Genomic DNA, 72,089 nt, shown 5'->3' with positions numbered 1-72,089 from the left:
CTTTGGAGGCAGTTTAACTCTTATCCACATTATTGTTTTAACTAAATTTACCTGAGATATTTAAATATAGATTTGTTAAGTACTTCTGTACGTGCTGATAATCTTGACTCCTACTAACGTTTTTGAAGTTGTGTGTGAATGTGTTTGTTATGTAATTTATTCAACTTCCTCCCCCTCCCACCCCCATATATTTGCATATATTTTTAAACATAATCTACATAAAGATGTGTGTATCTGAACAAGATGCCTCTGCAAAATGTTCTGGGTCAGCTGATATACAAAGGACCTGCAATTTCACTTTCTGCTAGTGCTAAAATATCAAAGATAAGCAACATTGTTTTCGACGGGGTACACTTGAAGCAAACGATTACCTTACTTGTCTAGACTGATCTTTAAACCCACAAGTAATTGGATGAAAGAAAGCTGGCTGGCTGAATTGAGTCTGACAACTCAAGCAGAGGCTATACTTATGAATTAGATCGAAGTATGAGTGGCACCAGAGGCGTAGCGACCCCCTCCCGGCGCCCGGAGACATGCTTTCAATTTGGCGCCCCCCCCCCCCCCCCCCATATATTTATTATGTTTATAATTCAAATCTGCAGTTAAAATGAGCTTTTAATTTTTTCAACCCCTTTCGGCGCCCCTAGGGTCGGCGCCCGGGGACATATGTACCCACCCTCCTCGCCCCCCCCCCCTTCGCTACGCCCATGAGTGGCCACTGTCCATATCCATCAAGATTAACACAAACAGCCGATGTACAGGTGCTAAGGTGGATTGACATTGTGCTTTCCCGCCCCCCCCCCCCCACACACCCCCTGCGTACGCTAAATTTAAAACGTGTAGCTTATTTTACCCCATCAGCAACAATGTGAATCTATAAGCAGTGATATTGATAACAAAATTACAATTTGTTTCATACACACACCACATTTTTTCCCCCGCAGATACCTCCCCAGTTCTCTCAGCTACTTCACAATCAAACTTCGCGATCGGATGAAAGGTGTAGTAATGTTTAAAAGACAAACAGACAAACACACATTATATATTAGTATATATATATATTATATATATATATATATATATATATATATATATATATATATATATATATACTTTGTATATATATATATATATATATATAGGCCTATATATATATATAGGCCTATATATATATATATATACTTTGTATATATATATATATATATATACTTTGTATATATATATATATATATATATATATATATATATATATATATATATATATATATATATTGGATGACTCTCTATAACTTACTATTAATACACGAGTATGTGACTGATGCTCCAACACCTGAGTACTCCTTCAGACAGCTGGTTTCTGTTTTAGCGTCCTCCACGTTTACCACTACTGCGCATGACTGGTTAACGGGTCCATTGCAGTTTGCGTTAAGGTTCTCATCGTGTAAATAAAATGAGCACGACGAAGCTACATCTAACTGACAGACGTCGGAACTATTTTTTTGAGGTAAGTAGCGCACAGATTCTATCTGAATCCACTGCTGGCCTGTACACAAGAGAGGCGCTGTTTGATTGGTTGGGCTACAGGTGTTTGCCACCAATGCGGCTGCAGCTGATTAGTTAAAAAATACACATTAAAATTAAAATACTCAAACCATTAGTTAGACAACACAATCCTCCATGAGTTACTCTGATCTCACTCTACATTTGTACCATGAGTTACTCCAGAGGCGTAGCGACCCTTCTCGGCGCCCGGGGACAAACTTTTCGATTTGCACCCCCCCCCCCCCCCCCTCGAGATTTCCATTTGCACCCCCCCCCCCCTCAAACTTTCGATTTGCACCCCCCTCAACCTTTCAATTTAAGGTCGGCGCCCGGGGACATATGTCCCCCCCCCCCCCTCGCTACGCTACTGAGTTACTCTGATCTCACTCTACTATTGTAGCATGAGTTACTCTACATATGTACCATGAGTTACTGAGTTACTCTGATCTCACTCTACTATTGTAGCATGAGTTACTCTACATATGTACCATGAGCTACTCTGATCTCACTTTACATTTGTACCATGAGTTACTCTACCTTTGTACTCACTTCACTGATCCCACTAACCCTATTATAGGCCTACACGATACAAAAAAACCAGGATGAAATAAAAGTTTACCCGAGCAAATCACCAAGTCAAGGATGAGCTGAACAAACATTTGATGACCAATCATGTCCTGACCTGGTCTCTCCTATAGCACCAATATATTGTAAAGTAATCAGACAGATTACAAAATATTGTGTATTAGAAGCAATAACTGGTGAAGTAGTATAAAAAATACTTGGTGATATACATTGTATGCATATGAATGTCCCCGTTAAAGATGGATGGGTAGTTCTTTGGGTTGTAATTTTTTAACATTAGACAATTTAATTTAATAAATACTAAATTCAATAACAAAAGGGGAGATAAATTAAATAAAGGCGATTGCTCAAATCGACGAGGGTGAACAGTTTTTCACGGCTGAGTGAATTTTTTTTGCCTTAACGGTCACCGCGAACTAAAAATGGGCAGGTAATTGTCTTTTAGACACTGCAAGCTACTGGTCGGCTTTTAACGCAATTTTTGTCAACTATATTTAGAACGGAAAGATCAATCAGACTCAACAGTAGGGTAAAAACATACAAACGGTGTAAAGGGGGGGGGGGGGGGATAGGGTCGCCACTCATTGACGTCACCATTTTTGACGATTTTTATCCCCCTTCTAGTCGTCACTGTCACAAAAATCAAATACGCGCCGACACCTTAACCGGATTTAAAAAAAAAAAAAACAGGAGTTGCTGTTTACAATTCTGAGCTGGGTTAAGATTGAATATGTTGATCAATTTTTAACTACAACTTTTGAGGGGAACACAGGATTTAAAATAAAAATGAGGAAAAAAATTACATGCTGAAAATATTGCCCATGTCAATCTAATCCTTTACCCAGGGGCGTAGCGAGGGGGGGGCGGGGGCGGGGGGTGCGGACCGCACCGGGTGACACCATTTAGGGGGGTGACACCAAGGCAAAAAAAAGCAAAATATATAGAGAAAAACTCTAGGGGGGGGTGCAATTCGAAAATTTGAGTTGAGGGGGGTGCAAATCGAAAGTTTGGGGGGGGGTGCAAATCGAAAATTTGAAAGTTTGTCCCTGGGAAAGGTCTCTCTATGCCTCTGGGGGGGGGGGTGACACCATTAAGTGCCGCACCGGGTGACACCCGACCTCGCTACGCCACTGCCTTTACCTCATGTCAATCTGATCCTCTACCTCATGTCAATCTGATCCTCTACCTCATTACACCAAAGCAAGACGTCAGTTACGGATGAAGCCTAACATGGTTGATAATTATATACTTTAAAATTATCCTATTCTACCCGCTCATAAAAAGATAACTTTTATTATTGTACAATATTAATATTGGTGGCCAAAAAATCGTTTGGCTAATTAATCATTTTTTTAATTATTATTATTTATTTTTTTGTAGTTACATCCAATAGTAAAATTCGAACTTAACATATAATATAGAATACGGGCGACATTATATTCCATAAGATAGAGTAAACGAATGCTAGCACTCTATCACAGCACACAGAAAACCCGTATACACACAGCACACAGAAAACACCTTGTTCCTATACACTCGGCACTGACACAGAAAACCCACCAGACAGAAACCAAAAAATTCTACTGTCTGCATACTTCCATTTCTACAGACCGTCAATATATTGATTTTCAACATTACTGGACCTGCTAGTTCTACTGATCGATGGTTGATTGAATATAAACTGAGGTCTTATCCAATCGATAGACCTACGTACGTACGCTATTACCTACAATGTTCCAATTGGTGTTTCTTCCAGACTTTATTCTCGGGGGGGGGGGGGCAGAGTTTCTTCCAGGCATCTCTTCGGGGGGCGAAGCCCCCCCCCCCCCCCCGAATTTTTTTTACCGCCCCCCCCCCCCCCGAACGAAATGAAATTTATATAATTTATATAGAAAATATATACTTTTAACAGTGTCCGCCCCCCCCCCCGAAGAAAGTTTACCGCCCCCCGAAAATTTCAAGCGCCCCCCCCCCCCCCCGGAGAAAACAGTCTGGAAGAAACACTGGGGGGGGGGGGGCGGACATTTTCCGATCACTGGTAATATTATGTTTTCTATATAAATTCCATCTCGTTCGGGGGGGGGGCGGTAGACTTTCTTCGGGGGCGCTCCGTCGCCCCCCCCCCCCCCCCCCCCGAAGAGATGACTGGAAGAAACTGTGGTTCCAATGAAAACGTTACACAAAAACAAATAAACCACGCTTAAAGCTATTTATAGTTCACGATCTAAACGCGACGTTGCTCAGCTTGATACATCTGAGGAAGTTGTGAACAGTGACAACTCTTCTCCAGCAAGTGTTACCCACCTCTTGGTGGTAGGTAATAACATTGAGAGATATGATGTATGCATTCACAATGTCGTTGCTCTATATTCGCCCAGTTTGTTTTACCTGTTGCAACATGCACTAGGTCGTTCGTGTTTTGTTTGACTTTTCGCGTCTAAGACATTACCCATAACCCCGTCAAACCCCCCCCCCCACCCCGCATGGTAATTAGTCCCCACTTTAGTTAATAAGTTATAGCCCACATAGTATCTGTTAACTGAGAAAGATCGTATAAACGCAGCACGGACATTTATTACAGGTCGAACCCCCATTTCGGGACCCGGGACCAAGTATCAATGTTGCACCCTCCCTCTCCATATTTTGATATTAATCATTCAGGTTGGCGACAAAGCGTCACTCCTCTCATCCCGCCAGTATGTTAATATATTTTTTCCGTATCACACAAGTAATGTAGACAACCGCCCCTAGAGCCAACCAGCTTTCTGTTTTCTTAATGTCTGTAATCCAGCTCAAAATAAGCTTTTTATTTTAGTTTTCTAATCTATTTAATTTGGCGCTCCCCTAGCTACGCCTCTGGCCGACAGAATACGAAATAGTGTGGCATTCTATAAACAGTGTTTCTTCCAGACTTTTTTCTCCGGGGGGACGGACGGACGGACGTCGTCCCGTCCCCCCCGGGGGGGGGGGGGGGGGGACACCACACTGGTAAAAATGGTTTCTATATAAATTCCATTTCGTTCGGCGGGGACGGACCCCCGAAGAGATGCCTGGAAGAAACTCCGTCTATAAACAGGGGAACCGATAATGTGTAGAATAAGTTTATTCCTCTTCGAAAATCTTAACCTAATCCTAGCCGTTATCCCAACACTACCTTACGGTAGGGTTATGTTCAATGTTCGGATTGGGTTTACACTTTGACGATTTGTAATCGATAGTGTGTGTTTATGTGTGTATGGAGGGGGGGGGGGGAAATGTCCTGCTCCAGTTTATGGGCAGGGATACATTGTAATGGTGGGGTTATGCTTGCTCCTGACATTTTCGGCACGGTGGCATTAGCTACTGATCATGTCATTTTTTGCGATTATTTCGAACGGTTGACAATAGATACAAAGCTTTTAGGAGTAACTTAATGTCACGCGTGTAGCTTCTATTTAGAATAATTTAATAAGTTATAGACCTTTTGTATACGTAACTTGTTTTTTTGTGTGGTGTTTTTTATGTATCCCTATCGGTTGATGTAGGCCAACATTTACATAAAATCAACAAGTCAAAAGCTATAAATATTACCCTTCCCCAACCTGTGTAAGCTAGATTATTAACCTTAGATCTAAGTTGAACATTTAATATTTTAAAAGCTCTGTGGCATAACATTTTTGACTTAAAAACTACTTTTAAAAAACAATCTCTTCATCCATCAACTGGATCTAAAACAACAATTTTAACATTTTCCATATTGCGCATGTGAGGTTTGAATTTATTCTTATAAACTCGTTTAAAAATTAAGTTAGTTTAACTGATCATACTTTTTAAACTGGCATCGAAGTTCCAGACGTATCTCTTGTGATAAGGTAATTATGTCTGTTTTAATTAGATAAGGTACTTATGGCTCAGTTTTCCAACTCGAATCAGCAGGACCAACAAAATGACGCTGTGACAGATATTTTATTTTAATCAGATCTTATATCCAGATCATTCCATTTGGGAAATGCCAAATTAAAAAAAAAGTACAATGCATGCAAAGATATGACATTTTGTAAAAAAAAAACTACATTAGCAGAGCTACCAGCCTGTCTGCAATGTTTGAGTGGCCTAATTAATTAATTGAGAGCAGTATTAAATAAACACCAGAATTAGAAAATGGACCAAGTACAGTTGCATTACTGGGCGCACTAACAAGGTTTGCCAGCAGCAGAAGTGTGGAGCAAAGAAAAATTGTTTTAGTGTATTAGGTCAATTTTGAAACAAAATAAGGGGTCGTCCATTTACTTGATCCATAAGTTGCTATAGAGTCCTTTCATATGACGTCACGTCCGTTCGTGATACCTACGCCCGCCGCCACAGTGGTGTACACAAGACGTAAACACAATCAGCTGTTCGCCAGCGCTGGACGTGTTCACCAGCGCTGGACGCGTTCACTGTATGTAAAGAACCGCACCCGCGGAAAAGGAAAAATACGTTAAAAAACTTGAACTCTTAGGAATTGAAGATCCTTATACTGTTATTGACAGTTTCGTATAAATAAATATGTGGACAAAATTTCTAAATAAAAATACTGTTAGTAATACTGTTTGCTTTTAGAGTTAAAGTAGCCGAATCTGATCAAATGCAGTTCTCGATACTTTGTTTCAGGTAAGGACAGTAAAATAATAAACTTCATTTTAATTATAAAAGATAACTATTAATAAAACAAATATGCTCGACCTTCACAAATACTAATATATAGTAAAAGACAAAGTCAAAAGTAATAGGCTAATAAGAATAATAAGATCTAATAGTAGGCCTAATACCTGGCTCCGCTGGGTAGACATAGAATCTAGAATCTACTTCTTTACTTAAATTTAATTACTTTAGATCTACATTCGATTCAAAATACACCCATAATAAATCAAAAGTAGTCATAATAGGCCTAATAAAGCATTTAATTGTCTCTAAGATCTAAAATCTCGCTCTATTATCTAATCATTTTTTTAGCAAACGAAATTTTCTGAAATTGAAATAGATTATATGACTAGACTTAGATCTAGAATCTGCTACTTAAATTAAATTGTAAAAAGTAAAAACTTTGTAGTTGATATTATTGTAGTAGAAGGCTTTAATAAATTACTAAGGCCTACCTACTTTGTTGTCTTTTTACAGCAATATGTATCTGATACTGGACTGAGTTTAATTAAATTCAAATTCATATCTAGTAATTGGTCTACTAAGTTTTTGTAGCCTAGTAGTACAATCTAGATCATACCAGCCAACAACAAATAACCACATTATTATTATTTGGTTAATGATTAGGCCTAGGCTAATTTTTTTTTTAAATCCACTGTTTATAAAAGAAACAAATCAAGCTAGAAACATAAGTGAGATGGTTTAGAATAATAACAATGGACCCAGTCTACAATTGATACAATTGCAGGTCTACATAGGGCCTACAGTCTAGTAGTTTACAGTAGGCACCTAGTGTGTAGCGAGTATACTAGTGTGTAGCTGTCCAGAGTTAAGATTCTTAATGCCTTAATGCTTTCCCCTGATAAGCCGTGTGTGCTATAAATGACATAACATGACACCGAGGTGAGAAGTGTTGAGGGGAGAGCAGTGGGACTTTCCCCTTTGTTCTCCCTGCTGGGCCCTGAGGGTCAAAATTATATAAGAAATACTATCTCTGTGGGGCTGGGTATCACGGAGGTGAGACATTTTCAGGGGAGGGCAGGGCAGACTCCTCTTTGGTTTTATTGTGGGCTAGATACAGGTGGGGGCAGCCATTATGAGGGTTGAACGTCAGTATTAATGTGTCTGATCACTTCCCTGCTGGATTATAAGGGTCTTAAATTGTATAACATGCTACCCAGATTGGTTATTCCATGGATTATATTAGCCGTTGTAGTGTGGGTTTTGTAGGAGTTAAGTGGTCTCACGTTTGCTACAGTAGATAACCTCTAATATATTACTGCATTTGATCAGATTCGTCTACTTAAACTCTAAACGCAAACGGTATTACTAACAGTATTTTTATTTAGAAATTTCGGCCACATATTTATATTATCCACGAAACTGTCAATAACTGTATAAGGATCTTCAATTCCTAAGAGTTCAAGTTTTTTAACGTATTTTTCCTTTTCCGCGGTCGCGATTCTTTACATACGGTGAATACGTCCAGCGCTGGTGAACACGTCCAGCGCTGGCGAACAGCTGATTGTGTTTACGTCTGATGTACACCACTGTGGCGGCGGGCGTAGGTATCACGTGATTTAGGTCACGTGTTTGCAAGGACTCTATAGACTTGTGGGGAGAGGTGCGGAGGTTTATTTACACTGGACAAGTCCAGATATCTAAGACCAAAATACCCACACTATATGGGATAACAAACACACCATCTTAACTGTAGAAACATGTTTGAACATCTTGTTTAAAAAATCCAGTGGATGCTGTCATGACATTATAGTTATACTGATACCATTCAGACCTTGTACCTCAAAAGGTTAATGAATGATGAATGAACTAGATGTACCATATGCACTATTTTAGGACTGCCTGTAAAGTTTTCTTTAAATGGGATGGGTGAGGGAGAAGGGGCAGTAGGCGGTGTAAAAAAAAAAAAATTCTGTGGACGTAATTGGTTGATAGAAGTAAAAAAAAAAGTTGGGTGCTGACAAAATAAGACAGAATTTCAATAATTTAAAACTAGAATAACTTATATGCCACTGGCACACCTATTACTAGATTCTACTTCTTAACAGTAACTAATAAGATGAGTCAATATAATACAGTAAAATTTTAAACTAACATTACAATCAGTGGAGTTTAAAAACAAAACAATTTTACTAAAATTCCAGCCATCATTAACTACTGGGCTTCTGTTCTAAGCTTGTTCACCCTTTCTGCAACTTCTGCACGTTTGGTCTTCAGGTATTCCACAAACTCGTTCAGCTGCCCCTAACAAATGGACAATTTTCATTGCTGACCCCACTTTTTTTATCACTGGTCATTTTAAAAAATCTTTTAAAATAAATTGAATTCTTTCTTATAATTTGGTTCTCAATTTTTTAAATAAAAGTTGCTTGGTTGTTAAGAATTTGTGTATGTTGCTGCTCAAATTATTGTATGTAAGTTGCTGCTCAAATTATTGTATGTAAGTTGCTGCTCAAATTATTGTATGTAAGTTGCTGCTCAAATTATTGTATGTAAGTTGCTGTTCAAATTATTGTATGTAAGTTGCTGCTCAAATTATTGTATGTAAGTTGCTGCTCAAATTATTGTATGTAAGTTGCTGCTCAAATTATTGTATGTAAGTTGCTGCTCAAATTATTGCAAGTTGCTGCTCAAATTATTACATGTAAGTTGCTGTTCAAAAAGTTTTATGAACGTTGCTGCTTATAACATTAGCATTGCCCATTCAAGCTGAATGACTAACATTTGTAAAAAGGGTAGCGTGGCCAAACCTATGCCCAGCAGCCTTTACTTTCTCTAACGTTAGATACCCATCAGAGGTGGGTGGACTCTGGGACGTTCTATTGACTTCAACCTGAATGTGAACTCAAGACTTTTGGGTTAGCAGTCTAGCGCTCTACCACTAGGCCTCGCCATCCCACATGTTTATTGTAACCAAATATGATCAACACAAGATGTCATCCACTGTTGATGTCCACACATTCAAGTCAATATAAAGGTTTAATCATTACCAAACTGGAAAATGTATACTTAAAGAACAATTCATAGTGATAATTACCTTTAGGAAACAATCATACTCTTCAAACTCTTTTTCTTTTTTCTCCCAATCATTATTGATCTTAGACATTTCTTTATCTGTTTCTTCTCTCAGCCTGTTTAAACTAAAACAAAAATGAAAGCTGATTAGATGTTCCCAGCCATAGGAGAAAAAAAAATAAAACTAACTTTTTTAACTCCTTTGCTAACAATCTGACACCCCCCCCCCATGTGACTGCTATTACCAATTGTGTTTCTGTCGCATTATTTTCATGCAAAAAGCATTTCAACACTATGTCTGCTTACTGAATATATTACTAGAATGCGCAAGATTTTTTTCCTCCCAAAAAAAGGAAGTTTCTAGCATTTATTGTTATCATTTTATACTAAGTTTACCAAGTTGAGTTTCAGACAATTTTTTTTAGAGTTTTTGGCATAAACAGTTGCTTCTGCATTATTGTAGTTTTCAATTTGTTTTAAAGAATCAGATAGTTAAATAGATTCTATATTAAGTTAGATATCTAAGTTATTAAAATCAGAATCTATTGTAAAAATTTTAAATATTAGAAATAATACTGAGGCACTCTGTAGCAGATTCTGACCACATAGATGCATCACTAAATTCACTCTAAACAATAAATACTATTAGAAAACATATTAAATTATATATTTTCTTTGAAATAACACATTTCCTTAATAACTAGGCCTAGATTTTGTGTCTTTTTGATGATGATACAAATTAGCTTAGTGCATGGGGAAGGGTTTTGAGATAGGCTTTAGTAGCAAATGTCTTAAAGAGAACCAAGAGAAGGTCAACTCAGTGAGTAACAACCTTTTACTGCGGGAGGAACATTCTTCTGACAATTGGATTTTTTCAGACTCAAGCTGCTTGCAAGAAGACTCCAGCTGTACAACATCTAGCTGTAATGCATCTATCTCACTTGCTAGTGATTTCTTGTCTGAATTAAACATCTGTAGATGGTATCCAATTCAGATTTATTTACAAGAAAACTCAACATTTTAAAAAATCTACACACAAATTGACATGAGAATTAAAAATGTGAACAAAATGTTACCTGTTTCATTAGTTCTATATCAGATTCAACAGATTTTAATTCCTTCTCCATCTTGACAATTTTATCTCGTTTTTCATTTAATGTTTCTTGAAACTGAAACAGTTTTATTTTATTGTTACCAAAATGAGTAAAATAGAGAAAATTCAGTTTTGAGAGTATGAATCAACTTATAGTAGCCGAATAAAGATGTGTGACACAGATCAAAATACAAAGAAAGACAAATCCTTTTGATATTGAGGAAGGTATATAAACAACACTTGATCATTGGTTGTATTTGACCAATCAGACTCCTATAACAATCCCTCTACAAGCATCATGGGTGGTGGATGAAATATCATCTCACTTAACCATGCCAATAAGGTTGAAAATTTTAATCAATCTTTGCTCAATAGTTTGATTCATATATTACAAAGTAACTATAATGACTAAATGTAGGTCAAAAAATGGATTGAAAGATTTGATTTTTTAAATCAGTCATGGATCTGCTCTAATAAGTTTGTATGGCTGTACAGCTTTGTGTTCAACTGAGACATTAGCTTCTACCCAAGCTAGTGTTACATTGTTTTCTTTTAATTTTTATTTTAAAATGTTTTAGAGAATAAAAACTACCTGTTCATTTTCATTTGCTTGCTGGAAGGTAGATTTATTTTTTTTGCGAATAGACTCTTGACAGCGCTTCTTCATATAAGTCAGTTTGGGCTGTTAAAATGGAAACAATTTTATTGTATACATTCATGGAGAAACAGGCTACTCCGTTCCATGCATATATATAGAAATACATATATATTAACCATTAATGTCCTGTAACGCCCGCTGCCGCCCGACACCGTTAATGTCCCGTAACGCCCGCTGCCGCCCGCTTACAATACGCATAGAAAAATTAAATTTGTTTCATTAAAATTTGGCCTACAAATCCTAATTTTTAACTAAACAGGAAGTCGGATAGTTTCACCATCCTTTTCCGGTCTTCTAATTTCAATGGCGCTTTTGAAAGATAAAAAATAATAGTTTCTTTCCATCTCGAAATTTTAGACTCATCTGTCCAATTTTTAGTTGATTTAATATTAAAAATAAAATAAAATAATGCCTCTAAACGTATCTAGGCATGTATTTTATGAATTATATATCTTAAAGATAATCAAATTGATATTTAACTGTTAAATTCGATGCATAGTTGTTAAGACAAAAATAAACAAAGTTGACTACCGAAAATGGCCTGTTTTGAATTTTCTCCGACATTTTTTATTTTTATTCTGTACTTGTACCGAATATAATATATTCTATTTAATACTGTTGGAAAGCCAGGTTTATTCCCAACATTAAGCAGTAGTTTTTATCTTAATTTTCAATTTCATTTAGACAAAAACAAATATTTTGTGAAACTATTCACTTGATCATACAGAGTTATGCTCCTTACATTGGGCCGTCATGGGTGGAGTTTTGGTAGAATGAATGGGACATTAATGGTTAAGACAATTCAGCTAGTGAAACAGTGTAAGCAGAAAGAAATTTGTGAGAAATTTTAGCTTAGAAAATGTTTTTTGTAACCCCTCTATTTTTTGTTGTTGATGTAATTGATTTCTTTCCTCTTTACCAAGTTCTCTTTAACTTTACAAGTAATTGAACTTCATATTCATCTATAAATTCTACACCTTGTTTAAATGACAAAGCTAACTGTTTACTGATCATGTGATTGTGCTTCCATAGCCAAGAAGAAATTGACACCCTCATATACAACACTTAAAAGTTTCATGTGTTCTGCATATTTACCTGGACTTTTTTCTCAAAATCAGAAACTGGGTCAGAGCTGACACCAGGACGAAGTCTAAAATCTTGACCTTGTGCATGTTCTGCTGTCTCAGGGACCAGTTTAATTTCAATAGCCAGTCTGTTGTAAGTTATGGCTTCTTCATCAACCTGCACTCAGATGAAAAGTTAGTCAATTGTATGTCTTAAATAGTCTCTTATCAAACTGCATGAAAACAGTAGCTAATTATATGCTTGAAGAAAGATAACTGATTTTGAAGCTAAGGCGAGGGTGCTGAAAATATTGATGGTTGTATTATTCCTTGAATTCTTGTTACAAAACATGTGCTGACGTTAGTTTGTGAACTTGATAGTTAAAACCAAAGAAACAATAGAAAGTACAGCCCAGACAAAAAAGCCCATCACCTTCTCGTTTAATTTGGCTTGTTCCATTGACAAGTTCCAGATGTTCAAGTCAATGTTAGCGATTTGTTTTTCCAGCTGCTCCACCTGTTGTTTGAGTCCTTCTTGCTCTGCTTTCAGTCTCTCTATATCAGACAGGCTCAGATCTTGACTTTTGTGGATTTCCAGCATTTGAGACAATCTATCCTTTTCTGCTTGCAGATCCAACTCTATAAACAGCAGGTTATTTTCTTTATGAATAGTTATTTTACTTTTACCTAAGTTTTAGAAAAAACAGCATCAGGTCAACAAACTTACTCAACATTTGACATTCTTCTCTTTTGGTTTGCGCTTCACTTTCTTGAGCTTTTCTGTATCGACGCATATCCTCTATATAAGCTTGTAACACATTTGTATCATGATTCAGCATCCCAATGTGATCTTTAATCTTGAAACATCTTTCCTACAATACAGTTAACTTTAAACATCAATATTCCATTCAAGTGCCTTTAACTACCAGCAATTAAAAAGATATCAGTAAACAGCATAACAGAGTGTAAATTGTAAAATAAACATGGATAATGAGTGATGCAAGTCGTAATCATAATGTTTTGACTGAAATATTTTCTATATCTATCACTTACAAACCAAAAAAATATTTCTGAAAGTTTCGTTCTACAATTGTTTATTCAACAGATTTACAATTAAGATTGTCACCTCTGTTTGCTCCAAAAGATTTAATTCTTGTTCGATCCTAATATTTTCATCATTAATCTCTTGATAGTTGCCACCAAAATACTTTTGAACTGTCAAAAGAAAAATATAAACAGATATAAAGTAGTAAGGAGGATGACTTACTGAATTAATTCCTTAATTTTACAGCTGTCTTCTTTTCTACAATTTTTTAAAGTCATAGTCAGCATAGGCTGGTTTAGTGATGTGAGGGTCAAAGTCTATCCATTGATTTCGCTAACTTAAATATTTGATTGTCATTGCTGTTGATCGTGTTGATCTCAGCTGAGTTTGGACAGGAACAATTGATGCCACTTGTGCTCCATCTTTTCAAACCAAGATCAAATGACCTTTTTAAAACAATCGGAGATATTAAGTTTTAAGGTTTTTCTTTACATCACAGCACTGTCCCACTGCAGATTTATCAAATAGGCTAAGTATTTATTTATTATTTATTATCATAGAGTTTAACTAAGTTGAGAAGTTACCGCATGGAAGTATTTCCAAATAACTTTGTTAGTGTTACAACAATATAGGCCTACTTTTTTCACTTGGATAGATATACATGTTATTTACGATCCACACATTTCCTCTCAAACTTTAATGTTATACCACTGTTTAAAATGATGGGCTAAAATAAACACTTTGTATAAAGCTTTGAAAAATATAATTCAAAGTTTTTTGGGGAAGTTTTGAATGAGTTTATCAAGAAATTAAAAGTATTATAATTTTGGGCTGTAAAATGTGGTGTTTTTGGAAGAGCAAAAGTAGTTAATGCTCTAAAGAAAAAGCTAAAGTAGTAAAAGTTGTACCTAGTATTTGCTTGAGCTCTTCATCAAAGCTTTCATAGCTGTCAGCCCCAGACATGTAGGCTAAATAAGTTTTTTCACAGTAGTCAAAAGCTAGCTGTTATACCAACAAATGTAATAGACTATATTTATTATGTTAATATTCTTATACATAAATGTTTAAAAATGTATACATGTCAGCATTTAATTATATAAAATCTGTGATCTTAAAACACACACATATTAGCAACATTACCAATAAATATTATGAAAATATGGACTAGAACCACATTTTTATAGCTATCATACAGGAAAAACAATAATAAAGTGCTAAAATTTAACAGAAACAATATCAAAATAAAATGACTACTCTGTGATTTTGTATTTCTTGAGAAGAAAGTAATTTACCTTGTCATCTGAATTCCCATCAAAGTCTTCACCAGTTGGTTCAAAAATAAAGGCATCAATGCCTCCATTTTCATGAATATTTCCAGTCATCTTTAAAATTGTTACAAATAAAAATAATTATTTAAGTTTTTAATGGTGCCTAAGCTAAAGCTGTAGTAATTAAGTGTTGTGTTGAGTATTATGTTTGAGGATGTTCGGCTATAAATCATAGCTCAGCTCATTAAAATACCTGGACATAAATCACTGTTTGAGGTTTATATAAGGATAAACAAATATAAACAATAATAACATGAATAAAAATTAGTTTTGATAAACAAAAAATACAGTACATTAATTTAAATTGGATTTTTTTTTTAGATTTTATTTAAAAGGAGAAAGGGGGAGGGTGGAGAAAGGGGGAGAGGGGGCAGTGGTGTCTACATTTGTTTATGTATATGTCCAAGTTTCTTTAGTCTAGAGATCTCATGTTGTATATTAAACATAAATGTTTTGATTTGGTGTAGATTTTCTGCCGACTAAATGAAAATATTAAGTTATTGTTTAAATATATTTGATACAGAGAACAATATATTTTGCACTACTGTCAAAGAAACAATTAAAGTAATAACAACAGACCTTCAATAAGTCAATCATCCAAATTAGTGCAGCCAACAACTGGGGCCAAGTGTGAGGTGTACCAACAGAAAACATAGATGTTTTTGATATTGTGTAGGGGTACCCAAGTTGTCTCAGAACACTAGGCACTTCTTCTTCTCGTTTTGAAGAAATTTTGTATCCATCAATTAATTGGCTGCATATAAACTGAAATAAGGCATACAGTTTAATAAAATATTTAAATACAGAATTTTTAAATTATTTAGTCACTGTATTTTTTTTCTCTCTGGGATTCAAACATTAAGATTATAAACCGTGAAGTAGAAAACAAGGTAAAATAATTATTTCTGTAATCGAAAAATTCATTTATTAATAACCGACATGCATACTGTCATAGCGTAGATAAATTGAAATAAGACTAGACAGATAGAGATTAATAAGGACAGTGTAAACTTGAGTTGGTATTGATGGTAGACTATTTGGTTCGAGAGCATGTGCAGGTGTTTAATAAAATATTTGTAGCGTGAGTGTGACGAGACAATGTTAGCGATAGGGGACAGCGTCGTCGAGTCGGTAAAGCTCATGGTTGCTAAACCGAAAAGTCTCGAGTTCGAACTCTCGGGCAGATGAGGCTCGTTAGCTGGGGACAGCCACTCTTCTAGGAGAGACAACTCCAAAATCAAACAACTGCTGCCTTGTAGTTTGTTCTTGGTTGGACAAAGGCTATGGAAGCAAATCCAAAAATAAAAGCAGGCTGAAATCGGAGTCAATGGCCTCAATGACCAGTTGACACATATCCTTAATTGTGATGGAGGAGTGGTCGAGTCAGCAAAAGCTGATGGTTGATACATTCGAAAAAGTCTCGAGATCAAACCCTCTGGCAGATAAAGGCTCGATCTCTTACAACACTAAAAATTAAGAACGAAGAAGAAGAAAAGAAGAAGAAAATAATATTAAATAAGGTCAATTATAAAACTAATAAATACATTGTATAAATTAACTGACAAGAAAGATGCGCATTGGAAAAAGTGCAAACAGAAATTTGCGCACACAGAAAAATGCTCAACCAGAGCTATGTGCACACAGTAAAATGGGCAAACAGAAAAAAAGTGCATGCAGAAAAAAAGGCGCACAGAGAAAAAAAAGCAAAAAAAAAAACTCAAAGAGGTTTGTCACTAAAACATGAATATCTCAAATTCTATGCGTAGGAATACAAAATGACATCCACATTAGAGTAACACAGTACTTTTGGTTTGTTTCCTTTATGTGTGATCGATTGTGGAACTTTATGTTTGCATGATAAAAAAATATTAGTAATTTATGTTTCTATGCATTTTAGAAAGACCTGTGGCATTTTTAAAATTAAAATATAGAGGAATGAGAATAAAATATATACGTCTATGTATACACACATACACAGACCAACTTGAACAAGCAAGCATAAACACACACGCACACAAATAAATATATATATATATATATGTATATATATATATATATATATATATATATATATATATATATATATATATATATATATATATATATACATACATACACACACACATATATATATACACACACTCTCATAATTGATGAAAAATCTGTGTGTCATTTTCTGTGTGCATAATTTTCTTATTTGCCCATTTTTCTTTGTGCGCATTGTTCTGGTTGTGCATTTTTCTGTGTTCGTAAATTTCTGTTGCGGATATTTTAGTGCTCTTTTTTCCGTTGCGCATCTTTCCAGGAACCTAAATAAACATTTTTACAATATAGTTATAATGTACCTGGTCAGCATTCTTTTTTTCAAATTTAACATTAGTTCAAACATAATTCCCTCATACTGTACTTTTTTATTTATTGTAAATAATGCTCCTCCCTTATTTAATAAATGGAAATTCTTAAGATTAAACCAGAGTACTGTTTTATTGCTTTGACTTTGATGTTGAAGACTCCCCAATCCCAAGAGATAATAGTTTTAAAAAAATGTTTATATGTGGACAAGTTAAATAAAACTAATGCCCTATATATTGTAATTTTCACACTTTAAATTTTATTTTTAAATTTGTAATTTTTGCAGTTTGCTTTATTTAGCTAAACAAAGTGTAATTCATGCTGAAAAATGTGACATGGCATTTTATACATAGAAGATTCCACAATGGCAGGACAATAGGCATGTCTGCAGTAGCATTAGAATAACTTAATCAAGTGCTATAAAAACTAATAGCATTATAATCTTTTTGTGAATTGCATGTCATATACTAATAATGAAAAATGATCCAACCTCAAATATTTGAAAAAAATCTTTACTGCTTGGAGATGCTAGAAGCTTGGTAGATATGGGATATGAATATTGATGTTCATGTAGGAACTGAAATTTGAAGTTATATTAGTAGTTTCATTCATTAAACAGGAACAAGTTTGGTGTTAAACAACTATTTTTGTTCAAGAGAAAATCAGAATCATCAAAAACCACAATGACTTTTATATTACAAAAACCTCCAGTGAATTATGAAAAGAACAGTCCATATGCTATCAACTGAATTGATTGACTGCAAGAAATAAACAGATTTATTAATTATAAAAGAACAATGTGTGGTTGAATGGTAGAGCATTCAACTGCTCTAAAGTTCAGATCTGGGCTTTGAGTCCATACGACATCCCTCAGTACACCTAGCTCAGATAGGTAACTGACTCATATTAAGGAAAGTAAAGGCGGCTGGTCATAGTGCTGACCACACTATCCCTTCATATGTTTGAGGCCGCCGAAACACATTTGAAAGGCTACTTTCACTTTTTCCCAATCAGTGCCCCCTAACCTGGCTCAGAAAAACTAAATCTTTCGATGTGGTACTTTCATCAGGGAATATATGCAAGAAATAATGTGTAGCCAATTTTACCATTTTAAAAAATGGATACCTGTAATAACTGCCCAATGCACTTGTTATGGTACCTCTTGTCACCAAGAGGCCGGTTATCTTTAGGAATATCAGTCCTTCCACGTACACCAATACCACTTGATGGACGCCTGTACAACAGATTAGAATGGGAAAATATTTACTTCCCTTGTACAGCAAAAAAGTAAAATCATATTTGTAATCCTCTTGGATACCTTCAACAATTCTTGCAAGGTATCATAATACAGGGCACATAACTGTTTCATCTGCTTTTTAGAGTCTTAAGTCTAAGGGGGTCCTATAGGGTTTAATAACCATTTAGCATACACTATATGGTTTATAAACATTTGGCAATTAAATAAACAGTTTTTACTCCTTACAATAATTAATCATACCCTGATTTTGGTACATATGGAAACTGATTTGTAGAAACTGAAGATAATCTCTGGTTAGCAACAGGCACTTTGGATATTCCATATGGTTTCCCAATTGATGATGCTCTTTCTCTTGAGGGGGCTCTCTGGTTTATAGTATTTTCACTCCGCACCCGCAAAGGCGGACCGGAAATTGAAGGTCGACCACCAACAGATGATTTTCTCATTTTTTTTTTAAATCTAAAAATTTATTAAATTAAAAATAAGCTTAATTTTATTGTAAATCTAGGCCAAAGTTATATATTATATATTATAGTATACAGCCTACCCTAACCTCACCAATATTTTACTCTAGTATTTAACAACTATACAAGTAGGCTAGACCTAGAAAAATTGCCCAAATCTAGATACTAGTATTACGAGATTCAGTCTAGAGAATATAGAAACTAAGATTACTAATAATAATATTTAGGCCTAACTTAGCCTAGGCCTATTAAATATAAATTAACCTAGATCTAATATTTAATACCTAGATTTAGAATAGAATATAGAATATATCTACTACCTCTTGCCTAGCTACACTAGCTAGACTAGAAGTAACAAAATAGTCTCTAGAGCAGTGGTTCCCAAACTTTTTCAAGTGGCAAAAGTAAGTGACCAGCGACCCCCCATAGAATTAAAAAAGGCAACATTAGTAAGGAAATTTGACACGAAAACAACAATACATAATCTTTCGATTAAAGTTGAGAAAAATCCAAATTTAGAATATTGAATGTGCAATGTTCGTGGGTGAAATACGTAACATAACTCACAATTGCAAAGGCGGTTAAGTTTGTATTGTTACAAGTATCTCCCAGGCATGATACTATAAATAAACATTAATGAACTTACAATGACCCCAAAACTGAGGCCAACACAATTTCAAACAGCTACTGCCCAAGCTATGACGTATGCTGCACATGCTGATTATGTGATAATTAAAGTCAAAGAGAACTCACGGTGAATCCGCGACCGTGTAAGGATTTTTAATTGGAACAGTTCTAATGCTTCTTAATGTTTTGTTTTACCTTTTCTAATAAAAAATCGCATTCATAAAAAAAATAAGTAGATCTGTGTTTTCCTTACGTTTTTGTATGATGTTTCGGTTGTGTTTACAATAAAATACGCTCAACTGGAGGTGAACGTCAAGCGGGGAATAAAATACGCTAAAATGGAGTTTTACCTCTTTTTCCCCCTGAAAATAACGAATTTAGAAATTACAAAGGCGCAATTCACGAGTGTAGGGATTTTTCTCCCGCTGACAATCACACGCTATTTAATTGGAACTGTCCTAATGCTTTTTTATGTTGTTTTTTTATTTTATATTTAATATTTAGGCCTACCTTTTCTAATTAAAACTCACATTCATATAAAACATAAATAAATAAATAGTGATCTAGATCTAGATTCTAGATCTAGATCTAGCTCTAATCCAGGTAGAAATCTAAGTGTTTTCCTAACGTTTTTAGTATGTGTGTTTCGGTTGTGTTTATTTTTTAAAAAAATAATTTTTAATTTTATAATAATAATACGCTAAAATGGAGTTTTACCCTACACACCTAGATCTATCTTTCAACTGTAATCTAAATTATTAGATCTACATTAAATTATGATAATTTGAATAAAGATTTGTCTGTTACTGAAAAGTCACAGAAAAGTGCTAACTTACGTTGCGATTCGGATTTGTTTTTACCGCTGCTATCCTCGGATTGTTGTTTTTCAAATCGACAAATTGTTATGGGGAAAAATACAAAATATGAACTGGAATAAATCAGAAAAAAAAAACAATTATTATACAGCCTAATATTAAACTTAAAATTTTGAAAGAAATTATAAAACTATAAAATATTTACAAAAGTAATATAGATCTATATTAGTTATTCTAAATGAGCCACACAAAAAACGCTGCGCGCAAATAATTTTGGGCGGGTTGCGTAAATGCTCGGAGATTCAATACCATACATACGCATCCACTAACAACTAATATAGACAGTAGAATGGAAGCTCTTTAAGATGATATAGCTTTAACACGCTGTAAAATAAGCCGGCAAAATTATATATTCAGAACGTGCGTCCAATTTAATATAAAACTGTTATAATTTAATTAACACTTAATATTTTGTATCGGATCGCAGAAATAGAAATGAACACATAGGTATCGTAATGACCCGACAAACTTCTGCCGGCTTTATTACTTTCTCGTATATACGAAGTAGATCTATATAGAAAGTCTTGTAATCGTGCAAAAAAAAAAATCGATATTTTTGCAAATCTCGACGTTTTAGGGCTCCCTGAGTCGGAAAAACATAGTTTTGCAATCTTGTCCGTATGTCTGTGTGTATGTGTGTGTGTGTGTAAACAAGATAACTTGAGTACCGTTACAGCTAGGTTGATGAAATTTCATATATAAGTATTAAATCAAAATCGTAGATCCGTATCAACTTTTGAGCGATTTCCGATAACCGGAAGTGGAACTTTTTCTACTTTGAATTTTTCAAAAGCATATAACTGTCGAAACGGCCCGGGACAAATCGGCCCCTGACAAAACGACCCAGTCAAAATAGCCCCGTCAAAAGGGCCCCGACTTATTGGCTCCCGTCAAATGGGCTCCCGTTATATTGACTCGCAACATTTAGGCTCCCGACAAAGTGGCTCCCGACATATTGGCTCCCGACATAAGGGCTCACAACAAATGGGCTCCCGACAAATGGGCTCATGACATATTGGCTCCCGACAAATGGGCTCCCGACATATTGGCTCCCGACAAATGGGCTCCCGACATATTGGCTACCGACAAAATGACTCCCGACATATTGGCTCCAGACAAATGAATTGTATGACCACTATTGGCATAAAAGTGACCATTTTGTCCTACCTCCACTACTACTATAACCTCTTTTAAATGCCTGAATGAAGTTGCTTTTTCATGAAAAAAAAAAAACATCAATTCACAAACAAATCAAGCTCTTAACAGCTAAAATCTACCAATTCTAAAATTTTGATAATGTTTAATTTACAACAGTAAAGATCTGTTTCATAAAAGCGAGCACAGAAGTGAAAATGTACGACATACATGATGTTTATAGGATAACGACATTTTGTTTTGATAACCTACACGCATACTGCAGGTAGGAAGGTACAGCGTGGACCCGTCTCCCCACACACTGAGTTGGAACAGCCTTTAACCGACTCAATTATGGAAGTCATAGATAGATTACCCTTAAATTAAAACATACTATCTATATATATAATTCTCCTCTTCGAGCCGTTAGAAAACAAGCTGCAAACGCTCTCCCTACCTCCCCACCCCTACATGGTTTTAGTGAGCTGTGTTCACTCTAAATGTTTACAAGCAGAGCCAACGATTTTAAACGTGGGGGGGGGGGGGGGGGGAAGGAAGGGGGGGGGGGGGGTTATGGTCCTTAACGAGCTACTTATAGTGTTTTAAAGAAATATTTTTAGTGTCAGCGTTGGTACTGTCGAATTCACAAATTATGAATTATTGAAAATTAGAAACAACTAAATAGCGGCGTATGTTATGCCGCGGGCCGGCTCGTATTTTATAATCGATAAACTAACATAAAAATAAGGCCTGCCGAACAAGAGATGCATACGTTGTATTACTTAAGAGTGTTGGATAAACTAACTCTAAAGAATATTGATGAATGGGTCCCACTGGCAGGTGTCATATTCAATTAGACCGCTTTGCCGGGAGACTTAGTCTCTACAGAAACGGTATTGACAGTGGTCATTTTGTCTGGAGCCAAATTGACAGGAGCCTTTTTGTCGCGAGCCAAAATGACGGTAGCTATTTGTCGGGAGTCGTAATGACGAGGGCCGTCTTTTCTCTAAAAACTTAATGACGGGAGCCTTTATGTTGGGAGCCTTATTGACTGGAGCCTATTTGTCGGCAGCCTATATGACGGGGTCCATATGTCGCTGGCCCATTTGACGGGGTTGATTTGACGGGGTTATTATGTCGGGGCCGATTAGTCTGGGACGTTTTGACGGGGCCGTTTTGTCATTGGCCGTTTTGACGCCGCACGCCCATGTACTATGTATATATTTGTAATAATGTGTATTATAGTCTCCCATTGTGTTATTCAATAATTTAACATCTTAAAATACATGGTCACGCAAGTAAGTAAGTAGTGAGAATGAATAGCTCGCCTTAGGAGTAAAGTCAAAGTGTGTAATTCATACACCTTAAGAAATTTTTTTTTTTTAAATAATAAATAAATAAAAAGTGTATTTTTCGTTCTGTTACGTTTCTCGGATGTCAAATTGCTCGTAACTCATCAATTTTCTCCATTGAAAATAAGTAAAATATCATTAATCCGCTCCAGTCCCCAAAACGCCACGCATTTTTTGTTTGTTAATATTTTTTAATAAGAGTAGTGTATTTATGCAAGTCCCTATAAACTTATAGCACTTATCAGGTCAGTTTAAGTCCGGATGAACCCAGACTGGTTAAAATCCTAAACCAGGGGTCTCCAAACTTTTCAGCTAGAGGCATCTCTTTGGGGGTGGCAGAGCCCCCCCCCCCCCATGAAATATAATTTATATAGAAATATATGCTCATTTCAAGTGATCCCCCCCCCCCCCCCCCCACGGAAAAAAACGTCTGAAAGAAAGACTGTCGAAACAGTCTCACTCACACTTCTTCTGCCTTTGAATCCAATTCAGAAAAAACCGCTATGAAACTGGGTGGGGGTCTTTAATGATGTCGCATGCAAACAGAGTTTCTTCCAGGTATCTCTTCGGAAAAGCACCGCCCCCCCCCCCCGAAGAAAGTCTACCGCCTCCCCCCCCCCCCGAACGAAATGGAATTTATATAGAAAATATATACTTTTGACAGTGTCCGCCCCCCGGAAAATGTTGTCCACCCCCCCCCCCCCCCCGAAAATTTCAAGTGCACCCCCCCGGAGAAAAAAAAGTCTGAAAGAAACACTGCATGCAAAGGACATGGCGAACTCAGCTGTTGTTTCAGATATGAAGACCTAGCACTGCTGAAAGTGCGTCAAGTTGTTGGTCTGTACTTGTTCCAAAAACATGACAAGCTTGGATCTGAAGGCCTTTAGGGGGGTGTATAGGTCAGAAACTAGATTTCTATCTCTTGAAGTTTTAGGTTTGGAATATTTAAATGGCTAGTTGTGTCTGCAGCAGAGGCCAATTTATGTACCAACTCTTCATCAGACATTAATGGCTGTGGCTTGCCCTTACTTTCCAGGAAGTACCCGATTTCTTTTCTTAACTTAAATACTCAGTTCAGAACTTTCTCAAAACTTTGCCACCATCTTACTGCTGTGTAATATATTATATAGTAAATCTTGCAATTCTGTGTTCAGTAAAGTATACATTAACTAACGGAACGCACTTACCCTTCATATGATATACATGTTTTGGATATCAGGTAAAATTGTATACCCACCATTATGTTTATGATCTAACCTCTGTTTGTACACTGAGTGTGTCTGTAATTCAATGCACTTAATGAGCACATAAGTCAAGGTCATTTACAATTAACTTTTACCTCAAATGCCAGTCCAGGGCCTGGCCGTTACGGCTAGCTGTATTTAAAAGTATGCATTTTTTTGTTGTTTAAAACTGTCATATCGAGAACATCACTGATGTGAATAAGACAGAAGTATATTTGAAAGTAGTCTAGACATTTTTATGAGTGCAGAAAAATCTAAAACTGTATTATTTAAAGGTCTATTTTTATTTTTGATTCAAATATATGGCATTTTGGTAGTTAGGCTTATTTTTCCTGATTTCCAAATAATCGGTAGCATACCAAAGAATACAACTATAAAGTTTTGCAATTATTTTATGATTAAAAGAAATATTTTCTATACTATAAGGTGATAATAAAAAGTAATTTTTCGTAGGAAATAGTATCATGATCCATTTGGATGGGTGCTAGTTTTTTGCAATATTGCCATTGCAATCTGAGGATAACCCAAGTGTGTATGTATGTACTTAACGATGTTTTGAAAGGACAACATACATAAATCTTATGCATTTGAAACATTCAAATTATGTTTAAATAATATCACCTCTACCTAGGAGTCACAACATTTCCCATACATTGATGTTTTTATAACAAAGAGTGAAAACAAAGTGTTTAAAATCTTTTAATTGAACACTGCTTGCACTAGTAGGGTCAACTATTAAAAGGCATAACTCTAAAAATAAAAAACCTATACAATATGTGAAATCATTTACAAACAAAATAATGTCACTGCTCTAAATTTCACAAACAATTAAAAATGTAAATATTTAAAAAAAAAAAATAAGACTTCTAAAATGCAAACTTCATCAGTTCTATTATTGACTCAAAGCATCTTAAAAGAGAGCATTTCTGAAGACAGCTTGTCACCAATAAGAAATGTACCCTCAAATTTTGAAGATATTTGATGCTGCTTGCTAAAATGCTCAATAGTTGCAGAGTTAAAAGTGTCAAATAAAATTAGAATTCAGTACTTTACGCATTTAATTAACAACGTATATATATTTAAAAAAAAGGATAAATAACACTAGTTAAAGTAAAAAAAAAAGGAAAAGATTATTTTAACAGGTTTTTGAAGTTGTTACAATTAACTAGTCTCCCCCCCCCCCCCCTAGATTTTAAAACTTGTAAAATTAAAAATATTAATATAATAAGGATACTGGTTGTGATGACTTTTGGATGGGCAAAACACTGTACACTATTTACAGAGATTCATTTAAAAGCTTGATTCATGCTATTGAGAATTACATGTCTGACAACTAAAATTTATATGTAGATTAGTGTACTGGTGTCAATATAATAAAACAAAAATATGTCCTGAGGTTTAGTTTTACGGTCAATGTTTGAGTAAAGGTGAGGTCCACACTGCTGAGCTAGTTCTAGGTCTAAACTTTTTGTTTTTATTCCCAGGGAAGAGCACTCTTAAGTCATTAGGTATTTGAATAGAACTGATGTGGAATATTTCTTCTAGATCAGGAGGATTACAGTGTTGTTTGATTAATGCTGTGTTCAGCTGGGTACCTGGAAAAAATGATGAGTTTTCTTTTAGTGTTGGAACAAAAAACAAAGTTATTAAATTATGTTGAACTGACACAGACATAGTTTAAAAATAAACACCTTTTTATTTATTATTTAATTTTATCTTACCTGTTGCCCATTCAGGTATCCTTTTTTTAGGTGCCTCCTCATCATCTGTTGAATCATCAGATACCTTGTCCTCTATATCATAATTTTCTGGATCCCTTTGCTCATTTAAATTTATCTTTGATTTGGCTGGAGTTATTTGGTAACTATTGAAAAAATTTACATTTCAGAAAAATAATTCAATTTTAAAACTGAGCTATATATACATTGTAATGGGAAGTAAACATTAAATTAAACATAATGAGTGATCTTTGTAAGCTTGAATGCAACTATCTGGTTATATATATAATACACCAACCTTGTCACAGTCTTACTGCTTTGTGCACATGTTTTGTCAAGCTGTTTTGAGTCTTTTATCTTTAAAATAAAAAGAAATTGGCTTTATATTAAGAAATGTATATAAAGTAAAGAAGTGTTATATACTTGCTATATAATGTAATAAAACTATTATACATTAATGTTTTTAAAGGATGATAAAAGTATTTTTTTTAAAATTATCAATAATTTTTCTTAAGATCAAACTTATATGTCGACAGTACTCTGTTCTGTACAGACATAATTTCACTTTAAAATGAATACACAAATTATGAGTAATTTTTTTTTTACAGGAGTGAAGTCTTTAAAAACTCACCTTCATTTTATTGTCCTTTTCTTCAACCTTTAATAAATCCTTTTTCCTGTATAAGAAAAAAGTTTATATTTTCTATTAGTCTGATATATAAAGACTAACGCAAAATAAATTGAAAAATGTGCTAAGACTAAGCTACTCATCCCAATAGTTGTTACTCATTTGCTTTTTCTAACATGCATCAAACATTTTTTTCTTAACTAAAATTGTTAATTTTATGAAATAAAATGTAATAGAACACCAAAGATCATTCATTTAAATCAAAAGTAAATAAAAACAAAACAACTTTTTGTTTGTTCTTCTGATATTTTGATAATACCCCTCCAAAGTACAACAGTGAAAAAAGCATATCATATAGAACTGAGATGTGGCATTGGCAGGGGAGTGTGTTAGAATCCCCCTCCCAAGAAACTAAAAAAAATGACACCTGTTTCATTTTAAGTTACAGCTATTGGCAAAGGTGTATTTTGATTATAATAATATACACAAAAACAATCCACAATTTTACATTCATAAAATTGTTAATGGAATATGTATATACTCATATATACCTATATTATTAGCCCCCCCCCCCCCCCCCCCCCATTGAGAAACATATTATAAAATGTAATATATTGAAATTTACTGTCTTAAGCATGTTAAACAGGAAGGTATTGACAAATTAACACTCCTAAATCTGATGCCATCTAGACAAGGACATGACATTTTGTTTACTTACTCTTTTTCAACTTGTAAGAGTCTGGCTGCTTCCTGTCTCTTTGTTTCCAATTCTGCTAATCTTTGAGCTTGCTTTTTTTTCTCTTCAGCTAATAATCTTTTTTTTTCTACATCCTCAATTTTCTTTTTCTTCTGAAGATATTCTTCTTGCAACTTTGTGTTCTCTTCCTAAATAATGCAGATGCAATCATGTGTCAAGATTAAATCATATGAGACTGAAATTAAATGTCATTTAACATTAGTAAGACTATGTTTAAACTAATATAGTGATAAGTATAAATCATAGTAAGGAACAGTTGTAGTAGAGTATTTTAATTTAAACTCCTTTTCAGTAATTTTATGTGTAAAAATTCGGTCTGTTCTGATATAAATGGCATTAAACCTGATTAAGTAAATCATGTCTTCTGGCATTCACAAGCAGACATGCCTACCCCTGTCAGCCAAAAGTAGGAACAGTTATGCCTAAAAAGAGGAATTTGAAGCCAAAAAGAGGAACATACGCGCGGACGCAACTTTACTAAGTCAGAAAGAAAAATAATTAATTAAAAATTACTCTAATGACATAAGTAGGCTTCTAGTCATATTTAACTAGTCTCTAGGATACATTTAAATACTGCTTAATGTCAGCTTACATTTTAAAAAAATAAATTAACCAATAACCTGAGACCCCCCCCCCCCCCCCCCCCCCCGAATAAAAATCATAGTTTTGACATAACATGATTGATTTGATTATTTGTGTCTTGCTATGTTCTAGGCTATATGAATAACAAATGCTGAAGGCTTCATCATATGTACAGTTACAAGCAAAGACCCTTGATCTACCTACTAAAACTCCTAGTTACTTCTTACTAAGTTCTTCATAATAGTAGTTACTAGTTAAGTTAAACTTACAAGATAGATCAGTATTCACTATTTCAGTATCTACTAGTAGATCTAGTTTACAATTCTAGATCTAGTAGTAGTAGATATACTACTAACTAGATCTAGCATTAAGATGATACTTGTAAATATTGTAAGTAAACTAGGAAACAGAAACGTGTGCCAAAGGGAGATAATCGCTTTTTCCTGACAATTTTTCAATTTACTTTATTACCTTTCTTTATTAAATTTTTTTTCAAAAAAATCAGAACCAACTGAGTCAATTTCGGGATGACGGAACAAATTACTTTTTTAGGTGAAAAAGCGGGACGGTTCCGATTTTGGCGGGACGGTAGGCATGTCTGCACAAGTCTAGCTTTGGGGACTTTTGTGTAAATTATGTTTTTAAGTTGATAAACTGTGTATACAAAAAGTTTGAAAGATCGCTCTATATAATTTGACTAAAGAAAATGGTCTCTAAAGTTTTTGGGACTAACTAGTAAAAAGAAAACTAATTGAACCTGTTCAATTAATTTTTTTAAGCGCTCCTCTTCTTCTTGTTTTCTTCTTGCATCAACATCCATATGTCTCTTTAGTCTAAGAATAAATAAAAATCATAGACTGGTTGAGTGAACAAGATAATAGCAGCTGTCTAGGTTACCACTTGAAATACTTTTGTAAACTGTTGCCTTGATAAATAAGGCTGCCAAAAAAGACCAATTCATGTTTTCTTTTATTAACAAAGTTGAATGATCATTTAAAAAAATATACCTAGCAAATTCTACACAATACTGATTAGATTTTAACAAAGAATGTTTAGTGATTTATACCTGCAATGTAATTATTTAATATGCTGAGTAGTCAGGAGCAAAAGTAAGAAATAATATCTCTTTGTATATAAAAATCATTCATAAAATTCATTTGCTAAAACTTTGCTTGCAAATAGAAAATTTAATACCCCGCAGTAATAACCTAATTTTAAAAATTAAAAATTCCTGTACTTGAACAATTTTTCATGAAAATAGTAACTTGATCAAAACAGCAGCCAACTAAGCCCACCCATTTTGTCCACTGTGTATTTTAGTGGAAAGATATTTTGCAGATGACACATTTCAGCTAAACAGCAATGAACGGTTGATTGGGTCACAACACTCCTTAAAAGTTTACCCACCATAACAGTTATAGTATCATAGCCCTTTAATAACAAACAATTTTCTAGACTACTGATAAATTTTGGTAGGTGAACTTAAAGGTAACATATGTAGTTTTTAAATATTTAAGTAGTACAAAACAATAATGAAGTTTAACAGAGGTAGCAAAGTAAATCCAAATTAAAGTAATTTAAATTTTTGGTACTGTCAATAATTAACAGATCTAAATAACAACCTTAGCTTTTGCTTTCCTTTCTCCTCATTGAGCCGCTTCTCCATTAACTTTTCAGTGAGAACATTTTTGTCTTCTGCCTTCCTATTTATTTTTTCCTTTAGTTCTTCTTCCAACTGTATCTTCATCTCTCTAGCTTCAGCTACTTTGCGCTCTTTTTCTGCTCTTATTCTAAAGAAAGAAGTTTCTTTTTAAAGCACCAGAAAAAAATTATTTCCAATTGATATTTAAATATTTTCAATGTATTTTGTAAAATTGTCATTGAGTAATGTTTGATTCCTGTACTGCAAGTGGTAGTCCTTATACTATCTTATTACTAGGCCAAAAAAAATAAAATAATATCAGTACTGTTTTTTAATGTATCTCACCTTTTCTTTTCCTCAATTCTGTTTCTTCTCATCTCTGCAGCTTTTTTCACTTTCTCTTTTTCACGGTTTTCTTTTTCAAGTAACAACATCTTTTTCTGCTCTAAACTTATCTGAGATAAAATTCAAAGAATTAAGACCAAGGATACAAAGTGCAGTAAACACCTTCTTGTTCTAGATGTTAACAAGCTTGTATAAAAGCTAATTTCTTCACAAAAACATCTGTACTATATCCAAGGGGCTCCATGCCAAGTGACTCTTAACACAAGGATCAGCAAGTTGCTGACAAAGAGTAACCAATAAGAGCAATTCTAATAGCTCTTGAGTAATATAACTAAGTATCCTTGGAAAAACCCTAAGTCATGCAATCTGCTAAATCAATCTATTGAGCTTTTAAGCAGCAATAGACCAGACAAATATATTTTTGTTAAATTTATTTAATTACTTTAAAAAGGTTTAAAACAACTTCTTTTAAATATTACCATACAGTGTGAGTAAAAGACTACAACAGTGATTTCCAAACTTTTTGTAACTGTGCATCAAAACAAACATTTGCACCTCTCAACCTCAAAGTAATATTTATATATATATAAATATATATATATAAATATATATATATATATATATATATATATATATATATATATATATATATATATATATATATATATATATATATATATATATATACACACACATATTTACAGTTGTTCATAATTATTAAAGTAGAACATCTGATGATGAGGTAGTTGACACACTGGAAGCTTAATTTAGAACATACACTGACAGACAAAACATCTTCTGATAAAAGAATTTAATCATATATGACAAATTTAGTTATTAAGTAAATTTTTGCTAAACTTTTCATTCCTACACAAAACACCTGTCTATTTGGAAACCACTGGGCTATAGTATCATAACATAGGTCTTATTTTTTGAAAACTTACTTGTGACGTTGGTTTAGGAGTATTAGACTTTTTGAGAAAAGATGTGGTGATACCATTTGTACGATTGACTGAGTTATTGAGGAAACTATACAACTTGCTTGTGTTCATCCCAAAACCTGGAGTTCGATTTAAGAATCCCGATGTCTTTTTTTGAGCACTGCTAAATTTAAAAGCCCTGGGACTCTACAAATTACATTTAATTAAAAGCATGTTACTTTGTAATGAAAAGTATTCATAAAAGCTAAGAAAATTTAATGTAGTGACGAAATAAAAAAATGACACAACCAACAGTTGATAACGTAATTATATAGACATTTAAATTATGTTTAACAAATAAATTAAAGCAGTATAAAACCGCTCTATAAAGGGCTACCTGTATGGGGGACAGGAAACTTTCATTCTCATTTCTTACTGCACCACCTAGTGAAAATATTTTAAAACATAACAAACAACAGATTTTTTTCAGTTTAAATAAGAAACAAGGCATACCATATTATACATATAATTAGTCTAAAGTAAAATGAAAACTATAAGACATTAAAAATATACAGACCATTCTTTATAGGTGATGATGATAACAATGGAGTATCAGAGCTCGGCTTGAATAAAAGTGAGAAAGTTGCATCATTTGTATATATTTTTAAAAAATTTCTTCGTTTCAAACATATAAAAATCAGTCAAAACATAGTCAACTAGAAAAAGTGTAATTCCCTAATTAACCATTTGGTCAGGTAGTTAGACAAGCTGCTGATTGTATTTAAAAAAAACAACTGACTCAAGTAAGAGACTTACTCCAACCTTTGACTTCCCACAATTGAATCGTTTAGGGCATGGAGACAGTCCTCTTTCTTCAACATGTCGCTTCTTTCCTGGTCTTTTGGGTAAATAAAAAAAGCATTGGAACACAAACCACAAAAACAAAAATGAGATAATAGCAAGTTGCATGCTCTAAAAATTTAAAATATTTACAGAAATTAAAATATGAAGCTGCATAGACAAATGACACAGAATGTCTTGTTCCAGGGAGTTAGGATATATTATTTGAAAGCAATGTACAGAGAGCATCCTGTATTGCTTGATCAGACTCCAACTTTATTATAACAGTTTCTGTGTGAATTAGACCATGTGTTTTGTTTCCAACTAGTTAGAAAGTGGTTACTCTTAATTAGGGTGTTACTAGACCTACTAACAGTTTAAGTCTTCTAAAACAATAATGATGTTTAAAATCACATGTGACACCTTACTCTTAATTTAACTAATCTAATACATTGATTGTGCCTAATACAATACTTTCATTACAAATGTCTTTATGTATAGGTTTGTCTAAGACATTCACTCACAAGGCAGGATAAAACACTTATTTGCTGTTCTATAATATTTTTAGAATTTGGATTATTTAAAAAAAAAAGTATTGGCTTCAAATAAATGTATTGACCTTATAGAAGAGCGGGGTAGTTGTATTGCAGGTGAACCAGCAATAACTTCATCATCACTGCAACAGTCTGTGAGTTTGACAGTTTTTGCTTTCTCCACTTCACATGGCAACGGTAGAGAGTCAACATGTTGTACTGGAGAGGAACTGTGGATAAATGTTTGAGCTCTTGCATTAGGTTAGATGCTCCTTTCTATAATCATCTTGTATTTAAGACAGTAACATTTTCAATGAGCTGGGGCTATTGAATCAATTTTCTACATAACTAATATGATATTTTAGATTTTAAGTTTAAACATAAAACATAAACCATGACCAATAATTTGTTGTTTTAAACATAATATGAAAACTCACCATAATGTTGGCCTATCCAAATCCATTGTTAGTCTTTTTTGATGTAGCTGTTTTGCATTTTGACTACTGATTTGATTGTTGACACTTTTGGTTTGCTCTAAGCGAGCTCTGCTCCTTGTCACTTTAGGTTCACATTGGGGTGTGTCAAAACAATCTTTATGATAAGTAGTATTCATTGGTGAGCTGGTCATTTCCTCTGGCTCTCCATCCATTTTGTCTGTAAGGAGTGTTCTTTCATAGGCTATTGGCTGCTTTTGATAAATACTGTTAGGTGATTCTTTCATCTTAAATTCAACCTTAGCCTCAACTATTTGTGGGCTTTCTTTTTCTTTGTTTGTGTCATCATCACTACCTTTTTCAGACTGAATGCCACTGTCGACTCTATGGGATTTAGACCTGACTTGTTTCTCCTTGGAATGCTGACAAGACTGTCCTTGGCTGGATCTAGCAGACTGTCGTAACTGAGAAAATCTACTGACTTGTTTCTGTGGTGATGGATCAACAATAACTAGATTATCTACTCTACTAACTTTCATTTTAGCTGAGTCAGGTTTACATGCCTTAGGTGTGACATTATCTCCAGGTGGTGCACACTTGGGAGTTTTAACTATTTGTTTGGTGACACTATTTTTAATCAAATTCTCAAAGACAATGGTCCTTTCCCTAACACTTGGACTTTTCAATTCTAACCTTTTTGAGATTAGGTCCTCAACTGTTGTTAGAACATCAACACTATTATTATCCGCAAGACTTTTTGATTTTTGTCCTGACATTTTAGTCATGGTTTCATTTGAAATTATGTCATTTTTATCCAGCTTGGGACTTGGAACTTGTTTTAAGGCGAGCTCTGATCCTGGTTGTGTTGCTTTAAAAATACTCTTACAACTACGCAAAGGACGTGTGTTGCAAACAGGTTTCTTTTCAATCTGTACATCTGGACTAGTAACAAAATAAAATATATAAACTATAACTGAAAGTACTAAGAAATATGTAATATATTATCTTTTAACTGTTAATCTACTAACATGGGGACTAATTCTAAAAAAAAATTAAATTATGTTAACAAATTTATAAAAATACGCTTTTTAATTTTATGCACTAAAAAGAAAAAAAATTGATGATACCCCATAATTTACACAACTATAAATGAGTGTATTGGCTACTATAGGTATCTATAAGTATTTTCAGAAGTAATGAAGCTCATTTTACCTTTGAGATATAAAAAGCTATACATTTCAGAATATATAAACAGAGATAAGGATATTTATACTTGGTATATAAATCATGGTGTAGTACAATATTGTATTCTTTTTAGTGCATATACTTAAAGCTTCTTTTTTTTTTAAAAATCAAGCTTTTATTTTCTACTTTGACTAGGTAAAGGAATGTTTTTTTTTTAAAATTAGCACCATGTGCGATAGCTAAAACCATAAACATATGAGCAACTGATAGTTAATACCTTGATAATCTTCATGCTTAAAACCAATTGAAAATGGTAAATCCTTTGTACAGATGGCGTACCATTGCTTTTATATTCTAACTAATATTTACAAGAATGGGCATTTCTACTAAATCAAATGAATATTTAATCTATGGCTTGACCAAAAATTACCTTTGAGTTTCTAGCTTCAGCTTCTTTGGTAGTAGAGGAGAAAATATTTCTTCTTTCTCTTCAATATTTGACACTCTGTTCTTTCTAAGCCTTTTTTGTCCAGGCTTCTTTTGACATGGGGTCTTTGGCATCTGGGATAGCTTGGTGCTGATGGAATTGGAATTTAAAAAAAAATAATCAGATATTAGAGCAAGATAGCTGTTTGTTTTAAATATTATAAGTTGGAATACAATTTAACAAAACAGTTAATTGAACTTGAATTTTATTGATTTCTTTTTATGCAATGTGAGTTATCTACCGTTCCAGGTTGTATGTCTTTTAAACGTGTAGAGGGGATGGAAGCAGGCGTTGTTACTGAAATATTAATGTAAACGGAAAGTGATATTTCAACGCCAAGGGTAGACAAAGGTAGAGCTGATTGGCAGAAGTATTTGCACGTTTGACTTGATGCATGGAGGGTGAGGCTATTTGGTGCAGCGTGAATTGGTAAGTTCGAATCACATTGGGCTTAAACTGTTTTGTCTCTACATGGACTATATTCTGTACGTTTGTCTACCCTTGGCGGTGAAATATCACTTTCTGTTTACATTGCTATGTATGACTTTTGACAGTGTTGGCTACATTCCAGGCATACATGTATGTTAACATAAATGATACAGTGACCAGAAAGATGCACAACCGAAAACAGTGCGCAAGGGCAATTTTTTTCTTATATTGACCATTTATTTATAGAACAAAGAGTGACTACATGTACATTGTAGCATAATAAAACGTATTTCCTCAAAATATGACAAAATTAATGTATATTAGTATTATTAGTTTGTATTTGCGCATTTTTACTTTCTCATATACGAAGTATAGAAGTATTGTAATAATGCAAAAAAATATAAATCGAGAGACGTATTACACCTCCCTGAGTCGGAAAAACATAGTTTAGCAATTTTGTCTGTATGTCAGTGTGCGTGTATGTGTGTCTGTGAACAGGATAACTTGAGTACTGTTACAGCTAGGTTGATGAAATTTCATATATAAGTATTATATCAAATTTGATCTGTATAAACTTTTCAGCGATTTCCGGTAACTGGAAATGGAACTTATTCTACTTTCAATTTTTCAAAAGCCTACAACTTGAGTACTGTTTCAGATAGATAAATAAAATTTCACATGTAAATGTAAGTAAAAGATATAATTCTCTGCCTTCTGTCATCAAATTTTGAGTAATTTCTGTTGATTGGAAGTAGTAATTTACGCTTTTTCCAATTTCTTAAAAAACATGTGAATTAATAAAGTACTAATAATATTCCACACTATTATACATATGCTGTTTGCCGTTCACTTGGTGCGCAATTCTTTTTTCTACGAGATTCTATTCTATTTTAAAAAGTTTAAGTAATTAAAAATGGATTAAAAATCATGTTATATCAAGAGTTGCCTTCCCCGTAGTGTTATATAAGAATATTCGAGAAAGTTTAGGGGAGATCACTTCCAGTTTATTCTATTTGTGCTGTTCTCCGATAACGCATTCTTCTGGGAACTGAATGATATGTTATAGCCGAAACATGAAGTTGACCACTTGGCAAATTGACCAGCAAGTTTGTGACCAGCCAAAGTCTGAATTAGATTATGAACAGACTTTGGATGTATGTTTGCTGTTTATATAATGAAATTAATGCCTTTATTGATTAGTGATTTAAGTAAATTACAAAATCAGTCAAATTATCCTATTGTAGTAAATTATCATTCTTTATGACATTCTGTTTTTTGTATATTTGCAGCTAATTGTTATGTGCTTGGTTCGGTAATAGCGTTATGTGTAGCACTGACCACGGGTCAGTGATTGAGAAGAAACAAGGATTGGCAGATCTATAAAAATGTTATATGTTTCTTCGGTTGGGCTAAAGCATTAGCAAATGTAAGTTATGAAACAAAATATAACTAGCCAAAAGTCTGTTAAAATAAAAAAAGCACATATAGAGGAAAATTTCTTCAAGGACGAAATGCTGACTTTTCAAAAGTAATTTCTTTAGCGTCCTACTGTTTTGCAGCAAATGCTGGAACATAACAACCACATTCAGCAGATCACATCACAAGAATGATAATTAACTGGACACAACTTATTTTATTTCAGGTAGTTTGATAGTATGGTAAAACAACCTCTCCCCCAAAATATAGAACTAATCGAATATTTAACTCAACATTATACTGAAGTTGTACTGGAGGATACTATTTTCCTATTTATTATCAATTGTAATTTTAATAATCAAAACCTAAAAATTACAAATTTTTACAGATCTGATATCACAATCAAACAAACGTAGTATGCAGATTACAAATGCTTCATTTCTATAATTTTCTAACCAACATATTTACATTTCAAGCAAAAATTGAAAAAAATTACATCATCTGATGCACAAAGACAACTCACCTTTTGACAGAAAACATATGGTATGCCTCTTCCACAATTTCGTCCAGCCATGTGAATTCTTTTTCTATTTCTCCTAATGTTTTTTCCAAAAAATTTTGACACACCCCATATGGTATTAAGGAGTGAAAGGAATTCTTTAGATTTCTAAACCAATATTCAGCCTCCATCATTGAGGATTTACCACCTAGGTCAAACTATTGTTTTATGCTATTTACAAGTTGATAAGTTCAACGTGCAGCATACAGAAGATTATTTTTCTGAAATACAATTAATTTTGATAAAACTAATACAAAAATGTATTAAATTCATCTGATAAGTAATCAATTAAATTACATGTTTATTCAACCTATTCCATTGCAAAGTACACACATTACTTAATAACTAACCTATAAATTTAAAGTCCAAACTCATTTAAGAGAGCTGAATTACTTCCAACACATAGATGCAAAAAGTTCTAAAAAATGTCCTGCTCTATAAGAATATGATATAAAATAATTAAACAGCGCATCCGAGTCCACTCAATTCTGATGGGTATCTTACTTACGTTAAGGGAAGAAAAGGTGGCAGAGCATAGAGATAACCACACTATTCCCCTCATACACAGAGTTTACAGAAATGGGTGAACTATACTTTAGCTGCCAGGTCCAAAGGGAACTTTATATGGTAATCTATCATTTTAGGACAGTAAAATTGACTGACTAGGGTTAGGGTTAGGATTAGCATTTACATTAGTCAGCCAAGTGTGTATTTAGTTAACTAGACTATTAATAACCTAAAACCCCCTTTTTAAAGAAGATTCTATTTTCTGACACTGGTATAAAAATCCTCCCATTTTTGTAACTTTCAAAACAGAAATCGGTAATCTCATAATATAGCGTCGGAAATTATCTGGTAATGTTTGTTAAGTTTCTGAAACATTTGTTACTGTAAATCATAGTTTATTTGACAGTTGAAATAGAAATAAAGTCAAGGGATTAATGTTTTAATTTAATTTATAGTTTAATTGACAGAAAATTAGCAACAATTAGTAAATTTAAATATTATTAGGCCTAATAAAATCGAGTGCAGTAATTAATGTTTTTTTAAGAAACAAAAAAAAAAACTTGCAGTTGCAAGATCTAATCTAGATTCTAGATCAAGTAAAATAAAACGATTAGATTTACTAAAGCTAAAAGTAATAAGAAGAACTAGAACAATGTTTAGTAGCAGCAATAATTAGCACTACACTTAAAATAATTAGAAATACTATTAGCAACAGTAGGCCCATTTAAAATGCAACTACAATTAATCCATGCACATTTTCAAACATTATGTAGTATGTAGGCCTATTATAAATAATATGGTGGAAAATAAATGATGGTTTACAGTATTTCCAGTGGTTTCCGGAATGGCTCGACAGACTACGCCATGGTTTTACTGTTTTTTACTGCTATACTATTCCGGAATAATAACCGACGCTATATCGTGATTTTACCCTGAAAATGTGAAATAATTACTAAAATTTAACAAGTCACCTTTTTTTCACATTACTAGTCTCGGCCGATTGTACGTACCTAAAAGAATAGATTAGGCCTAGGGGCCTACCTAATTTTTTTTTTTACTTTTTAGTCGTAGGTCTACTAGAGACACTCTACTAGAACTAGAAAATTAAGGAGAGGGAGAGATTCTAGCACTAACTAGTCTAAAACTAAAAAAAAAAAGTCACTAGGTCCTAGGCCCTCTAGCCGGCTACATCTAACTAAAAAAAAAAGGTAATCTATCGTTTTAGGTACGTAAAATCGGCCGAGACTAGTCATGTGAAAAAAAGGTGACTCATTCAATTTTTATAACTTTTTCACATTTTTAGGAGGATTTAGGTTTCTATGTTTTGAAAGTTACAAAATTGTTTTAAAGTTTCATTACATTAATGTAGATCTACCTGTTTTAAACAACTGTATTTAAACTTTTCAGTAAAAACAAGCATTTTTTTCATCAGATGCAACCAAGCTCATTTACTTCAGCAACCATCTTAAGTTGTTTTTCTTTGTATAGTTAGAGATTCAGGGGAAACCACTCTAACTTACAGATGGCCGCTGTTTAAATACTATTACTATAGCAAATCTTGCTCGCAAACACTGCTGTTTAAAGTTAATTTCTGGCCTATGCGCTATAATATTGATAAATTTAGCCATTTATTTTAGTTTATTTTTCCGTTATCTATAACATTTGCCACATATATATCACAATATACTTCTATTAAAGCCTTAACAATGAGGCAACTTTTTCGCACATTACAATACTAGCCTCGGCTGATTTTACGCACCTAAAAAAAGGGTAATCTATCGTTTTAGGTACATAAAATCGCCCACGGCTAGTAATGTACGAAAAAGTTACCTCACTGTCAAGGCTTTAGGCTAATAGAAGTATATTGTGATATATTTGTGTCAAATATTATAGATAAATGAATAATAAACCTAAATCAATGGCTAAATATATCAATATAGATCTAGGCAAGAAATTAACTTTAAACAGCAGGGTTTGCGAGCAGTATAAAAAGCTGCCATCTGTAAGTTAGAGTGGCTTCCCCTGAATCTTGCGCTATAAGTTTACAATAAAAAAATAATAAACAAAATGGCTGCTATAGTAAATGAGCATGGTTACATCTGTTGGAAACATCGCTAGTCTTCATTTATTACTGAAACGTTTTAATTCAGTTGTTTAAACGAAGTGTCTACTCGGAAGAAGATTTTTCTCCCCAACGTCTCCACTTAGTCAGCAAAAGATAGCTCTGCGCATGCGCAGTGACCTATGGCTAGGGCTAGAATGAGGGTTAGGGGTAGGATTAGGGATAGGGTTAGGATTAGAGCTAGGGTTAGGGATAGGGTTAAGGATAGGATTAGGGTTGGTGTTAGGGTTTTGCGGTTGTAAACACACGCATGCGCAGTACAATCGAAAACATCGCCGCTAAGGCAAGTCGTAGTTTCTCTCCATTGCGCATGCGTATCTTATTCCGGCTAGAATCGGCCTTGTTTAAAACCAGGTACATAAATGAAACACTTTTGTATTTTTCAAAACATAAATTCTCCTCAAAATGTGAAATAATTATTAAAATTTAAGGAGTCACCTGTTTTTCACATTACTAGATCTAGTTGCGGGCGATTTTACGTACCTAAAACGATAGATTACCAAAAAAGGCAAAAAACGATAGTCGATCGATACTGAGCTGTGAGAGTGATAGATTACCAAAAAAAGACTCTAGTCTAGTTAATTTTTTTTATTAGACTAGATATTCTAAATTCTAATAAATAGCAGATGTAGATCTAGATCTAATTGTTTTTCCATAATGTTTTAAAGTAACTTAATGCATTGATTAGACGCCTAAATCTAGATTTTTAGATCTTTGTCTTGTTTACCTTTATTTACCGACAAAAAAACTAGATATCCGCGATTCAAATTTCGGAGCGGAACCGCTGTTGTGCATATAAAATATTAGGCACACATTAAATTTTAAAAACGTAGCGAAACAATTTTTTAAAGTTACTAAAGTCAAAATCTATAGATCTACACCTGAAATACTAAGAACAGCTATGAAAGTTATTAGAAAGAGTTATAAAGAAATAGATGTAGTAAAAATAGCAAAGAACAGAAAAACATGAAAGGATACGTCGTCGTAAATTGTAGATCTATTACGATTTGAAAAAGGCGAAAAAAAATTCACAGACAGATCTAATTGATTAATTTTCTTTTTTACTTTCTCGTATAGGCCCCTACAGAGCAGAGTTTCTTCCAGGCATCTCTTCGGGGGGGGGGGCTGAATTTTTTTACCGCCCCCCCCCCCCCCCCGAACGAAATGAAATTTATATAAAATATATATAAAATATATACTTTTAACAGTGTCCGCCCCCCGAACGCCCCCCGAAGAAAGTCTACCGCCCCCCCCCCGAAAATTTCAAGTGCCTCCCCCCCGGAGAAAAAAGTCTGGAAGAAACACTGCTACAGAGTATAGATTACTATAGAGAAAGTCTTGTAATCGTGCAAAAAAAAAAATCGAGATTTGCAAGGATTTTCGCAAATCTCGACGCTTTACACCTCTCTGAATCGGAAAAACAGAGTTTTGCAATCTTGTCCGTATGTCTGTGTGTGTATGTGTGTGTGTGTGTGTGAACACGATAACTTCATTAACTTGAGTGCCGTTACAGCTAGGTTGATGAAATTTCATATACAAGTATTATATCAAATTTGTAGTTCTGTATCAACTTTTCAGCGATTTCCGGTAACCGGAAGTGGAACTTTTTCTACTTTAAATTTTTCAAAAGCCTAAAACTTGAGTAGGTCTACTAGATCTATTTCAGATAGAGAAATGAAATTTCACATGTAAGTAAAAGATCTAATTATCTGCCTTCTGTCAAATTTTAAGCGATTTTCGTTATCTGGAAGTAGTAATTTAGGCTATTTCCGTTTTCTCAATAAACGAAAATGAATTTATAAAGTACTAATAATGTTCTGCACTATTATACTCATATTGTTTGCCATTCACTTGGTGCGCAATTCTTTTTTCTACGCAATTCTATTGTATTTTAAAAAGTTTAAGTAATAAAACATGGACTAAAAATCATGTCTATATCCCGCGTTGCTATCCCCCGTAGTGTTATATAAGAATATTCAAGAAACTTTAGGAAAGATTACTCCCGGTTTATTTTACAAGCTTTTATTTAACTTGATTTTTACTTTCTCGTATATACGTAGTATAGAGAAAGTATTGTAATCGTGCAAAAAAAAAATCGAGATTTTTACAAATCTCGACGTTTTACACCTCACTGATACGGAAAAACATAATTTTGCAATCTTGTCCGTATGTCTGTGTGTGTGTGTGTCTGTCCGTGTGTGTGTCTGTGTGTAAACACGATAACTTGAGTACCGTTACAGCTAGGTTGATGAAATTTCATATATAAGTATTTTATCAAAATCGTAGATCCGTATCAACTTTTGAGCGATTTCCGATAACCGGAAGTGGTACTTTTCCTACTTTGAATTTTTTAAAAGCCTATAACTTGAGTACTATTTCAGATAGATAAATGAAATTTCACATGTGAGTAAAAGATCTAATTCTCTACCTTCTGTTAAATTTTGAGTAATTTCCGTTGACTGGAAGTAGTAATTTACGCTACTTCCGATTTCTCAAAAAAACTAATGTAAATTTTAAAAGTACTAATAATATTGCGCACTATTATGCGCTTTTTTTTATTTGCGTTCACTTGGTGTGCAATTAATTTGTCTACGAGATTTTATTCTATTTTTAAAACTTTAAGTATTTAAAATGGATTAAAAATCATGTCTATAGCCCAAGTTCCCATCCCCTGTTATTTTATATAAGAATATTCGAGAAAGTTTAGGGGAGATCACTCCCGGTTTATTCTGTTTGTCGTCATGGATCAAAACTGGATAGCAAAATTTCGTCCACTTCCAACCAATCAAATTCTCTGAAACTTGGCACGTGGGTCAAGACTTGATAACAAAGCGTTCTAACATCAAATTTGACTTAATAGAATACTTAATCAATTTTTAAAGAATTAATTAACTAATTACATTTTCTATACTATGTAAAGTAGCATTTTCTGCGCTACTTGTACACAGTTTTTTCCAAGTACATTTAGTGCGCAATTGTTTTTAGTCATCAAATCTATTATATTAAAAATTAAAACACTGAACAAAAATACATTTAAAAGTTTTAATAACAAGCTTTTAAATATATACTAACTAGCGTGCCCATCCTCATGCATTTCCGCGGGTTTAGAAGAACGTCTGACGAAATTTATTAAGAGGACGTTTCATCAATGCGTTACCAATCTATATATATAAAAAGCAATGTATGTCTGTGTGTCTGTGTGTGTGTTTGTCCTTTATGCATTACTACACCCAGAGTTTCTTCCAGGCATCTCTTCGGGGGGGGGGGGGGGGGGGGCGACTACACCTCTCATCACATCGCCGTGAAACTTTGGGAAGTTGTTGAGAATATTCCTGGGGAGGTTCCTGCGAAAAAAAAATTCAAATTCGCAGGGGTGGCGCCCCGACAGGGCGCGATTTGTTTTTCTCTATATACGGTATATAAAAATAAAAAGTCGATTTTGGTATGACATCGTTCATCTGCTAGACATGAGACTTTGGGAAGTTCATAATAACACTCCATGGAAGGGTTCTGTAAAAAAATAATTTTTAATTTCGCAAGGGCGGCGCCACGGGAGGGTGCGATTTTCCTCTATATATGGTCTATAAAAATAATAAAAGTGAATTGCAGTGACACCGCTCCACCGATAGGCATGAAACTTTGGGAAGTTGTTGAGAATATTCTTTGGGAGATTTCTGCGAAAAGAAAATTTCAAATTCGCCGGGGTGGCGCCCCGGCAGGGCGCAATTTGTTTTTTTCTCTATATACGGTATATAAAAATAAAAAGTCGATTTTGGTTTGACATCGTTCATCCGGTAGTCATGAGACTTTGGGGAGTTCATTATAACACTCTAGGGAAGGGTTCTGCAAAACAAAAATTAATTTATCAAGGGCGGCGCCACGGGAGGGTGCGATTTTCCTCTATATATGGTATATAAAAATAATAAAAGTGAATTGCAGTGACACCGTTCATCCGATAGGCATGCAACTTTGGGGAGTTCATTATAAAAATCTAGGGAAGGGTTCTGTAAAAAATCATTTTTAATTTCGCAAGGGCGGCGCCACGGGAGGGTGCGATTTTTCTCTATTATATATACGGTATATAAAAATAAAAGTCGATTTTGGTGTGACACCGTTATCCGATAGCCATGAGACTTTGGGGGTGTTGATTAGAACAATTCAGGGAAGGGTTCTGTAAAAAAAATCCTCTTTTAATTTCGCAAGGGCGGCGCCACGGGAGGCTGCGATTTTTCTCTATATACGTTTTATAAAATTTCGGTTTCACACCGTTCATCCGTGTACCATGAAACTTTGGGGAGATGATTAGATCACTCAATGGTAGGGTTCTGCAAAAAAAATATTGTTTAATATTGCAAGGGCGGCGCCCCCGGGGGGAGCAATTTTTTCTCTATACACGGTATATAAAAAATAAAACTCGGATGCGGTTCATCCGAGTGCCATGAAACTTTAGGGAGTAGATGAGAATACTCCCGAGAATAGTTCTGCGAAAAAGAAAACTAAAGTTTCTTATGGGCGGCGCCATATAGGGTACAACTTTCGTCAATACGCGGTTTGGCGCCCAGAGTTTTAGAGCGACTATGTTGGCACTTGGCATCCGTTAATCGAGCGTCCTGCATAGCGAGTAAGGGGTACTACTATATTCAGCGGTAAAACTACAACAGGCTTCTAAAAATAACTTTGTAACGTGAGGAAATCCTTATGTACAGTTTCGTCACCTTGCGAAAGATGAAAAAAATAACTTTTTGAATATGAGGAGGCTACTGTAGAGTTTCGTCACTTTGCGAATGATGCAATAAGCATCTATTATTAGACAATCCAGTCAGAAATTGAGATCGAGCATCTAATAATAGACCATTAGTAACGCTAGCATATTGCATCAGTTACACTGATATTTAAAACACGTCAAATAATTTTTTTACGTGTTAAAGAAAAAATCCTGTTCATTTGTGTCACTTTAGCAAATGACGAAATCTGCATCATTATTAACAGGATGCTATTTGGCTCGATGGCGCCTGTTAGTTTTAAGGAGCCAGGGGTCGTACTCCGCGCCTATGCGGTAGTCTAATCGGGGGGTGGGGGCCCTAAGAGCGCCCCTCTACGTCTCTGACACATGAGCGGTCACCGAAGTGTGTTCTACCATATTATTTTGGTGAGTGATTAATATACACTCAATGTTTTCATGCGGTAGTGTAGGTAAACCCGTGTCCCGATATTTATGATCCAAGCGCAGGCATTGTTTACATTTAAATAACTCACTTTTAGAAAAGACGGTCACGCGTCTAAGAACATATGATTGGTAACGCGTTGGTGAAATCCTTCTAATACATTTCGTCAAACTTTCTTCTATCCCCGCAGCAACGCGCGGGGGACGGGTGCGCTAGTCCTATATATTCTTAGACCTGTGACCTTTTTTTTTCGGCTACCGTCAGGGACGTAGGGGAACGCCCTCGATTACACTACCGCACGGGCGCAGCCTACGGCTCCTGGCTCTATTTAATTGTTGAATGTTGTGTGTCACCGTGTCAATCATGTAGGATGCTCTTTAAAACTTAAGTAGGCGACATAGTGCTCAACGGATAGGGCAAGGCGCCAAATTGCACCCTGCCTGCGAACGCGCCCCATTAAATTTAGTGAACAACTATGACATCCCATCTTATCCTTAGTCTATCGCATTGTTTAAAACGAAAGTAGGCGTCAAAGCGCTCACGGGAAAAGATGGGCCGCCAAAATCACACCCTGCGTGGGTGCTGGCTGTGCAAAATTGAAATTTTTTTTCCACAAAAACATCGCCACAAGTATTCTCAACAACTTCCCAAAGTTTCGTGGCGATCGGATGAGAGGTGTAGAAATGCATAAAAGACATACCAACTAACTACTACACATAGATTGCTTTATATATATATAGATGAACAACTATTTAAAAAAACTAAAAAAAGCCTGCCTTGCATCTTAAGTTGTAGTAATCATATTTAAAACATAACATAGCGATCTACCCTTTCCCTTTTAGTTCCCTAAACCTATTAAAAAGTTATGTTAGGGTAAGTAAATGTTCTGGACAGAATAAGAATAAAGACATAGTGTACTTGGCAGTTACCTTTTTTTGTATTCTAAAAATATGGTGTTTTAGTACTTTGTCAGCCAATTTTAGGCATTCTCATTTTATTTTTAACAATGTAAAATATTCTTGAGAGTAATGGGGGAGAGGAGGCTTATTACCTGATGGGGGAGGAGTTGATTGACAGGGGGGGGGGGGGGGGTAATTTATTTTTGTGAGGGGTAATAACCATGGAATAGGCCTACTTGACAGTGGGGTAATTTGTTAGACCCAGATCAGACATGTAGCAAAAACTAAACACAAGTTCAATGATGAATATTTAATTCCAAAATCCATTAACAACAAGCATACTGTAGTGCAGTAACTCAAAACTACAGTGTAAATAATTAACTAGTGCATATCATAAAAGTATTAAATCTTAAATAAATAGCCTCCTTTTACAAGTCTAGCAAATTTGGAAAAATAATTTTTATTTTAATCTCAATGTAACTGCATTTAGGTTTAGACAATTAAAATATTAGTGTATTTAAAAAAAATATAATATTTAAAAATAAAAATAAATGTGAATTATTATTACTCAATATAAAGAAAGTTGTAAGATAAACAAATATGCTCTGTTAAGATATATCATACAGGCCTACTACTGGGTTTTTTTCAATCACTGAGGCCTAATTCATACTCGATACCTGTAGACAGTTAACAGCCTTCAAGATAAACATAAAGCTTAAAAAGTAATGAAAGTGGTGTAAAACATACATGGCTGTTGTATCTTGTTGAAGCGGAAAAAATACATTAAAAAGTATGCTTCAGTCAATCACATTTTTAATCTTTAGCTATCCATCAGATCTAGTAGGTCTGAGTCGTCTCCCCTTGCCCCTCTGTCATCTACTGCCATTTCACCCATGATCTTAGTTAATTCTAGGCTTTTAGATTTTTTTGAAGCATCAATGTTGATGACTTTGGATTCAATAGCTTCAATAGGCTGAATACTTGCAGCTTCCCTGAAATAAATTCCATGATCATTTATAGAATTAAATTGTAATTCAGTATATTTAAACAGTTTATTTTACATTTCTACAAAAATAAGAATCTAGATCTATAGGCCTATCTAAGTATCTATCAACTTTGAACTTATTGATCATTTTACAGCTAAACAATTAGCCCCACATAGAAGGAAAATATTTTAAAATAAGGTAGGTATACTAGACCACCAGTTAAGTAAAAAGCTTTTAATTTTCTTATCCCTACTTATATACTTAAGCTTTACATGTTAGATATAGCAAAAAATACTTTTTATGAACCCCATAAACTAGACCTGATAACTATTTTATTACAAACAATAATAGTTAAATCATACTCTTCTTCTTCATCATTTTTGAAAAGATTCAGCCTGAACTCATTTTTTGTTACTTTGGCACCAATTAGCTGTGATAAAAGATCTAGATGGGCTCTGGCTAATGGGTCAGGGCTGCAATTTTCCTAAGACAGTAAACAAAAATTATATTAAAAAAAAAGTTTTATATTTTAAAATAACACTAAATTAGTTTTGTTAAAAAATGTTAAATTTTACAATGGCAACTTAAGTAATGTTACAACTTAGAAAAAGAAAAAAATAGAAAAAAAAATAAAACAACTCAAGAGTTAGCATTAGATTAGCCTACACAAAAATAACAGTTTCTATTGCTGAACCTCAATTTAACTTATATTTAAGTGGAGAGAAGAAAATATAATTGTTACCAAGTCCCCACTATTTATAACTGAGGCAGTGCCTGATCCACTTGTTTCAACTGATCTTGAAACAGAATATCTGTTGGTCAAAGAAATAATAAGATTAGCAGGAAACATTCAACTTTTAAATGAAAGTAATTACTAAAAGTATTTGAGTAGTGGGAAGTCAATTTGAGTATTTTACCATAAAAGTATTTTTTTAATAGTGAGAAGTGACACAGGCAAAAAGTAATCAACTTACATATTTAATCCAAGATTGGTAGATCTATCTCCTTTAAATTCAATTGATCCTTCTTTTGACATTAGAGAATATACTGCTTCACACTTGAATCCCATGTTACGATATTTACCAGACTCATCAAATGATCTGAAAAATTGGTGTTTGTAAATTTTGTAAGCTAAAATCACTATTAATACAATGCTGCAAAACCTACTAGTAAATTTTAAAAATTTAAAAATCTTTATACTTTATAATAATAAGCTTTAAAATGCACTGGTCACTCATGAGTTTTAGTGATCAATGATTTTATTAAAGAAAGCAAATTTGTTTAGTTTTTGTATTTTCAGTGCATCTCATCATCATCATCATCACTGCCTGTCACCCCTGCTGGGGTATGGGCTGCCAAACAAAGATCTCCAGAGTCCTCTGTCCTGGGCCATTTTTTCAACCTGACTCCAGGTATAACCCATCTTTGTAGTTTCAGCCTCCATGTCCCATCTCCAGGTGTATTTTGGTCAACCTCTTTTGTGCTTTCTTTGAGGGTCTGTGTAGTGTATGTCCTATCATGAGGGTCTGTGTAGTGTATGTCCTATCATGAGGGTCTGTGTATGTCCTATCATGAGGGTCTGTGTAGTGTATGTCCTATCATGAGGGTCTGTGTAGTGTATGTCCTATCATGAGGGTCTGTGTATGTCCTATCATGAGGGTCTGTGTATGTCCTATCCAACTCTATCTTCTTTTCTGAGTTTCTTCTTTAGCTGCAAGTTGCCCTGTTGTTTCCCACAGGTAAACATTGATGATGGTATCAGGCCAGCAGATCCTGAGTATTTGTTTATAAATGTCTGGAATTTAGCAATGGTAATCTTTGTCATCCTCAAAGTCTTTACACCAATCAGCACTGATTCTATTTTTTACTTTTTCCTATCTTTAGGTTCACTAATTGTATCAGTTAGGATCTATTCTTTCGTTGGTATTTTTTTGGCCCTCCTATCTCTTGGTATGGGACCATAGTGCTTCCTTTTTTGCCACATGTTGGTCTATGCATTTAAAAGCATATTATTTTAAAGGTTTTTTATATTTATTTAATTTCCTTTTTTTAGTAATTTGTTTGTAAAGAAGTTGACAGCAAACAAGACTAAAAATGGTTGCTTTAAGACCAAACCAATCACTTGCCAGCTGTAAAAGACAATAAACTGCCCCTTCTTAATCTGTTGTATGAGGCAAGAAAGCAACCAACCATTACCAAACAGATTACAATAGATGGTTAGCTGATAGACCAGTAATTTGCTTGCATTTAATCTTGTAATCTCCCCTTTCATAATTGAATTTAAAAAGAAATGTGTTTACAATAATAATCCAAAGTTAAATTTGAACTGGGTAGGCTGCTAAAATTTCCTAAACAAAACATTTAGGGCCTAGAGAATTTTTTAAAGATTTTAGAGAAATTAATAAAAAATTAAAAAACTAAACCTAGTAACTAAATTATGACATAACTATTTTAAAACTTACTTAATATTACCAGGAGGCTCTGTACCAAATGGTAAAACACCCCCAGGTTTAAGAATAAATCGACCATTATTGTTCTGTACCTTGTCTTTCAAAAATATTGAGACCTGAAACAGTTACCAATTCTATCAAATATGATAATTCAGTAGTATTCAAAGTCATATAATTTTAAAAAATGTACCTATGACCATATCTATCCATTAATGATATCACACCATTTTGCCCCTCTTACTATGAGGATCGTTAATAATCTAAAGATGCTTGAAATACCTAAACTGGTAAATTTCAGATCAACTATTTATTTTGAATCAGCTTATGCAATTTAGTATTAAACAAATATTTAAAACACAAAACAATACAGTAAAAATTGTAAATGATGATAAGAATAATTTCAGGACTCACACGAGTATGAACATCTTGAAAGAAATTTAACAGTGTCTGTCGGATAAGTTGGAACTCTCCATGTGATAAGGAAGCATATTGCTAAAAAAAAAAAACGATATTATTAAGAGCACAACTCCAGAATGTTTGGTAAAATCAACTTATTTACTACTGAACTATCTTTTACCAGGCAGAATTCTAACAAAAAGACATACATCATAAATTATTGAAACAATAAAAATGTCTAAATACTATAAATATAAAAGTATGAGCTGACCCGCAATGTAGCATACCCCACTATTTAGTTGTTTTATTTCCTATTTTTCAGTAATTCATAATTTGTGAATTTGACACTACCAATGCTGCGACTGAAAATGTTTTGCTTTAAAACACTATCAGTAGCTAGTGAAGGACGATTATCTTCACCCTCACTTTCCACTCCTCCCCCCCCCTCCCACCCCTGTGAAAGCAGCCATCTGTGACGAAAGTTTACAGACGACAATGGAAAAGATCAAGCAGAATTTATTACCTCCCCTTAGTTTCAAATAGTTTAAAAACTAAATGATCTGCCCCTAATAGCAGTCAGCTCTACGACTGTAAACAGCTCACCAGACTAGTGGGGGTGGGGGTGGTAGCGATATGGTCTGTTGAGCTTACATGGTGGTGGTGTCCCGCATGGTCCGTCCATGAAGAGAATTATATATATATATAGATACATCTTTGTGGGTTTTTTAAGGTGTAATCACATCTTCATTTAATTCAAACCATATAAAATAATTTTAATATAGAAGACTTTTGATGGATATTAACTTATTAAAAAAAAAAAAGTGAATAGGCCAACTTACCTCTATGATAGTTTTATAGCCATACTCCACAAGAGAATATACAGTGCTATTGTCTTGAACATACGATCTTATTGAGTCCATATGGTTAAGGGTGACAAGAAGTATGTCTTTCGGACGCAATGCTAATGAGACTTGATATTTGAAAGCCATTGTCATAAGATCATATAACTGGAAAAAATTTAATTTAGATCATGCAGTTTGAAAATCTTTCAACTAATGAACGCTGTTATATTGTTATTCTCTTGACAAAGATATGTTTTAAACATTCTACTTTAAGATATATATATATATATATATATATATATATATATATATATATATATATATATATATATAATCAAACTATACATAGACTCACTTTGTCCATGCTTGCAGCATTTAATCTCATGATGGATGCATGAGCTATCCGATCAAATACTGAGCGCATTGCTTTTTTGGAATACAGAGTTTGTGGTTTAAAAAGCTCATCAAGAAATTTTTTGTTGAACATAGTCTGAACAATGTCACACAGCACTGAAATAAAAGTTTGATTTCTTGCACTAAAGATCTTAATGATAGTCTAAGAGTAGTTATTTTTCATTTTTCATCAGTTTACACAACCTGAAAGTGAAATACTTTATTCCAAAAAAAAAAAAAAAATGATCACTTACTCAAAAGGACAGAAAATCATCTACTGGAAAAAATGATTAGTGAATATAAGCTTATCTTGATTTTAAAAAATCATCAAATTTTTAAGGAATACCACTTTATCAGTATTCTACTGTCTAGAACATTAATATAATTGAAATTATGAAATATTATAAAATGACAATTGAGAAACGACTAGAATTTTTAGAATAATTCAAGGGGCAGTGGCTCAAATAAATTCCAATAAATCATTACTTTTAAAAGAATTTCATGGTTTTATATTCAATTTGTAGCATTCAAACTGTAATAATTTTGTAAAGCATCAAGGATATACATACACATTTTTAAACTGTCCCTAGGAGCAGACAGTGGTGGAAGATAATATTTTAACAATGCAAAATAATAGTAAAAATCACTCTGACTAACCGTAAAATTGTTTCATTTTATTGCAGTACATGCTTCTATAGTACCAGTAACTTTTATCTGATTAATAATTGTTGTGAGGAGATACATTTATTTTTGTAGTATTAGGATCATGACATTCCACATGTTTGATTAATGACTTCAACAAGTAGGAGTGACCATGCTTACAGTCCTCATCAGAACTTGGGATGTATTACTGATGGGGAAAACTGAGACTCCTACCAAATAATTGGAACACTTGATCTTTGACAGAAATCTCTCTGGACAAGCTGATATGCACCATAAATGGAAGAAGAAATGTACGCTTGCTCAATGAGTACGTACGTTCCATGAGTGCTGATACTGACAGCACCACTGGTATTGATGGTGTTTGTAGTTCACTATTTTTAGCAGAGCAATCATATTTATTTTTTAAATCATCTTGCCTATGACATTCAATATTTTGAAATTAAGATAACTGTTCTGGTGGTCGAACTAGTTATGCATCAGGCATCATGTTTTCATGGTGTGGGTTCTATAGTATTTATTCCTTTTGGCTCAGAGTTTATATTTTTATTTTTTTTTACTTAGTAAAAACTGTTTGTTTAACCTTTAGGGTTAGAAATTACTAGATCTAGATTCTATAGTAGTTTACTAGTTTAGGGTTAGGCATTAATTATAATAAAATTATAATATTCATAATTAATTAATAAAGATAGGAATTAGTGATTAGTTGCTTGGCTTATCATTGCCGGTTACTTTTCACTATGAGACTGACTAGATTCTAGATCTAGTCTAGTTCTACAATTCAAGACTAGATATAATTTCAATAATAAATAAATAACAGAACATTCTGAACAACGTTCCGTTCAACGTACCTTTCTTAGATTTTTCAGAGGGAATTAACTGAGCGTGTAATCTCTGGTCCAAGATATAAATCATTTCACCACCGAGATTAATAAAAAGAAGTGGAAGTGTTTTGACAGACATTTTCCGTAAAATTGATTACGCTGCCAAAAAGAAAAAAATCGACAATCAGAAAGTCTACAGTATAGATCTACACAGCTAAAGCAGTAGCCTAGGATCTATTTTTATTTTTTTCGATGGACTCCAATGACGCTTAATACAAACTATCTTCCGGTGGCAAGGAGGTTCTACAAAAATATTTCGCACTATTACAAATCTGCTTGCACATTTTTGTAAATGATTAAATTCAAGGTAAGATAGGCCCTAACATTTTTAAAAAGATAATAGCTAAATTTAAAAGCCTAAGCAAATGAAAACAAGCTTATTAATGAAAAATAATTTCTGATAAGGGGCTGTCTTTAAATAAAGAAATGCTTTTTTTGGGACAATTTTACCCCTCCCCCCACCCACATCAGAACCCACCCTCTCTGATAATCTGAGTGTTTTGTCATCTCATTACAGATGACCTCTTATTCATATTTATTCAATACAGAAGTGTAGCGCGGGGGGTGCGGACAGCACCGAGTGACACCATTTAGGGGGGTGACACCAAGGCAAAAAATAGTAAAATATATAGAGAAAAATTTGAGGGGGGGGGTGCAAATCGCAAATTGAAAGTTTGTCCCCGGGAAGAGTCGCTAAGCCTCTGGGGGGGGGGGGGGGGGTGACACCATTAAGTGCCACATCGGGTGACACCCGACCTCGCTACGCCACTGATTCAATATACTCATTTGCTAAGCTTTGTGTTACTGATTGTGTCAAAACTAAAAACACATGAAACTTTACTATTACAAAATGCATTAATTGTAATTTTGTTGCAGCCAGACTAGAATAAACACACACTGTTTCCTTTGAAAATCTCTTAATACCACAGTAGCACTCGTAAAGCAGCTCTGAATGGAAATGTAAAATCCTATCTGCAATAAAATCATGCTAATGCACCCTGTAGTCATAAGGCACTTATCTTTGTCCTTGACACTAACACCAGAACTTGAGAATCATCTTCAAGCCTTGGAAGTTAAATGCTAAAGAAAGCTACTAGGAATTTCATATGTGACTTGGTGATAGAGCTGCAGAGACAAAAAAAAAGTGTAAGCTTAAAAGTTACAAGCATGCTAGCAGGACTAGCAAAGTTTTCCAACACATAGTGCCAGACAAAAGAAACAGTGGGAAGTGAAAATGCACAGCTTTGACACATTGAAGATAGCACTGACATAAGAGTGGAGGAGAGTGATCAAAAGGACACTAATGAGACAGATGAGACTGATATTGCTGACACTAAAATGGTGTACAGTAGTACTACAAAGAAAATAAATTAGCTTAATTTAAGGTACTAGAAATAATTGCAGTTAGCTATTAATTATCTTTACTTTAAAATGAGTAAATACTAATATTTTAAATCTATTCTGATGAAAATGAGGCAGCGTGGCCTAGCAGTAGAAAGCTAGACTGCTAACCTGAGAGTCTCAAGTTCGAATCCAGGTTCAAGTCAGTAGAATATCCCTGAGTCCACCCAGCTTTGATATATACCTAATTCACTTGTACAGAAAGTAAAGGTGGCTGACCACACTATCCCTTCATATGCAGCGGTTACATAAACTGGTGGACTCTACTTCACTTACCCCATAGACTGGCAGGTTTGGAAGGGGAACTTAACTCATGTTAGGGAAACAAAGGTGGCTGGGTATAGTGCTGACCACGCTATTCCTTCATATGCCGAGGCTTTTGAAGCAGATGAACTCTACTTCATCTGTCCCATGTGTCTTGGGCACAAATGTGATATGATGATGATTCTAATAAAAGCCAATAGTTGAAATCACAGCTATTTGAGATCAATGAATAACCACAATAAATTCCTATTTACGTGCATTTTTTTAAATTAATAAAGTGAGAAATATTGTATACTCTGTGTACATATATTAGTCAGTGAGAAATGCAGGCACTATAAATTATAGTGACGAACACTCTTCTAACATGTGTGAAATATCAATATTAAAGAGAAGTTTGATAACAATATGTTTGAAAATGTAATTTTCCAGCCCATTCTATAGTGTACCAGAGTACTACACTTTTCTGGTAACATATTCAAAGCAAAGAAAAAAAAAGAAAAACAAAGCATATTCATTTTTATGCAATTCTGTTTATTCAGTGAGATTCTACAACAAAGATTGACATCAGTAAAAAAAATATGTACAAAAACAAAAATAACTGAATATCAGAGCAACTTTGTAACTATTTGTGCTTGTTTAAAAAAAAATAAACCGGGAGTGATCTCCCCTAAACTTTCTCGAATATTTTTATATAAAATTACAGGGGATGGGAACTCGGGCTATAGACATGATTTTTAATCCATTTTAAATACTTAAAGTTTTAAAAATAGAATAAAATCTCGTAGACAAATTAATTGCACACCAAGTGAACGCGAAATAAAAAAGCGCATAATAGTGCGCAATATTATTAGTACTTTTAAAATTTACATTAGTTTTTTGAGAAATCGGAAGTAGCGTAAATTACTACTTCCTGTCAACGGAAATTACTCAAAATTTAACAGAAGGTAGAGAATTAGATCTTTTACTTACATGTGAAATTTCATTTATCTATCTGAAATAGTACTCAAGTTATAGGCTTTTGAAAAATTCAAAGTAGAAAAAGTACCACTTCCGGTTGTCGGAAATCGCTCAAAAGTTGATACGGATCTACGATTTTGATAAAATACTTATATATGAAATTTCATCAACCTAGCTGTAACGGTACTCAAGTTATCGTGTTTACACACGGACAGACAGACAGACAGACAGACACACACACACACAGACATACGGACAAGATTGCAAAATTATGTTTTTCCGTATCAGTGAGGTGTAAACCGTCGAGATTTGTAAAAATCTCGATTTTTTTTTTTTGCACGATTACAATACTTTCTCTATACTACGTATATACGAGAAAGTAAAAATCATGTGGCATTTTCCAAAAATTAAATCAGGAAAAAAGTCAACTTAAATTATTGTTTAGTTCCTAATATATTATTTCCATTAGTTTTAATTCTCATAAACAAAAAAAAAAACTCATGTTGGAACTTGATAAAATGGCTATACAACAAATGGTACCAGCTTGTAATTTACAGATGCAATGATGATTGACATGGTTGTAAAAAAATATAAAACCAACTAAAAATCGAAGGAAAAACACAAGAGTGAGAACAAATATTTGTTTCTAAAAAAGAAATTGGAATATCCACAAAACAAGGAGGCACTGAAGAGAGAAATGTATGCATGAAGAGATTTATCACAGATGAAATGTTTAATGTCATCAAAGTGTTGGATTAAAATCTTGTGTGCATTGCCATTTTTTTTTTTAGAACGTGATTGATTAAAAAAATAAGATGTAGGGGAAACCATCATAAAAATTATTTATATTGAAACAAAATATAGATATCTTATACAACATTTTCAGCTGCAGTAATATTTACTTAAATAGCAGCTTAAACATACTATGCCTGGGGAATAAAGAAAAGTATACAAGTATTAACATGTTTATTAGTTTTTTAAAAATTTCTCTAAAGACCTATAAAGATATTAATTCATAATAATAGCTAGTTGTTTTAAAATATCCTAATTATTTAGTTATTGATTTAAAAAGTTTTATGGTTAAAGTTAAAGGACAAAAATTATAAAACTATATATATTTTTGTTGGTTTATAACGAAAACAAAAAATATTACTAATTTAGATTTTGATACCAGTGGTTTCCAAACAGTTTTTCACTATGCCCACTTTTGACAACTGAGGGGCGGAGTGGTCTAGCGGCAGAGAGCAGGATTGCTAAACCGTAAGTCTCGAGTTCGAATTCAAGTCAGTAGACTGTCCCTGAGACCACCCAACTCTGATGGGTACCTAACTCACATTAGGGAGAGTAAAGGCGGCTGGGCATAGTGCTGACCACACTTTCTCTTCATATGCCGAGGTCACAGAAACAAGTGAACTCTACTTTACTTGTCCTATAGACTGTCAGGTTTGAAAGGGAACTTTACTTTTTTACCCTTGACAACTGGAAAATGTTGGCACCTTACAAACACTCTCATATACATGTATATAAAAAGATATGTATATATGTACGTATACATGTGTATATATATATATGTATGCATATATATATATATATATATTTATGTAATATATACACACATATATACATACATATATAATTATATATGTATATATATATATATGTATATATATGTATATATATAAATATATATATATATAAAGTATATATATATACATGTATATATCTATATTATATATTTATATACATATATATACATTTATGTATATATATATATATGTGTATATCACCATCATTGCCCAAGACACAAGGGGCAGATGAAACTAGTTATCTGTTTCAATGACCTATGCATATGAAGGGATAGCGTGGGCAACTATGCACAGTTGCATTTGTTTTCCCCATCATAAAAATAATATATATATATATATATATATATATATATATATATATATATATATATATATATATATATATATATCTGTGTGTGTGTATATACACACACATATATAAATGTGCATGCAAATTTGCAAAAATGTATAAATTATAAGTGTAATTGAAAAGAGTCATATTTGTTGTTTCTACAAATAACTAATGAAGTATCTGGTTATGGGAATTTACTTGCAACTAAAGCAGAAATACAACTCCAAAAAATAGTTTCATTTTTGAGTTCAAACTGTTTATCAAATTGCACAATGTAGTCAAGACACTTTAAATCTGCCTGCTTTATTTTTTTAACGACAGAAGTTTATAAATAATTTTGGTTGAAACCATTGTACACTTTTGAAAAAGGAGCTGAGAAATATCTAAAAATGGGTTATTCAATACTTTTATTATTACATACTGTTAATTCTGCTAACCTGTTTGTGCTAATAGCCTCCCAGTTTGGAAATTGTTGGGTCAAACCATTCTTATCAATAAAACATTATAAAGAAATGTTAGTTGTCTGTGTGTAAGATATAAATTTTGGCATTTCAGAGAGAATACACAATGGAATGATACATTCACAACAAATTAGCTTACAGATGTTTACTGACATCAATATTTATACATTTTCATGTATGATAGGATAACAATGGAAAAAAAACAAGATATTATGAATCTAAAAGCTTACAGTTAACTTAAAAAACATTTATATTTCTCATAAGCAAATAAAATAATCTTGGCTATTTACAAAATATGGTATAACTTGTAATTATTGATAGTTTGTAAAATGTCCAGACATCAAGTATTCCACCCAAATAATTACATTTAAAAGTTTATAAATTAATAGTTATCATACGAAATTATGTTTTCTTTACAAAGTTTGTCATGCCTGAACATTTTATGTATTAAGAAGTTAGTTCAGTTTAATGGAATGGTAGCTTTTAAACTAATGGATTGCACTAGGTAATATTAAGAATTTTAATTAAACACTAAATAAATTTAAGTGTGTCTAGCATAAATATTTATTGGAACAATCGATCAACAATTTAGTTATGTTTGACTAGACTGTGTTAGTGAGAGTATTTGGACATTAGTATCATTACAACTGAAACTTCTGAAAGTTTGAAATTTCAAGGTTTTTATTCTTGTCACTACAGCACCTTTGAACTTTACTACATGAAGTTAAAAAGTGGAAAAATATGAGAATTACTGTCGGGCTTATTCTTAGTTATATCTATATCATTACAAAGTAGGCTTACAATGGTAACAATAAACAATGTGTTTAAAAATACCCGAAAACACATTTTATAAATACTTTGGATTGCTTAATGCTAACAAAAGAATTTACTTTGTTAATGGTGCAGCGTTTTAGGTATAGTAAAAATAGAAGCATAACAAACTATCTTTTATACACTTGATTATTTAAAAATCAAAGTTATTAAATGTTCAACGAATTAAACAAATTTAAAGTTAAAAAAAAAACACCTGTAAATGTAGTTTAAATACATGTTTAAAAAAAACACAAACCAGTTAAGTTTAACTAAGACACAAAGATGATGGGATGAAAAACTATTTAAAATAAGAACAATGAATCAACATTAAAACCATAGCTAAAGCAGGTAAGTTTAATTTTTGCATAATATAATACAGCATAGCTTCTCAGAATATAATCACTTAAATTATGAAACATTGCGTAAGTAAGTTAATGTATTCTGTAAATATGTAATTATTTAGATTAAAATAATAGTCATTTTAGTGACAGTTAATTAAAAAATAAACTATGTCAGCTATTATCATAAATTATTTAGTTTTAAATATAATTTGTTAAAAAATTTCTTATGTGGTTTCTTGAATTTGTTCTCTTAATTCACATTTTTATAAACATGTGTATGAATTCAAGTAATACATTTTTAAATTAATGAGTAATATCCCAAGAACTTTTAATAAATTAAAAAAAAAATCTCTACCATTTTAAACATTTTATTTGAAACAGTGGATGGATCATAAAATAAATCTTTGGGAAAAAACCTAAACACTTTAAACACATATACCAATAATTTGCTTTAGAAACCTTCAGATATGCATAAGGGGTTTAATATTATTTCAATATGAACTAATTTCCTGAGAAAATGAAATTAGATGTAAAATAATCAGTGGTAAAATAGGCAACATTTTAACTGTCAGTAATGAGTCCATAATAGTTATAAAGATGTTAAGAATTTTTAATTGATTATAAATGCTGAAATATTGCTTTGAAACATAAACAGTGATGTATGAGAAAAGGGGTCTGTTATATTAATAAACTTATAGCTAGCAGAAATATTGCTTTTCAGCAAATGTTTGTTTTTTGGCAAATTGATGGTAAAATTGTAAAAAAAGGAGGTTTAAGAATTGAAAAATGCCAGATCGATCATCTGTATAGTATAAATACTGCTAGGCATTAGCATATTTTTAATTAAATTGGTATGTGAAGATAGAGGCTTAAAGAAATAAACACAGATATTTAGTTTTAGAAATAAATAATTCATATGCTCACAGCCACTTACTACTCTAATGCATATGAGTTGTGCTAATGTTACTACAAATATAACATGCCAACACTATAAACATGACATATTAATGTTTGCTTGACTGAACTACTGATAGGGACATTTATGCATGATTAAGTTTCTAAGGAAACATTTCCATAACAGTATTAATGCACACAAAGATTTAAGTTACAATGTTTAAGCATGAGTTGCTAGGTTCAACTAGTACCACCGTCCGGCCTTTTGGTCTGCTTTATCATTTGCCTGATCTTACCAGGCTCATAACCTTCTGGATCTTCACAAAGATGCACAACAATTGCAGGTGCAGCTACTGTTGGAGGATGGACTTCATGGGTATTACCTAAGAAATCAAGTTGAATGTTTATATATTTTTGTACAGGCTACAATAAACATGCGTGTTGTGTTATCTTCTTTGTTCTTAATTATTAGTGTTAGGTCTCCCTCCAACACAATTAAGTATATGTGTCAACTCATTATGCACCATTTAGGCAGCTGACTCCGATTTCAGCCTGCTTTTCTTTTTGGATTTGCTTCCATAGCAAGAACAAACTACAAGACAGCAGTTGTTTGATTTTGGAGTTGTCTCTCCTAGAAGTGTTGCTGTCACCAGCTATCAAGCCTCATCTGCCCAAGGGTTCGAACTTGGGACTTATCGATCTAGCAACCATGAGCTTTACTGACTCGACTACGCCAAGTTATAAAAAACAAGTAATTAAAAAAAGTCTAGTGACAATTTTAGCGCAATTTCCTTGTGTTATCTAAAAATAGCTCTGTCGTAGCGTAAATCAAGAGCAGGGTTAGTAAAACCATTGGTTAGTTATTAAAACGTTTTTTATTAATTTTTTTTCAGTATTTTACATGTTTTATTTACAATAGAGTAACATGACTAAAAACCATTGCGCGCCCAGCTACCGAACGTGACGTCGCAGCCATTGAACGTGATGGCGCAGCTATTGAACGTGATGACGCGTGTGGTGTGGTTGCATAAAATGCCTACTAATTCGGTCCAAATTTTAATTAATTCAAAAAATTTTTTGTGACCAAACGAAAGGATATTTTTGAAAACTTTCTTCGGCAATATTGTTCTAAATTATGGCAGGAATCGATTGGTACATGTTTCAAGTCGCTAAGTGGGTTGCTGAGATATAGGCCAAAAACTGAATTTTTTCGAGTTTTTTTGGCTTTTCCGGGAAATCCATGAAAGAAACCCGGAATTTTTATGGCCTATGTTCATCCTCGTAACTTGCTTAACATAATTGTTTTTGTAACTAGTCATCGATATTGCTTCGTTGAGGAGGAGATACGACTTAAAGCTGCGGACACACATCCATACATTCATCCATCCATCCAGAAATGACGGGTTAATAAACGCAATTCTCCAGAATGGAAATTGCGCTAAAAATGACTATTTACAAAATGTATAGACGATGCATATTAGGATGGTCCGTATTTTTTTTTAAATTTTCATTTTTCAATGGGGCACTTTCATTCGGATTCCATTTTGTGAAGAAAAGAAATTCAGTTAAAATATTTAGGTCAGATTATATTTGGGGGCTGCTACCTCAGAAGAGTCAGACTCCATATTAAAAACAGTGAGTTCAAGAAAGTTAAGAAATCACAGACCGAAATTAGGAAATATCACATCACAGAGCTTTAATTATTAAAAACATTACATTTATCTAAACCCCTATTTTATTGTGTTTTTAAAATTGCGTCCCTGACCCATGTAGCTAAGATAGCCGTTGGGGAACTCAGCCAAATAGGCTATGGATACGATGGGTTACTATAGTTCACTAAATCGAATCCGGTGCGTCCTCTGGCAGGGTGCTATTTGGCACCACATTTGTTTTAAAGATCACCCCATAATTTCGACACAGTGGCATACGACATTCAAATGTTTAATCTGAGCTAGAGGCCTACATGGTTCCCCTCCAGTAGTTTAACCTGGTCTCAAGACAGTGCCCCGCTCGCTACTTCCCTGATACCTGTGTGTACTACCTCACTACAACGGAGTGATTAACGTAAACTCAAGTAGGTAATGTGGTAATTCAGTTGCCCTGACAAATATGATCCAAGAAATATAGCGCAGGCATTGTTTACATTAATGTGACTGAAATTTAGACGGCAAGGTCAAATGTCTAAGAATAAAGAATTGGTAATAAATTGATGAAACCCTCTTAAAATATTGTGTCAGATTTTCTTCTGAGACAGCGGCAACGTGGGATGGGCAAGATAGTATACATGAATATATGTTTTTTAACTTATTTATGCTTGCATTGCAAACACAAAATTCAGTTACAAGAGAAACTGATGCAATGGCAAAGTGATGATCTACTGTCATTGTCCTCATGTAAATACACTCTCCTGTCTTAGCAATAACTACTTTTTTTAGTTTGTCTTTTTAAGCATTAAAGTTAACACTTTTTTTTCAATTGGGATGCAATAAGTGATACCAAAACAGAGTAATATTTAAAAAAGCAGCGCTAGTCTTATATTTAATGTTTGAATAGCATACCAGGATTGAGCTTAGCAATAGCATGAAGAAGATCATAGTTAATGACAGGTTCAGCCTCTGGAACTGGTTCCCATCCCACTGGTGGTGATGCAGGTGGAGAGATTAAAAACATCCTCTGTGGTGCAGGTGGTTGTAAGTGAGTGTTATCTGTATTTTGCGGTCTGATATGCTGGCATTTTAAAAAAAAAAAAAGTGATAAAAAATTTGAAGAATAAAATTTCCACAAAGGAAAAAAATTATTTGTTCAAATTATGCAAATAATTTGCGTATTTAATGCTAGAGTGGAGCCTAACTCTATGTATACCTATTTATTTTACACTATAGTATACTGTGTCTAATACAAAATACCAATTTATAAAAAAATATGTTTATCATTATGTTTTTCTAACTAAAAACATATACTGTAAAACTAAAAATAAAAGTAAAAAATAAAATAAATATCTAAAACAACCATTCATAATTAATATAAGATGAAAAATTATTTAAAAAATTAAAAACTTGCGTTTAGAAACAAAAGTACCTGAATAAAATAACACCGAATACTCTGCCCACAAATAGTTACACCATCATAGCGAATTCTAGCAATAGATGAGGATTCAGATGACGAGAACTGAACACGAGCTCTTCTGAAGTTTTTAAGATAAATAAAGCTAACATCTTTATCAAGTTCTCTGAACACATTTTCAAATGTTGACTGTGGATAATAAAACAACATTAGAACATAATAAAACACTCAATAACTAATAAAACTTTGAAACTACTAGTTTTGAATTTAAATAAACTGGCAAGAAAGTTCTATAATTAAGTGTAGGTCTACCTGTGCTACTGTGTCCTCAAAAACACTGATATCAATGTTAGTTATTATAAGCGCTGATGGCACATCTTCAACATCTACCATTTCAGTCAAATTTTCCAGTTCATCACATAATAAATCCATATCTATGTCATCCATTGACTCAATGGAGTCACTATGATTAGACATAATGAGCTGTTGAAGTCTTCTATAACAATGATGATAAGATACTTTATATGATAATATTGGTGGAAATCACATCAGATGTGTCCATTTTTTGGGTTAGCTTTGGTGAAGTTGACACTTTTTATGTAGGAGATACATTTAAGAAATGGTTTGTGTAGAGGTATTTTCCCATTTGCACAGAGCTAAATTCAAACATAAAAATAAATTAATAATTGTGAAAAATCAAGACATCAGGTAAAAGCTTCAAGATAAACACTCAATTAAATATAGGTTTACTTAGACATAATAAAGGCCAAAAATAATTTGCGTATTTAATGCTAGAGTGGAGCCTAACTCTATGTATACCTATTTATGTTACACTATAGTATACCGTGTCTAATACAAAATACAAATATTATAATAGTAATGAAAAATAGTATCCAATAGTAAGTGAAAGTTACTACTAAACCAACTTGACTCTACTATGACCCCCCCATCCTCCTTTTAAGTTGTTCCGTAAGGACATCATAAATGCAAATTATCAAAGGGACTGAGCAGTAGTGGGGTAGTAATATGTGACCTGACTGACTGAAAGGAGATTGTTATTATTGTTCTGAGTTTATTTTTAACTCAATGAAACAAGCCTGCCTGTTGGCTGAGGCCAGGCTGTGGGGACGTTCTGAACGGGATTCACAGGGACAACTTGAAATATTGTCCAAAATTTAAAATAATAGGGGAGATTATATGCCTTAATTTATAAATTATTATAGGGTTATATCAATTTATTAACATAATTTATAATAGTCGGCTATAATTAAATAAGCCTAGGCCTACTTATTTTACCCTAATAACTAGCCAATAGTGAGGCAATAGCCTAATAAGTTAATACAAGTAGAAAATCTGGCCGTATTTGCCCTAGCGGCAATAATAATAAATGGTAATCTATGGCTTAAGGTACGTAAAATTAACCGAGGCTAGTAATGTGAAAAATGAAAAGACGGTGCGTCATTAAATTTTAGTAATTGTTTCACATTTTTAGGAAGATTTGTTTTGAAAGTTACAAAAACGTTTAAAAGTTTAATTCATGTACCTGTTTTTAAACAATTGTATTAAAACTTTTCAGTAGGCCTAATAATTATTAATAATTAAAGACTAGCCATATTTTGATATTTTCATTAGATGCAACCAAGCTCGTTTACTTTAGCAACCATCTTGTTTTTTTTTTTTTTGTAAACTTATAGCGGGAGATTCATGGGAAGCCACTCTATTATAAAAATGGTTGCTGTTTATATAGCAAATCTTGCTCGCAAACACTGCTGTTTAAAGTTAATTTCTGGCCTATATTAAGATTAGCCTAGGCCTAGGCCCCTATATACTATAATTTACTATATTGTATATACTGTAACTATAGGCCTATTTTATATTATATATATTTTTAGCCATTGATTTTGGTTTATTATGCAATTATCTATCAGACTATAATCTATAATTATTAATAATTATAATATATGACACAAAGGTAAAATCTTAGTTTAGCGTCGTAAATTCCAACATGTAATGTGCGATGAAGGTAACTAATGAATATTTCTTTAATTTGGCCATATTTATGTCATATTTTACATAACATAACAGATAATTGAATAACAAATCACAATCCAAGACCAAACCAGTCATAAATATCCTGGAATAAACTTTAAACTACCCCGTTTGAGACAACAATGAGTAAATACAAGCAGCGGCTATGTTTTAAAAACAATAAATTGTCTATTCGCATGTCTTTTGTGTTGATTTTGTGGTTTAATATGATTGTTTTGTATTGTTTTAATATATGCCGGGGGGGGGGGGGGTCGTCCATAAATGACGTCACACTCGTAGGGGGGTCCGTAATTTTGTGACGTTGTGTGATGAGGGGGAGGGGTTCAGATGGTGCGACGTCACACTTTTGCATTTTAAAAAAGCAATGTTACAAAACGAATTTTAGACGTTATTTTGCGTTTTAAAAAAACTGTTTTAATACATTGTAATAACAATTGATTAAAATACTCTATTTTGACAGAGTTCAGACAAGATTTTGGAAAAATATAGCTGTTTAAAAACAATTCAACTGCAATTTTTAGGGGGGGGGGGGTTGTAGGCTGAGGTGTGACGTCATTTTGGGGGGGGGGGGGGTCTGGCTTTTTGTGACGACGTGTGACGGAGGGGAGGGGGGGGGGGGGAGGTAAAAAACGTCAAAAAAAGCGTGACATCATTTATGGATGACCCCCTGTATAGTAATTTTTCTTTTTTTTTTAAAATATAGTTGACATGAATGACTAATAGTCCGTATCAGACTTAATATTGTGTGCATCCAAGACCACAACAATTGTTAGGAGGTCGAACTTTTGAACACTTTATTTGCAGTAAGCAAATCAATATTAGATCGCTCATAAATGACGTCGCTCTTAAGATAGTAATGACAGCGTGCATTATTACAGAGCAAACATATGAACATATTGTTTCAGATAGAAATTGTGATTTGTGGTGGGGAGAGTTTGAGTATGTGATTTTGGAGACGGGTCAGGGTTTTTTTTCGTGAAAACTGGATGGTTGTGGGAGAAAGACCAGCTGTAGAAGTATGACGCGTCATTCATTGGTGATCCATTTTCTCAGTGGGGACGAAAGAACTATTAAGAAGGGTCAAGAAATGTAAAAAGCTTGCCGAGTCGCATTTCTTGAACCCTACCTTTTTCATTCCCCCACTTAGCACATCGTCACCGAGTTAACGCTCGCACGTGACGTCATGTAGCGGTACCGCCGACCGTTAGGCTAATTTTATAGAAAAAAAAACAACAAGCACTGCCTTTTTGACGCTTTTGCGACGTTTAGTTTGATTACATAAGTTGGTGTTCATTAAACAGCCCCTAACACATCTATCACCCGTCCATTTAAACATACGTAGTTATTTCTGCAAGCTTGCTGTCTTGAGACTTTCGACCCTTTAAAAATGTATTAAGCTCTCACCGTATAGAACTAGACTACCCATATTAAGCTCCAAAAGAAGCTTGGTGAAAATATATCACAATATACATTTTTAAAACCTTAACAATGTCAATGAGGCAACTTTGTCGCACATTACTAGCCTCGGCCAATTTTACGTTGTAGTCTGGCGCGTTGCTTAGATGGCTGGATTGACCTCTGACCCTGAAACGTCACGCGTCATTTTTAGACGGTTTTTACGTTTATTTTAGGGGTCCTATCCACGACAAATGAAAAACCTGTTAATCTCGCAATTTTTCATCATTATTTTAATGCAAAATGCTAATAAAATGGATAATATGCCTTAGAATGCCAGAAAAAATCGAGATATTTGTTGTTGTAAATAATGAGAGGATTTCTAGTGGAGCGCTCTCCGTAAAAACTGAACCGCCGCTAAAAACGACCGACCTCCGGGGAAAACGGCCCGACAGACTCTAAGTTATTATATAATTGAGATATTTACCTTGTATATTTACATTATTATTGATTCTGGTTTCCAAAATCTTATCCCAAAATGAGGTACCCACGCTGACATTTCTATCCGCTATTTTTAGTATCATGACGTCATTGCTACGCTAGTTGCCAGACTGAAACAACTAGTTTTTGTTTTTTACGGAATGAACTGTTAAGTCTAGTATTTTAATTATAATTCAATTGTAGCATGTGCGGAAAAAGTAAAATTATGGACATTATTATTGTATTAGTAATTTTATTAGTATATTGATTTTTTCTTCACTGTGGGCCGACAGTTGCTGCATTCGTGACCGGTGGTTAACCTCGTCAACGCCGCGTGGCCTATTCGCTTATATAATCAGTGATGCTCGTTCAGTGGCCTTTTTCAGAGCTAGGCCTAATTACGGGCGATTTTTAGACTTCATTGAGTCTTTTTCATTGCTGCATATTTTAAAAAATGCTCGTTCAGCTGCCTTTTTTTTTTTGCGCTAAATAATCTGTTTACGGGCATTTTAAGCGTTTATTTATTTATTTTTTTAAGCTAGACGTAGATCTAATTAAAAATTTTTTTTTTATACAGCTGGCTGTCTAGCATGTCTGATATGTGAACTTTAAAAAAAATGACCGAACTTTAAAAAAAAATTTACCAGAAGTAGGAAAGTAGGTCTGTTTTTTAATTTGCTTGAAGAAGGGGGGGGGGAGGGGGGAGAGAAGTGAAGACACCGACCATCTAGTGTACGCGTGTTCATTCTATGACGTGTACTGAACTCACGGTGAACCCGCGACCGTAGTGGGATTTTTCATCCACAGGATAGTAAACATAAGCAAGCAATCACGCGAGTGACGATGTTTGGAGATTTTTAAAAGAAAAAAAAATAACATACGTCATGTCTTCAAAATGAAAAAAAAAATGTAATGTAAGAAAAAAAAAAGACACTAATACCATGTATGAACCTCAGCTGCCACACTGTTGACTCAATATAATCATCCCCATAATGTGAATTGAGTGTAAAATATGTATTTGTATTTATAAACTATCTTAACTATTAACTATTACTATCATATTATTTTAAGCATATTTATTATTTAAAATTAGAATTTGAAATAAAAATATTTATTATGGCCATTTGATTTTTGCAGGTGTTCATTACTTCATAAAATGGTATGAATAACATGTAGAATAGAATTTAATAAATAATAAAATAACTACATCTAGTTTTAATTATCAACCAGTTGCTTTTTGTTATTTTCCGGTGAGTAAATAACCTAAGCTGACGCAATTACCATGGCGGGAATTAAAAGCTCGTGGACACAAGTCCACGACGTCATGTTATGCCGGTCGAGGAGTAAGAACGCGTTTTGTCGTTCATTTTCCATTCTCGGATAATTTTCAAATTCTCTCTTTTCTCGTCAACCGAGTAAGCTAGATATTTAAATGTGGTGTCAAATGTTCTCTTAAGGGGTAAGGAACTTAATGGTGTATTTGAAATAACATAATGTTTTATTTTAAAAAATCCATAATTCAACCTATTACGTTGAATTAGAATCTACCTAAAACTAAAACAATACAATAGAGTAGATTACCTGAAAATCCTAAAAATAATTTAAATATAGATCTAGTTATCGACTTATAGATTTCTAGTCCTACTCCTAGGACCTAGATCTAGTCCTAGTGTCCTAGTAGTACTCAAGTAAGTACTGTAGTTACACTGTAGTAGAATAGTAATTAGTAATCTACTCCTTCTAGAGAGGCTAAAACATGAAATTATTAATTTATTAAATCTAAACCAGAATATTTTTCAGTTGATGTCTGTGTATCTTCTGTTTACTGCTAGACTTCTAGATCTAGATCTTTATAAAGACAGTAGACAGATCAACTGAAGACTAGAATCTGGTGACTAGGGCCCTTTTTTACACAAAATATCTGTAAAGGGAAAGAATCGATGAATAAGGCCTAACATAAAACAATTTTATGTTACTTCCGGTAAAGCCGTTTCCGTTTACATCAGACTATATTTATATTTTCGGGTATACCCGTCAAGTAATAATAATTAATAAATAACTATGGAATACTGGCAGTGGCGTGCAGAGGGGGGGGGGGGGGCGGAGGGGGCCCAGGCCCCGGGCAGCCACATCAAGGGGGCATCCAAAGGGGGTAAAAAAAATAATTTTTTATTATTAATTTTTAATTTTTTTTTTTTTTTTTTTTTTTAGGAAAGCTAAATGTCTACTAAGGTTTGCCTACCTAGGCAGAATTATCAAATTATCACAATTTGCCGAATTCACCGAAATGTGTATATACAATCAACACATGGCACTGATATAGTCATCGTACTGTCCGTGTCGTACAACCTTCAGGGAGAAAGGGGCATCGGTGAAGGGTAGTGGTGTAGTAATCATTGATATTCCCCGAATAAATGTATGCAGTCTTTCAATTAATAGAGTATCTGATACTTGTGTAGGTAGGGGCATCTTTTAGAGAACACGCCCATAATCATTTTATACACTTGTGGTCATCCATAGAGTATTAAAGCCCATGATTATAATTTACACACTGTAGGGGCATCTTTTAGAGAACACGCCCATAATCATTTTATACACTTGTGGTCATCCATAGAGTATTAAAGCCCATGATTATAATTTACACACGGTAGGGGCATCTTTTAGAGAACACGCCCATAATCATTTTATACACTTGTGGTCATCCATAGAGTATTAAAGCCCATGATTATAATTTACACACTGTAGGGGCATCTTTTAGAGAACACGCCCATAATCATTTTATACACTTGTGGTCATCCATAGAGTATTAAAGCCCATGATTATAATTTACACACGGTAGGGGCATCTTTTAGAGAACACGCCCATAATCATTTGATACACTTGTGGTCATCCATAGAGTATTAAAGCACATGATTATAATTTACACACTGTAGGGGCATCTTTTAGAGAACACGCCCATAATCAATTTATACACTTGTGGTCATCCATTGAGTATTAAAGCCCATGATTATAATTTACACACTGTAGGGGCATCTTTTAGAGAACACGCCCATAATCATTTTATACTTTGTGGTCATCCATAGAGTATTAAAGCCCATGATTATAATTTACACACTGTAGGGGCATCTTTAATGTAATTTGCTTATATTCATCATAATACTTTTGAAGGGCATCCAAACAGTAATTATGCCCGCATTCATTTTATATATCGTCAGGGCAACTTTAAAGTAATTTACTTGTATTCACGTTTGTATTTATATAATTACAGCAATTATGCCCATATTCGTTTATATATTATCGGATATTTATTATGCTTATATTCATTATTGAATGTCTGAAGGGCATCCCTACAGTAATTATGCCCTTGTTCGCTTCATATTTTATCGGGCATCTTTATTATGTTTCTATTCATTGCATAATGTTTGTAGAGCATCCTTATTCATTTTGATGGACGTAACGGCATTCGTAGACTGATTAAGCGCACATCCTCTTGGTTTTTTCTTATTCTAATGATATTCTTTATTCATGGCCATTTGGATTTTTGTGTACGGTTAAATACAAACTTTCAAGTCCGTACTGTTTTGATACACTGGGCCGGGCCGAGTTAACTTCATTCTAAAGTTGTCCTTAAGTCTCACACTTCTTAATTACCGGCATTCGCGGCCGGCCGGTCGTACTGTCCAAGAACACATAAATAAGGTGTAGCTGGCTGTCACTTGTTCCCCCCCCCTCACTTTAGGCACAAACCTTCTATTGTAAGACCGGTAATGTAATACCTAGACGCTCTATTGGCACGGCCAGAGATCCAGTAATGTAGTACTCGAATCTGGAGACTTTTTTTTGGGATGTTCCATCCCATAGCCATATATTTAAATGCACAGTCTGCGTGATCTTTCACCTCCCCCCCCCCCCCAACTTTCACCCACCCCAAAGCCAAAGCATCTACTGTCACCCACCCCTAAACCCCACACTACTGAGCGTTCTTATTACATTTGAGAGACATTTCTCTTGGATTCTATAGCCGAAAACGGTGTTTTTCCCACAATTCGAACTAATTATATAAAGTGTCCAAATCTGTCAATGTTTTCCTATTTGTTTTAATTTTAACCACTAATGCTTGTTGATATTGTAATTTGTCTAAAATTGTGTGCTTACTAACACTGTCTCTTTATATAATATACCTAAACGCATGACTTTTATTCTAACCACTGGCTATTGAACGAACAATTTAAACCACTTTATTGCATTAGAGCGATTTTCGAATAATTTATTTTATTTTTGCTTGTGATTAAAAGGGCATTTGCAGATGAAGTAAGCCCATATTATTTTTAGATAACTTGTAGGGGCACCCAAGAGAATTTATTCGGTTTCGATGCATATGAATATACAAAACAATAAGAATGTCCGTATTGTTTCTGAGACACTGTAAGGACACCCTCAAGAATAAGCATCAACAGATTTTTAATATACATTGTAGTGATATCATTTCAAACAATTGTGCCCATTTTATTTTTTATCAATTGTAGGGCATACTAAAAGTTGTGTTAAAGTATTTTAATGCAAAGTAAAGTTATCTGTAAAGTAAATGGGCGCTTAAATAGAACTGATGTTATAAATAGTAGAGCCACCTGTAAAGTAAGTGAGTCCACGTTGATTTAATGAATTGTGGGAGTTATAACGACCCTGGTAGCCGTTACTGGATTAATTCCCACACAGGGTTTGCATATGAATACTTGGGGCCTAGAGCCGACCATTAAGTGCGGGCCCCAAGTTTAGCGATACTAAAATTCTATCAAACATCGACAATGCGCACAAGCAGAAATCGCTGTGCTCTATGACTAGAATCGATATTTTCTCAATGTATCGAGTTAAGACGAGACGCTTTATTCCTACGTATCCGACTACTTCGACGTACGAGACAAGACTAGCATTTTTTAGGTCCGTAACTAGTACAGGCATCCAAAAAAAATACACCTACATTGGTCAGAATACAATAGGGTATCCCAAATTTACATACCAGGTACAAGGGGTGGAGGCGGAGGGGGGGGGGAGGGCTCACTCAATCGCCGGCCACTAAACAATCACCCGGCGACCGTGTTTCTCTTCCCTGCACACGAGATGTGCCAATGTGTTTCTAAAAAATACAGCATTGTTAAGTTCGAGATGGGGAGGGGGGTAACTCACTAGGCCTAACATCAACCGTGGCCTCAGTCGTAGCAATAAACAATGGCGAACTTTGACCTTTTAGTTTTTTTTTCCAATTTAATTCAACGGTGACCGCAGCCCGACCCCGGTAGGGTAATGGAAACTGTAAACTCTTTTGTTGGGCTTGGCATATAGCCCCTCCCCCCCCCCCCAACATCCGGCATGTCCCCCAAACTGTTTTCTCCCTCCCCGAATGAGTCAGCCATTCTTTTGGATATATATGCATGGAGTCTTCTCAAGAGTTCAGCTAAGTCAATTTTTTAAAATGCTTTTCTATTCGTATTCTGATTAATAACATAATGTGTGTTATAATTTATCGTCAATTGTAGGGCTACTAACGCTTTAAACACCGTAATTTATATATATATATATATATATATATATATATATATATATATATATATATATATATATTTATACAATTTATGGGGGCATCTTCCTTTGGGTTTGCCCCGGGCAGCAACATAGCTCTGCACGCCACTGAATACTGGTTATTTTCGCCCGTCGAGAAAATATTACAACGGGCGCCCTTATGTTGATAATATTTCGAATTTTCTTTTCTAACCCCATTCAACCACATTTAACCAAAATTCTATAATATTTTTGAATTTTATATAGTTATTTGAAACGGGGAGGTGGGGAGGGGGAGGTGGGGTTACATTAGATTGATGAGCAGATAATATAGTTAAGACTACTAGACCTACACTAGACCTACTAGACTACTGCAGAGTTTCTTCCAGGCATCTCTTCG

General features: G+C 33.9%; 4 protein-coding genes across 7 annotated transcripts; all 4 read right to left on the bottom strand.

Moving 5' to 3' along the window:
- Positions 1-8,397: 8,397 nt before the first annotated feature.
- Positions 8,398-20,603, bottom strand: LOC131948296 (kinetochore protein NDC80 homolog). The gene is made up of 16 exons (XM_059309857.1): positions 20,551-20,603; positions 18,864-19,082; positions 18,491-18,599; positions 17,856-17,942; positions 15,593-15,778; positions 14,978-15,067; positions 14,594-14,687; positions 13,767-13,855; positions 13,368-13,512; positions 13,074-13,279; positions 12,672-12,818; positions 11,511-11,600; positions 10,902-10,994; positions 10,658-10,797; positions 9,848-9,950; positions 8,398-9,054 (listed from the first exon to the last, which is right to left on the bottom strand). Exons 2-16 carry the CDS (start codon positions 19,067-19,069, stop codon positions 8,965-8,967), a joined length of 1,875 nt encoding a protein of 624 aa, XP_059165840.1. The 5' UTR covers positions 19,070-19,082; positions 20,551-20,603; the 3' UTR covers positions 8,398-8,964.
- Positions 20,604-25,004: 4,401 nt separating this feature from the next.
- On the bottom strand, positions 25,005-40,209 carry LOC131948293 (inner centromere protein). Of its 3 annotated transcripts, none has more exons than XM_059309845.1 (18): positions 40,151-40,180; positions 37,145-37,229; positions 36,759-37,015; positions 34,334-34,480; positions 32,722-33,660; positions 32,371-32,514; positions 31,728-31,809; positions 31,489-31,534; positions 31,309-31,355; positions 30,936-31,118; positions 29,992-30,101; positions 29,627-29,794; positions 28,762-28,837; positions 27,384-27,550; positions 26,669-26,714; positions 26,336-26,394; positions 26,041-26,183; positions 25,005-25,914 (listed from the first exon to the last, which is right to left on the bottom strand). In XM_059309845.1, the coding sequence occupies exons 3-18, from the start codon at positions 36,926-36,928 to the stop codon at positions 25,730-25,732; spliced, it is 2,712 nt and encodes a 903-aa protein (XP_059165828.1). In that variant the 5' UTR covers positions 36,929-37,015; positions 37,145-37,229; positions 40,151-40,180; the 3' UTR covers positions 25,005-25,729. The 3 variants fall into 3 exon arrangements, with proteins under 3 accessions (XP_059165828.1, XP_059165830.1, XP_059165829.1); XM_059309847.1 differs by having other exon boundaries at positions 31,734-31,809; XM_059309846.1 differs by lacking the exon at positions 37,145-37,229 and having other exon boundaries at positions 40,151-40,209.
- A 5,575-nt stretch (positions 40,210-45,784) lies between these two features.
- Positions 45,785-52,305, bottom strand: LOC131948281 (protein OSCP1). The gene is made up of 9 exons (XM_059309822.1): positions 52,066-52,305; positions 50,517-50,671; positions 50,159-50,326; positions 49,335-49,415; positions 48,936-49,039; positions 47,448-47,573; positions 47,216-47,285; positions 46,836-46,957; positions 45,785-46,479 (listed from the first exon to the last, which is right to left on the bottom strand). Exons 1-9 carry the CDS (start codon positions 52,175-52,177, stop codon positions 46,308-46,310), a joined length of 1,110 nt encoding a protein of 369 aa, XP_059165805.1. The 5' UTR covers positions 52,178-52,305; the 3' UTR covers positions 45,785-46,307.
- A 5,946-nt stretch (positions 52,306-58,251) lies between these two features.
- On the bottom strand, positions 58,252-68,077 carry LOC131948289 (calcipressin-1). 2 transcript variants are annotated; one of them, XM_059309835.1, is made up of 5 exons: positions 67,919-68,077; positions 62,522-62,865; positions 62,225-62,398; positions 61,705-61,873; positions 58,252-59,529 (listed from the first exon to the last, which is right to left on the bottom strand). In XM_059309835.1, exons 2-5 carry the CDS (start codon positions 62,684-62,686, stop codon positions 59,387-59,389), a joined length of 651 nt encoding a protein of 216 aa, XP_059165818.1. In that variant the 5' UTR covers positions 62,687-62,865; positions 67,919-68,077; the 3' UTR covers positions 58,252-59,386. The 2 variants fall into 2 exon arrangements, with proteins under 2 accessions (XP_059165818.1, XP_059165819.1); XM_059309836.1 differs by lacking the exon at positions 67,919-68,077 and adding an exon at positions 67,715-67,835.
- Positions 68,078-72,089: the final 4,012 nt, after the last annotated feature.

The sequence above is a fragment of the Physella acuta genome, unplaced genomic scaffold (genome assembly GCF_028476545.2).
Source record: "Physella acuta isolate Inbredline_101_S28 unplaced genomic scaffold, ASM2847654v3 ptg000636l, whole genome shotgun sequence".
Classification (NCBI taxonomy): Eukaryota; Metazoa; Mollusca; class Gastropoda; family Physidae; genus Physella; species Physella acuta.
This window is presented reverse-complemented; position numbering and strand designations above follow the sequence as displayed.

Bases quoted from the DNA above. Each gene is read 5' to 3' on its own strand.
- LOC131948289 (XM_059309835.1), bottom strand. From the start codon at position 62,686: ATGTCTAATCATAGTGACTCCATTGAGTCAATGGATGACATAGATATG. The intron at 61,874-62,224 runs GTACTTTTGTTT...TTAAAATGCCAG, and splicing joins TTCGGTGTTATTTTATTCAG to CATATCAGACCGCAAAATAC. The intron at 59,530-61,704 runs GTATGCTATTCA...TTGATTTCTTAG, and splicing joins TATTGCTAAGCTCAATCCTG to GTAATACCCATGAAGTCCAT.
- LOC131948296 (XM_059309857.1), bottom strand. From the start codon at position 19,069: ATGAGAAAATCATCTGTTGGTGGTCGACCTTCAATTTCCGGTCCGCCT. The intron at 15,779-17,855 runs GTTGGATCATTT...GCCTTATTTCAG, and splicing joins ATTTTTTTCAAATATTTGAG to TTTATATGCAGCCAATTAAT. The intron at 15,068-15,592 runs GTCTGTTGTTAT...ACAATTTTAAAG, and splicing joins GGATGATTGACTTATTGAAG to ATGACTGGAAATATTCATGA.
- LOC131948281 (XM_059309822.1), bottom strand. From the start codon at position 52,177: ATGTCTGTCAAAACACTTCCACTTCTTTTTATTAATCTCGGTGGTGAA. The intron at 46,958-47,215 runs GTAACAATTATA...TTACTGTCTTAG, and splicing joins TTATAAATAGTGGGGACTTG to GAAAATTGCAGCCCTGACCC. The intron at 46,480-46,835 runs GTATGATTTAAC...AATTTATTTCAG, and splicing joins AAAAATGATGAAGAAGAAGA to GGAAGCTGCAAGTATTCAGC.
- LOC131948293 (XM_059309846.1), bottom strand. From the start codon at position 36,928: ATGATGGAGGCTGAATATTGGTTTAGAAATCTAAAGAATTCCTTTCAC. The intron at 28,838-29,626 runs GTTGTTATTTAG...ATTTATTCTTAG, and splicing joins AAAGGAAAGCAAAAGCTAAG to ACTAAAGAGACATATGGATG. The intron at 25,915-26,040 runs GTAAGATAAAAT...CATTTTTTCCAG, and splicing joins GATACCTGAATGGGCAACAG to GTACCCAGCTGAACACAGCA.